The following is a 72,089-nucleotide window of genomic DNA, read 5'->3' as shown; positions in this document are numbered from 1 at the left end:
ATGTTGAAAAAACTGTTTACACAAAATTCAAGTTTTGCTGGTAGTGAAATCAAAGCCCTTGATCCGTTCCTCAAGGCCTCTAGGATTGAACATCATATTTCATGTCCACACACCTAAGAGAAAAACAAAATAGTTGAGAGAAAACATCAACACATTATTGGAACTAACATTTTCTTATGGCTCGCACTCATATCCTGACCCAATTTTGGCTTTATGCCTTTTCAAGCTTCGTTTATTTGATTAACCGTTTACCTACATCTAATCTACGCAACAAGTCCCCTCTTGAAATTCTATTTAGGTTCTATTTGGAACCTAGTAACTGGGATAGAATCATGTGTGTTTATGCATTGAAAGAAGTGGCAACTGTTAAATCCATTCTTTAATGAAAATACAAAGGAGAAAGGGCTTCACTTCCTATCCCAAATGCATAAACACCTATCCTAGCTACCAGATTCCAAATAGGCCCTTAAGCAACAAAAAAATATACCTTTCTAAAAGGTTTCTGATGTGCATGTCATCCTTACCTCAAAGCATACTGGCAACACAAATTAGATTGTCTTCCCATCATATTTTTCTAAGTTATAGGCACAATCACCATGGTTACTTGTGCCTAAACCCCCCTTAAACTAAAAGGTCTTTATGTCCCATCGTGTTATTTTTTATGAATAGTTTTTTCCTTTTTAAAGTAAGAATCATATTTCTCAACCTATCATGACATCCCATTTTATCCATGCACCATTTGTCATTGCCCCTCTTCCTTGGCTAGCAGGGCCTCTCGACCTCTTTTTTTTTCATCGGATGCATCACCCGCCTCCTCTCCCCTACTCTCATTGTTGACATCAAGACCCCAACCTTGCCTTTGTCTGCCTTACCCTCTCATTCTCCTCCATCCTCACCTCCTTAATGCACTCACCATATATTTACCTATGCCTAAGATGAAACTCTTAAACCGAAACTTTTTAAAGCAACCAAATATTCACTATCCATTGCTCTTCTTTCTGAATTGTTCACTAATATTGAACTACTACCTTTAATCAAGCTCGCTCCTGATCCCATTGGTGTGATGCCATGCAAACAAAGTTTTAGTCCCTGCTTAAAAAGGAATTTTGACCCTTGTCCTTCCTGATCCATCACAGAATCTTATTGGATGTAAGTGAATTTGTGGTATTAAAAGAAAAGTTGATGGTTCTCTTGAGTGATACAAAGCTTGCCTTGCTGCTAAAGGGTTTCATCAAGAATAACAAATTGATTACTTTGAAACGTTTAGTCCCATTGTCAAACCTCATACTATTTGGGTTGTTCTCTCTATGGCTCTCAATCAACAATGGCCTATTCACCAACTTGATGTTTATAATGTCTTCCTAGATGGGTCCCTTGATGAAGACAATTACCAGAAGCAACCTCCTGGGTTTCGGGATTCTTGCTTTCCTCGTGTTGATAATACTTTTGTATGGAAGGACATGACTTACCTGGATTTGTAAAATTCTTAAACAAACCTTTAGAATATGGGGACACTCATTTCAAGCTCTTATCCTTTTTTCAATAAAGAGGTAAAGCAAAAACAAGTCTTTTGATTTCCACAATTCAAAGCTCATCACAATGGATTCAGATATGTAAAGAAATTAAATGTGTATGAGTATCAATTAGCATATTGTATAAAATCAAAAGAAATAGGCAAATTGATCTTAAAAGTACCTTGTTCAGACTTCGAAATCTGTTTTGCTCCTTTGGGGCTTCCCTTCAATTGAGAAGCACTTTTGCGTAGGTTTGAGAATTCTTGCAATGGCTTCAGCAGCACCTCCACATAGGTATGGCAACATAAGAATTCTGAGAGGAAGGGTCTGAGCACAAGCAGAGCTTGGGTAGACTTCGTCTCTAGGGCCACCACTCAGGTATATGATTTTCATATCCCCCTGACTCTAGGGGTCAACAATTATTTATAGAAGTCCTGGATGAGATACAAATCGAGAGTTTTTAGGATCTAAATCCAACTCAAATGGATATAGGCTTATCCTCAATGAAGATAAGGTGCATCCAAGGAGAGTCCTGCATGAAAATGTATAAGAAAAAGTTTTAGTCCAATTGGGGCATGCCTTTTTGAAGGTTTATCCATGCATTTAATGAAACATCCAACTTTTTTAGAAACTATAACACCATAATATTTTAATTAAATTTGTGCATTTTAGTGAAATGAATGTTTAATTGTTGATATATAAATGATCACATGAAATCTGGTTTTCAAATGGGTCAATTTGGGTGTGGATTGGACCCATAAGCCATAACAGATCTGGGGTATAATCATTATTTTTGGAAATAGCCATGGGTAGTTTGGGTATAGGACATAACTAAAACTTTAGAAAAAGGTTTAGGACATTTTTGAAAAAAAAGGGGGACTTGAATGAAAATTTTGGTAAAGAAATTGGTTTCTTTTAGAAATGGTAGAAATATAAATTGGAAAGCAAAAAAGGGAAAAATCAGTATAAAAAGGGTTATTGATAGTGGAATGGTTGTCATTTGAATAAGACAGTTGTTGCTAGGTGGGGACGAGATGGGCCCCACCTCCCTCAATTTACAACATGATAAATCCTCTTATGTTAAATTAAATTTTATTTAATAGGTTAAATGTAAGAAAAACCTTATTTTTTCTTTTCATCTTCGTGTACTCTTTACCACTCTCTCTTGTCACTCTCTCTTTCTTTTCTTTCTCTCTCTCGTTAACAATTAACCCACCTTCAACATTCTCTTTACCTCTTGTGTATTATGGGAAATCTTGCTGGAACTATTTTTGTTTAAAAATGTGTTCAAATTGCCTTGAAAAATCTTGTGAATAATGTTTGAAATAATTTTTGCACTCTAAGAAGTGGGTAAAATTTTAATGTAACTGTGGTGTTTAGCCCTATGATTTCGGTGTTTCAAGAGGTGGAACCTAAATCTTGCATTCTCTGGGGTCTTTGCTCGGGAGTTGTTCTTGTGGTTCCTTGTGAAGGGCATAAGAGTTGACATCCCTAGATCTGGTCTCATTTATTTTGATGTGGGTGTGTGACACTTTAAATTTTGTGGAATTTTTTCTTTTTTTTTTATTTTAAATGATATTGAAAAGAGAACACTGTGGAAGAAAACTTGGTTTTTAAAAACCGGTTTTAAGATAAAGCATTCTCAGCTCTAAACTAAACTTAAGATTCAAAACCAACTATCTTTTTCTTTTCATTCAAAAGAAAGTGTATCTATATATAGTCCATTTACAAATTCCGATGAACTACAAATATGCATATACAAAATGTCAAAATTCAAAACACATGAAAGCTCTAAAACATACAATGGTCCAAAGACTAGAAAGATCCATGATGCAGTTCCAGAGATACACTATCTTCGCATCAATCATCACAAAGCAAAACTACCCGTGGGTACCTAAAAAAGGAAAAGTAAATAGGGGTGTGACCAACTATTGTCTCAAAAGGTAACTCAACCTCATGTCTTGTGATAGTGAACACGATAAGGTTTATAAGCAAACAAGACCTACCAAATGTCTAGAGTACGACCATAAGTTGCACACATGTCCTGTGAGAAAAAGACTCAATGCATCATCTGACTCTAGAGAAAAACACTAACAATAGGTCATATAGACCAAGACATGCTCAAAATTAGATGCACACACTTATTTTAATCATTTTCCCCATTTAAGTTCATTTTTTGCTTTCTACATTATGCAATGCAACTACTTTGTTTCAATATTAATAACTATCTCCACAGAAGCACCTTTGCCTGAGATCACTACAGGCTCACCAGTTTACATGGGGGTATATTTTCAAACATTGGTATGTTACATATTTTATTAACCCCAAGAGTGCATAATTATACCAGCACCAAGGTCTTGAACCCTTTGTCAAGGTATTTCTTTTCTTGGACAAGTTATAGTGCACTACCGCTAGTATACGTAGCTCGACTTCCTCCATGAGGAATCCTCGTCCCCTAAGCTGCCGTAGTTGGGGACTGGTCCACCCTCAGTGACCAATACAGAGCTTGCAAGAGCAATTGTCACCATCATTGAGAAGCACTCACCCGACAACTCAGAAATCCATGGGGTTGGTGCTAACTCACTCAACGAGCAAAGTTCATTTATAGGTCACCCCATCTTTCATGGCATAACCTTCAATCATTGTGTAGCTTGTTTAAAATTTAGTTCATGTGCATTAATACAAGTTATCTAGGTAGCCACACTAATACCCTAGGCCCTTGCCCAACCAGCTACACATAATTTATTTATGCAATATGCATTCTTTTTTATTGAAATACCCTTATACATACGAGGTTACTCTTGTACCTCCAATGTTCATTATGACATGCATACAACTATGTAGTGCCCACATCAGCACCATAACTTCGTATTGCAACCTTTGCAAATACGAGCCAAACAAGACCATGCATGCTTAAACCACACAATGTTATGTTGTCATGTACTTACAACCACTCTTATCAGCTAAATTGAAAGAAAAAGAGTATGTACACATGTACAACTTTCTCATACATGCATGTTAACATACTTATGCATTCCAACACAAATCGGGTCTCGTCTTAGACCATCCATCACATATCAGTGCATAAAGCTAAAAAATACAAGAAACATGGGTCTACCAAGCTATTCTCGAGATGATTCACTTGAATCTAATGCTTAACAGTCTTTACTTGAGCTCAAAATATCAATATATTATATTTTGGGGCATATGAGTCAACTCTGTTGAGCACAAGAGTCGACTCATAGGCCAAACAGAACTTAGGTCCCCTCGTGAGTTGACTCTCCTGGTTTCAAGAATTGACTCACAAGCATAATAGAACGTATATCACATTCATGAGTCAACTCTCTTGTTTCTAGGAGTCGACTCATAGATTACAGGGGCCAACTCTTCACAGAGTGAGTCGACTCTCCCATTGTAGAGGTTCGACTCAATAGTGAGTAATAATCGACTCTTCTGAAAAGGGTCACTCAATAGAGAAAAGAGGGCAACTCTTATTTTGAAATGAGTCAACTCTCCGAAAGAAAGTCTACTCTTCCAAAACAAAGAGTCAACTCCTTTAAACAAGGGTCGACTCATTTGAAATGGGTCAACTCTTCATAAACAAGAGTCTACTCTTATTTTAAAAACATGGATCAATCATGTCCAGAGAGAGAAGTCGACACCCAGAAGTATGCGTCAACTCTCAAGTCTGCCTAACCTTTTTGCAAACAACAGTGATCGATTTTTGTTCAGCAAGATCGACCCCTACCCTTTGCAAAATCGGGTAGCTCTACCAAAAAATGATTTGAACTGCAAAAATTTCACCAACCGGTGGTTTATCTCAATAACCACCATTTCAACATGCGAAGTGTCAAAAATGAACAACCACACCATACATGGTTCATAAAATCTGATGCATAGAACAATACTTTATGCTAGCATAACATGGATATTAACTTGGGCTACTCAAACTAGCACATATGCATATTTCAACCCAAGATTTTATCTCTAATAAGTTTTCAAACAAATTTTATTCTCAAAACAAATACATATCATTTCTTATAAGCTTTTACCCAAAAGTCAAAACATCAACACCACTAGAAGCTTGTAAAATAAAGAAATATGCTTAAACATCCATTCTCACATAGAATTTGTTGCATATTTAGTTTCTAAAAATTCTATCTTTAATGCATGGGTTTTCCTTAACAACAACAATCTTGATTTCAAATAAAATACTCTTGGAAATAGCCCTCAAGTTAAAATAGAATAATTCATGTTTTGGGTACAAAACAATATTTTCAAACACACTTTGCAATAGGAACGAGCTATAAAAAATTATATTTATCTCTCATATACAAAAATTAGATTTGTAAACACTTAAGAACACAAGAAGGAGCTACTAAAAATGTTATTTCATAGAACAGTTATAGAAAACCAGTTTGTGAACACTTTATACAATAGCAACTGATACAGATTTGCATATACACTTTTCTTAATAGCTATAAAAATATATTTCTTTGTTCTTAAAATATAACTTGCAGAAAGACTTTTTAAAAACATATAGTTAAATTAAAAACTATGAAAAACATGAGTGCAGATCAAAAGATACAACAATACTGGTCAAACCAACCAATGCACAGTTTCTTTGGGCTGGTTCTACCAAAACCCAAGTCAAACCATCCAAAACTCATACACAATCTATCATAACCATCATATATTTTACTCGAGAGTTGACTCTTCTGAGCACAGAAGTCAACTCTAAGCTAAACAATACATAAACAATGCCCAGTAGTTGACTCTTCTGGTTCAGAACTTGACCCTCGGGCCAAATTAGGCTAAAAACACATGTTTGAGTCAACTCACCTGATTCATGAGTCGACTCACACACTGAAGAGTAAGCTCACAACCAAGATGAGTCGACTCATCCAAACCAATTAGTCAACTCACAACAATTATGAGTCTGCTCACCCAAACCAATGAATCAACTCACAACCACTATACAACATTGTGTAAGGCACACGTTGGATGAGTTGACCCCTGACCTGCAAGAGTCGACCCTCGGGTCAACAGAACTCGCAGTTTTCACAAAAGTCGACCCTTGAATAACAAGAGTTGATCCTTGAGACTTTCTAATTTGATTTTACTCTTTTCAAACTTTGAAATCTTGGGGTTTGAAGCACCGAACTCAATTAAAACTCCACCCCAACACATCTAGGGGTGTTTTCAATTGATAAACACTTTAATAAACGCCATAACATCATCAACAATCAAATTTTCAACACATTTAGAGTTTTCTAAATATGATCCTAAGCATGCTATTTTCACGAAAGCACATTAGAACATTCAAAGCATGCTTTTTCACAAAATTGCTTGTAGTCCTAGCATGCTTACTACCTACGAAACAAGAAATCGAGCACCTACCTCGAATTGCTTATCTAATAGAAATAGGTCCACTATAAATGCAGCATAAACACTCTCAATGTACCTATACATGACTCCCACACACACTAGGGAGTTTTTCATAGTGAACACCGCCCAAACATAGACTAGGATACCTCCACACGATGTTTTAGTTATGAAAAACCTCCAACAAATGTGCAACTCAACCACAGGGCAGGGGTGGAATAGGTGGGCCATCCACCAAGGGAGAGAGAAAAGGTGAGAGTATGTAGGGAGAGAGAGAGCACAAGAGAGGGGAAAAGGAAAATTTGTCTCCCCCTTGAGCTTAAATAGGCTCCCAAAAATCCAGGGTATGGGTCTGAGTAAGACTGGATCTAAGTGGTCCAAATCTGGTTGGGTTCCAACTAGATCCCAACCACAAAGGGATCTGGGCTCCTAGTTAGCCCACTAGTTGGGTTAACTATGTCCCCACTTAGTTGGTTTGACAAAAAAAGAAATCAACCATATGGCAAGTCCAATTTGACCCTGGTAGGTCTGACCTACTGAGGTTGGCTGAGCTGGGTAGCAGCTGCAACTGTTACCCTAGCCAAAATGACCTTAATGCCCTCCAAAAGCAATCTTGTTTAAAAGTGCTCGTTCTACTTTTTTGACCTTTGTCCAAAATAAAACTATAATTATGCCATTGAATCAATTCAAATAATTTTGGATATATCCCCTCATGTAGTTGACTGACCCGGTCAACTCTTGGTTGGATGATTATGTCCTTCAGGATGAAAATACCCTCAAAACAACCCAGAATTATCCAAAATACCCCCAAAACTTGTATGGCACACTCCGAACTCATTTTAATTCTGTTTTTGACGGAACAAAGACAGTTCTCAAAAAAATAGTAAGAACGTAACTAGAATCTTCAATTGCAAGAAAAATCTATCTATATTTTTTTAGTTTCAGAAACTACAAAAGTCAAGAAAAATATCAGATATTATAAGGTGTCATTTGCAAGCAGTTCTATTTGTCTCTCCTTGAGACGCCCCATGAATGCAAGCTTGTGGATCATTTCAATGTCCCTGATCTCTATGAAGGAAAGAGAGTTGCTGAAGTTGTCCTAAAAAGTAAAATGGGGAACCTCCGCTATGAATATGATTAGAGAGGGCAGTTCTATGAACACCTGAATTAACCACTGCTTCAGCAAGTTATAAATACGGGTCTCTCTTACCATTAAGACAGTCTTAGAAAGTCTGGTTTAGGAGATTGTATGTTTTCATGGTGTTCATGAATTATAATACAGACTAGTTGGGATTTCTGTCAGTGGGAGAATGAAATTTTGACAGGTGAGGAAGATGTTTGCTGCATGTGTGGATAGATAGAGAGAAAAGGGGAAGACAAAAACAAAGGAAGATGTACAATGGATTTATATTGAGGTAATTTGAGATGGTTAGTTTGCTTAGATATCGGTTGCAGGTTTTGAGCATTATAAAAATATGTGGAAGGGAATTTTAACTTGTGAAAATATGGAATTGAATCATTTGTGCCATGTGCTCGAGTTTGAGCCATAGTGGTTTCTGGTGCAGTGAACACGTTTCAATGCCAGAACCTTTGATCTGTTTGTATAGTCACATGTATTTAGATAAGGTAAGGTGCATCATACCCTTGCTGGGAAAATAAGCATCTTTCTTGTTACCATGCGCATGTTTTTAGTTTCTTTGTCATCTACTACTTTCCATAATTGACTTAGCATTTAATTGATTCAAAGTCTTATTTTTGGGTCATGATCACAGCCTTCCATTGCTGGATTGGATGTAGTTATCCTTTCAATGTGAAAAAGCGATATCATACTATATATGTCTGCATTGTAATTGTTTCACGTGGATACAACTGGCAAATAAGTTAACATGCAGATCTTCATACTATTTTTAGGTATTGTTATATTTGCTTTACATAATGCTCCAAGCAATTAGTGGCTTGCTTTGCATTACAAGGCATCTTTAAAAATGTTTTGCTGCTAAATAAATGGGGATCTTTAATTGGGTGTAGTAGATGTTTCAAATTCCATTTGCTATAACAGAAAGTGGTAAGGTTTGATGTTGCCGTGCATCAGATGACAGCCATCAGCATTTCAAAAACTGTGATTTGATTCATTGATGAACATCCTGATCCTTTCGAAGTGATCCATGTCCAAAGAAACCTACTTGCTGAATTGTATAAACACTTGGAATTCAAACTTCTAAGTAAAGCCTAGTAGAATTGCGTCAATGGCATGAGTTGGTTTGGTTGAGATCAACCCAACCCAAGTGTTCTATTCAGGAAAGAAGTCGTCTCATGTTACCTCTTTGCCTCAAGTAGCATTGTGAGTCATTGATTGAATGGTTTTATGATTCAAGATGTATAAGACAACTTAGCCATACAAATATAACTGGATGAAAATGCTACGGTAGTGCATTGTTGATTGAAATGACACAATACTATCACTAACTGTAAATTTTCTTTATCCCCTACACGTATCCTCTAAGCCTTATAAGTTTTCATTATACAATGTGAATTCGTTGGGAAGTGCATTACAAGAGATGAATACTTTCAACCTGATTTGGTAAAGTTCTGGCAATAATATTTCTGTATAATTTGCATTTATCATCTGTGTTCATTACTTATACTAGGCAACAACATCCTTTGAGGATACATGGTGGTCACTCAACTGCTTATCTACTTAGTAAGGGTACGATGTGATGATTTTGGCTTTATATCGGTGCCATAATGGTACGATGTGATTTTGGCTATATTCCGGTGCTATAAGGGTACAATGTGATGATTTTGGCTTTACGCCAGTGCCGTAATGGTACGATGTAATGTTGGCTATATGCTGGTGCTGGAAGAGTATGATGTGATGATTTTGGCTTTATGTCAGTGCCGTAATGGTATGATATGATGTTGGCTATATGTTTATGTCGTAATGGTATGATATGATGATTTTGACTTTATGCCAGTGTCGTAATGGTACGATGTGATGTTTGCTATATGTTGATGTCGTAAGAGTGCAATGTGATGATTTTGGCTTTATGCCAGTGCCAAAATGGTATGATGTGATGTTTAACTTTATATCGGTGTCGTAAGGATACGATGTGATGATTTTGGCTTTGCGTCGATGCCAAAATGGCATGATGTGATGTTTAGCTTTATGCTAGTGCTTTAATGGTACGTTGTGATGTTGGTTTTATGTTAGTACTGAAAGTAGTATATATGTTGTATGGTGATTTGATATCATATGGATACATTGTGTTGTGGCATAATGCATTATTGTTAAGCTTATAGAGGATTGAGGTGTCAAATAATACAAGAGAAACAAGATTGAAGGATAATCTAGGTGTTCATGCTTATATGCAGTTGTAGTATGAGTCCGCGTGTTGGTGCATTTGGGCACCTGAGGGCCGATTGGTTTTGAGTTGGGAGTCGACACCTCGGAGTTTACTCTGTCAAGTGGTAGTTGCTGGGATCTGAGGTTGACACCTATGTGTAAGGGTCGACTCTCAAAGGGTTCAGTTTGGCAGGAGGGTCGGTCCCTGAGTTAGGTGACCCCTCTTTTGTTCAGTGTGATAGTTTAGGCCTGTGGGTCGATTCTTGGGATAACAGGTATAAGATCCATAAATTTTCTAAAATTTTAATCAAGGTAAAGAGAATTTTTGTGTGATAAATTCAATTTATGAAAATATTGATCAATTAAGTAACTTAATATTTATCCTAGCTAATTAAGATTTATTAGCATTTATTGAATTAAATATTAAGCATTGATTATTAAACATAATTAATTAGTGTTTATTTGATAATTAATTATAAACTATGCCTAATTAATATTAAGTGAATGATTACACTTGAATTATTCATTAAATTATGAATTTATTTGTTAAAGTATTAAAAAGGAATTGATATTCTTTTTAGAGTTTTTATCTAGCTTGGATTTGGACTAGATCCAATTAGAGTCAGATCCAACTAGAAGATCCAAAGCAGAAATTTTATAATTTAGAGTTTCTAAAAATAATATAAGAACCAATATAGAAATTTCATAATTTAGAGTTTCTAAAAGTAATATCAAGAAAAATTAAAACTTGTAAATAATATAATATATCAAAAAGGTAACTAGAAGTTAGAACTAGTTGGAATGAAACCAACTATAACCCAACCAGGGGGGCAATTTTGGCTTAGTCCCTACCTTGGTGAGTATGTAGGGTGAGAGCCAATGAGATTCTACGTGGATCCCAATAGAGGATCGCTACAATTCCTAGGGAAAAAAAATGAAAAAGACTAGAAATGATGACTTTTTGTAGCTTACCAAATTTATGAAAGTCTTTACATAATTAGAAGAAGTCAATGGTTAATCTTGAGAATTTTTTTTTGAGAAGAGGGTTAGATCCAACTCAACCCTCCATCTCCATACATGTAAGCTAAACCACATATCTCACCTACTCATGGATTTTTGCCTATAAATACCTCTCAAAAAGTAGAAGAGAGACATTCTTGAGCTTTCTTTTTTTTTCTCTCTCTCTCCCTCTCCCATTTTTGGGTTTTCTCTCTCCCTTTCACTCAAGTGTAGTGTAGGGTACCTTAGAGAGATTATATTCTACACATATTATGGTTGAAGAACAAGGTTTGATTCAAAGCGGCACCTCAACTTCAAAAGGGTAAGTTAATCTTTCATTCTTTGCATTTTGATTTTTATTTAAAGCTCTTCCCCACTTCCAAACCATACAAACATGCATTCTTGTAATGCATATGGATATACACAAGGATTTTTCATAGATGAAACCATGAACATTCATTTTTGTAGTTTCTTCTTTGATAATTTCATGGTCAAAAATGAATGTTCACCAATATTAATGGTGTTTTATCATTTCAAACCATTATTCATGATAGAGAGTAGTTGTATGATATTTCTTGTTATTCTATCTGTTGAAAGGACTCGTTCTTACATCATTCTTATCTTATGTCATTTTCTTCTAACCCATTCATGGTTTAAAATACCTTATGCTATTGTCTTATCATGCATCGTGCATTTGTTAAGTTAATCATATTTGAGAACTTGTTTATGCAAAACATGGTGTATGTTTTCATATTTGAGACTCACCTAAAATCATTGGGTTCACACTATGCCTTAAGTGGTAGCATTTTCAAAACTCATTCATGGTTAGAATGTGGTTCATACATAAGATTTGCATTTTTGAAAGAAAGATGATTTCAAAACTCATTCATGGTTAAAGAATGTGATTCATACATAAGTTTGTATTTCTGAAACTCACTCATAGTTAGAGAGTTGACGTTTATGTGATTTATAAAAGAACTATGCACTTTTGAAACACAACCATGGATAGAACTTGGCTTATTCAAATTTTATCATGTCTTGACATTTCTTTCAAAATTCGTGATATCATCTAACCTTTAAAAAATCTATATGAGATGTAGTGATAAAACTATAGAAAAGAATAAAAAAAATATGGTTGCAAAATCATACTTGAAAACAATTTTGAATATATATATATATATGTATGTATGTATTTATATAGCAAGAAGAGGCTTAGCTCTTGCTGGCCAAACCAACCTAAATCATGCCCATGGTTCAGACCAGGTATGACCTAACAAGTCTGAACCAGGGCATGGTTCAGACTTGGCCAGGTACAGAATGGCCAGACCAGCCTGAACCGATTCACTTGGTTCAGGCGCAGTCTCCGCCTAGCAGGGTCAGACTAGCTGAACCGAGTGACCCAGGTATGAACCCAGACCAAGCAAACTGGTTTGTCCCAAACCAAGCAGACTGGTCTGTCCCAAACCAAGTCGGTGTTGGCCAAGGGCAAACCAACTGTCACCCTATGACCTTCCAAAAAAAAAAAGAAAACGAAGAAAGAAAAGCAATTAGAAAAAAAATAATTTTTTAAAATGCCTATCATACACATGTGTTAATTTATATGTCTACAAACTGATACATGAGTGCACAAATGATATGCATATGTGTTCAAATGAATTTGATTTATGCATATACTTATGAACCGATGCATAAGTGCATACATGGTATGCATATGTGCTCAATGGTTTATGTATATAATACATGAGTGCATACATGATATACATATGTGTTCAAATGAATTTGATTTATGCAAATACTTATAAACTGATACACGGGTGCATACATGGTATGCATATGTGTTCAATTGAGTCTAATCTACATGAACCACATAGGAATATGTTTATGCATAAATACATTCATGTATCAGGCATGTGATCAAAGAAAAATGAATTATGTGTTGAAATGGCTCATGTGATGCATAAAATGCCTATGTGAATGAATGCTCATGCATATTGAATGTCTATGTTTATGCCATAATGCAATATGACAAGATGCATATGAAATGTATATGTGAGCATGTTATGCCATAATGCAATATGACAAGATGCATATGAAATGTCTATGTGAGTATATTTTTGCCAAAATGAAATATGATAAGATGCTTATGAAATGCCTATGTGAGAATATTTTTGCCAAAATGCAAAGATTTAAGATGCATATGAAATAAAGGGTTATGTTCTCTTCAAAAATTGCATAGCTTACATAAATGACATATGATGGATAATGATGTTCCTTGTTAATGACATAAATTGTTATCTAATGTATTTTTTAACACCTCACAAATTGGCCATGAGACCCATATATGAATGAAGTACATGGCATGTTGTAGAAATGCATTGATATGCATATAAAATTTTATGTTTTGTGCTATGACATGAAATATTGAGGCATAAGTGAATATCATGGACTTGTGTGTGGACATTATTTGATATATGAAATAAATGTTAAAATGTATAACTAGATAATGCTCTCTTATGAACTTGGGTGGGTTGTGAACCCACAAATTGTGAGAGGAAATCTCACTTCACATGCATACATCCACACATTAAAAAAATTTGTTCTCTTTCACTAGTGAGGTGCTCATATGAGCTAAAAGAGCCAAAGCATGTAAATTGGGTTTGGCATAAACCATGTCATGACATGTATACTGCTCCGAGGGGAGTATTGAGGTTATTAAGTATATTTGCCATGAAACAAGGACATGATGTACTAACTATCTTAAAAAAAGATAAGACTGCCCATGTAACCCATTCATAATATGGTCCACCTTAGAGAGGGTAAATGGTACAACCCTGAATGACGATGTCGCATGTAGGTCTTATCTATATATCATACTGACTTGAATTAAGGAGCAAAGGCATCCTTAGACCTCCAGTCACTCGGAGTTAGGGAGATCAGGGTTGTTCAAAAGAGGTATACCTCAACTACTGCATTAGTAGGGATTGCAATCCGGTTTACCCTTGCACAAACAATCTCTCGGTCACGGACTGCTCGCATGGGTGTGTTTATCCGATCTGTAGATACTATGGCAAAAATACACCAATGGCATAATAAACACTGTAGTATATTCTAGTAAACTTGATGACAATTACCTCTGCATACCCAGAGGTATAATCAAGAGAAACAATAGTTTATTGACACTGCTAAGTGTCTAACTTGATTATTGCATATCCATGTTATGTGATTCATGATGATTGTCTACTTGATATTTCATGTTATGACGTTCAATACTAAGGCTCACAAGTGTATTATCTACATCTATTTGACTGTTAGAAAATATGTTTGATATCCATGATAGATGCTTTGATATTTTTTATTATGCATATGAATGTGGATTTGCTTATCAACTCATAAGAGTTTTGACCTTGTTTCATGAGGCACAGGTGATGAATGAGGAAGCAGTGCGAGAGTGTGATGTGGCGGGGAAGCTGGGAACCATCATTTTCTAATAATCTTGGAGACCCTAGAACAACTCTTGGGTGTCTCATTTTAATTAAGATATTTTTTATTCTATTGCAAAACTTGTATTTCCATTTCTGAACTATATTATGAAATTGGAATGAAATTGTTTTCTTTCATTATGTGAGTAAGGAATGGATCTGGTTCTAATAGGAATTGGGTCCAGCCCCATTCAATTGTTTCATTTCTATAACCTGCAAAAATTGTTCGACTGTTTAAAACCCAAATATATTTGTTATGCTATCTCTATTTTAAAAAAATGGTTAAAATTTTACATTTTTCAAGTTAGAAATGTTGGGGCGTTACAACAGAGTTGACTTCTGCTTATTGAGTAGTGAGGTTTATAACCTTGTAGAGGGTTGATACTTGTGAGTACAAGGTTGTCTCCTTTGAGTTCTTCTCTTTGGAATGAGTGAACTTAAAGATCGATACTTGAGAGAGTAGGGTCGACTCTTCCTATTTTAAGAACTTGGGTTTTGTGCCTGATGGGAATTTTCAACTAGACTTACTTTGTGATACTATTTAGTGATCGTGTTTGAGTGGTTGGACGATACTAAGATGTGATATCTCACCCTTTTGTTTGTTATGTTTTCGGTGACTAGCAGTAGGCAGAGGAGGATGCAGCGGACACAAAAGACTCACAGACCTAAGACTACTTCTGCGAGTTGATTTTGGCTTTTTATACTTTGTTGTATACATATGATATATTTTGTAAACCTTTACACTGAGAAATGAATGAAAATAATTTTTGTGCTTGCTTTTAAAAAAAATTAAATTAAGTTTTTGAAAAAAAAATTGGGCATCACATTCGATGGGACTAGACGACACACCAAAGTGTCGTCCCAGGTGGGACCACATACTGGAGTGTCATCTCAGAGGAGGATGACACATGGGAGTTCCAGTCCAGGTTAGGACGACACATTGGAGTGTCATCCCAGGGTAAGACGACACTCTAATGTGTCATCTTAGAGAAAATTTGGTTGTCTACGGATACCCCTCTTTGTTATTAATCAAATGTGATTCAATTTATGATAAAGAAATAGACACCCTCATATGGGACTAGCCAATTTTGATACCATTGAGTTGTCAAGTCCTTTTTGGGTCTCACCGAATGAAGCCGGACAAATGATAGGTTGTCGAGACCATTTGTGGTCTCGCAGAGCAAGGTCGAACCAGTGTCAAGGGATGAACTGAGTTACCAAAGACCTTTTGTAGTCTCACTAAACGTGGTCAGGCTGGTGTTAGTAGTAATGAATTGGGTTATTAAGGCCATTTTTTGGTCTCGCCAAACAAGGTTGGGGCAATTCTAGGATAATTGGTTTTTTGATATCATTTTGTGTTCTCGCCGAACAAGGTCAGACCAGTTTTGGGATAATTGGGTTTTTGAAACCATTTTTGTGGTTTCGCCGAATGAGGTTGGGCCAATTTTGGGACAACTAGATTTTCATGATCGTTTTATTGTATCATCGAATAAGGTCGGCCTAGTTTGGGGACAACTGAGTTTTTGACACCATTTTGTATACTCGTCGAACTATGTTGAACTAGTGTTGAAAGGTAATTGGAGATTGATCTTGACTTTAGAGGAGGAACTAGTGACTCTAAGGGTTATTGCGCAAGTTGCACCATCTCTTAAAGCATTATCCATCTGTATTGTTTACTTGGTGTGAACCTACACCAACTCTTAGATCCCATTAACTAATTTAATTGTACAAGAGAAAGAAAATGTTGGGCTTCATGCAAGTGTAGCACAAGACATATGTAGCTCACTTTTATGTCTTTTATGCTCATTTTAATTTTTGATGCCTTTGTAATTTTCTTTTTTAATTTTTTTCAAAATTTTTAGCATAGAGCTTGTGGGGACAAGTACAAAAGTATTATGCCTCTACCCATGCATGATGACAAATGAGGGATTAGATTGCTTTAATTTAACTTCCATCACATGGAAGCATTCATCATTTTCTCTCGCTCTTGTGGCAACTGATGTCTTCTTTATAATCGTTGTAATTTTGAAAAGATTTTTAAATGTAAAACATGTGAAAACCAGACATCAAATAATAAAAACCGGTTCTCACTAGTGGATGAGACCGGGTCGAACTCAGGGAACGGGAATATATCGTATTCAAGTACACAAATCTAAACTAATCTTTATTGCCGAATTATTTGAAATGTAAAATGTTCAAGAAAAGTAAAACAACTAACTATTACAGCAAATGAATACCCTTCGCAGAGGGCGTAAAGTGCAATATTTACAAACCCAATTAAAATTCCTAATTCTAAAAACAAAAGCAAAACGAAGCTTTATTCTTCGTACTTCGTGTCACGTAATCGCTTCTGCTCCAGTCTTGTGCTATCCTGCACAATTTAAAGGACACGAGCAGTACCAGATATAGAAGTAAAAACAATATTAAACTAGCTAAATGCTAAGAACATTGAAATATAGCATCAAAAGAAACTAATGACCATTAAAACTATATTAAACTAATGTTAATTAACTAAGTAATTCTAAAACTAAGAGTAATATAAAAGACAACTAAGCAATTTTCACAAAATAGAGAATTCAATTAACTGACCAAATTAACAACACAGACAATTCAATCAACAACTAATACCTAATTAGCATAGGAAAATGCAATATAAAAAATACAGAAACTTAACTATATACTAAAAAAAAATGTAAATGAATTGAAATGTATTAAAAAAAATTAGACAATGCATGTAATGAAATAACAAGAGATTCAATAAAATGAAAAACAAACAGAATTAGAAATGAAAGAGACAGGAATTAAAAAAAACAAAACAGGAAAATGACTGAATAAAAAAAAACACAGAAATTTAATGCAATGAAAAGTATTGTAAAATTACTGAAAATTCAAGAAAAACAAAACATGAAATGGAAAACTGGAGAACAAGGAATCGGTTTCAAAAACTGAATTGTAAAACAGAATTTAAAACTACGATACTACAGATTATACTGAAAATACAATTGCAGATCTAAACTAAAAATTAAAACAGGAAATGAGATGATCTAAACAACTACGATGAAATCTAAAAGATATACAAGGAAATCAAGAAATAAAATCAAGAAATGAAAAATTAAAGAACGAATAAAACCAGAAAAAAAAGAATTCATGAGACAATGGAATCAAACAAAGAATTGTTGAAATGAAAACATGAAAAAAATTGCATAACAGAAATTGAGATCAATCTAACATATACTATAGCAAAAATGCAGCATAAACAAGCTAAAGACAACAAAGAATCTATAAAAAAATTGAAACTCACACAGATTGCATACAGAAAAGCACAAAAAAGAAAAATGCACAATATAACAGAATTTGTTGCAGAATAAAAAAAATTGCTGAATCAAGACAAATCAAAAACCGACAGATAAGAAAAACACCAAGAAAGAAGAAATCGAATCTGATGCATGTATTTTTTTCATTTTTCTTTGCTGTAAACAAAAATCAAATGATCTATTTATTTATTTTTTCTTCGTTTTTCTGTAAACAATGGTAAACAAGAACGATTGAAAAGAAAGAAGATGAAGATGAAAGTGAGGAACTGAAGATCGGAGGAAGAAGAAGAAGAATTTGGAAAAAAAGAAGAAGAAGAAGAAGAAGAAGAAAAAGTTCTGAAGAAGAAAAGGAGGAAGAAGAAGAAGAACTGAAGACGAACTGAAGAAGATCTGAAGGAGAAGAAGAAGAATCGGAGGAAGAAGAAAAACTCACCGTGAACTGGAGGTAAATTGGAAGAGAAGTCGGACTCCTCCCTCACGCCATCGCCCGATTGAGAAGAGCCTCCACCAGATTGAAAGAAAGGGAAAGAGAAAGAGGGGAAGAAGATAGGGGAAAAGAGAGGGAAGAAAGGTCCGGCGATGGTTGAGAAGAGAGGAAAGAGAAGGAAAAGAGGGGGAAAGAAGATGGGGTTTGGCATACAGGGTGAAGACGCCTCCCCTTTTCGATTTTCTGGGTTTTTAAAAGCATTACAAACCGGTTCACCGGTTTGTAACAGTTTTTATTTTGAAATGCAAACCGGTTAAACCGGTTTGTGATATATTTTTTTCATTTTTTTCAAGAAATCAAACCGTGTAAAACGGTTTGTTATTTTATATTTTTTTTTTCAGTTTTTTTAAAATTCAAAAACTATGTTAACCTAGTTTATTATAAAGTTTTCAAAAATTAAAATCAAAACTTATAAAGAAACTTAAAAACTATTCTAACTATTTATTTCTATTTAATTTTTTTCTTTTCTAAAAAAAACAAACATTTAAAATGATTTTATTAACAATATAAAACTATTTTCTCTATTCTTTATTTTTTTATTTTATTTTTAATTGAAAACTAAAACTACACTACTATGACTATAACAAAAACTAAAATATGCATAAAAATGTAAAATAAAACTATTTTTCATGCATTTTCTATTTTTAAATCATTTTAGCACATTTACTCGAAAACTAACATAAAATTGGGTTTTTGAAACATTATTTTATAAAATCATGCATATTTAAATGTTAATAAACCCTGAATTATATGCATGATCAAATACCCCCATGCTTATGTTTTGCTAGTCCTCGAGCAAACTAGAAAAATGCATGAAATCAAACTATCACCTAACTCACTTTCGTAGGAATCACGGTTGCATTTAGCTCATGCAACAAGCCCTTTCAACCCCTGGGTTACCCCAGTGGACGAGTAAGGTCTCGTGAGGGTTTGCAGTGATGCTACCCACAAACATCTCTGTCATGTATGCATAATATTACACATCCTCACAAGCAGTAGGTAATTAAAGACTTTGTTTTCACAAATATTTCCTATTATTTCAAAATCGAAATATAATTAGAGTCTTTTATGCACCACCACAGAAAAAGAATTTCTTTCACTTTTCTAAATATCACAATTATTTATGTTTTATTCTTAGAAAATCCAATAAAAACATATTATTATTTACTTATCCTCACTCATATGTTTTCTGCATAGGTTTTCTCAATCACACTTCTAAGCACTGAACTTTTCTCTCTTTTTCAGCTCTTTTCCCGATTTTTTCATTTTTTCACGTTTTTTTCTTTTTGCACACTTATTTTTCTCATATAGCTTGCGTGTGGTCTGCTTTTATGCCTTGTGCAATGTCAATATCTTCTATACTTTTTCAATACATCCCAAAAGATATCAACTAAGACATAAAAGTGACTTCCTTCATTCACCTTTATAACATGAGAGTCAAATATTTCAACTTGTATCTGTTCTCAGTTACTTAGGATCACAAAGTTTTCCACTCTCCTTTTCGAAAATGGAATTAAAAGTTTCAACTTACATCTAAATTCCATCTACTAAGGATTGTGAAATTATCCAAACAACCTAACGCATGCTTTTTCTCACTTTTTGAGCTCATTTTTATGCTTTTGTTCATTTGCTTAGTTTTTCAAAAATACAACTGTGCATATTCATATTTATGATTCAAAATAAACTTTAACATGTATCTATCATCATTTTCTCGAAATCCGCATAAACAACCATAATTTTTAGATCTATGTCAGAAAAAAATTTCGTGGGGCTTAAAAATCCTCTAAAAACATCAGATTTGAAATAACATTCATATAAGTTCAAACTCTTTCTTTAAAAATCTACTTTTCATGAAATATGTGTAAACATGTGCAAGAACGTAAACAGAAATATCAAGGTGTGCACTCTACACCCTCCCCCATGCTTGAATAACACTGTCCCAGTGGCACTCCCCCATGCTTGAATGAAACTACGTGAATGCACATGAGAGAAATAAATGAGGGAAAAGAGTAGAATAACCTGACATGAATTAAAAATATACGTTCTATGAATGTAATGAATGCAATGTATACATGACAAAACATAAAACTCATGAATGAAACAAAAACAACATGAAAAACTCATGAAAAAGTAAAAATAAAATCTATAAATTCTAAGCAATTCTAATAATATACAAGATATGGGTTGCCTCCCATAAAGCGCTAAGTTTCATGTCTCCAGCCAAACGGATCCCTAGAAAAATCCTTCATCGTCCATGAGATCAATGGACATGAAGTCAGACTCAACCGGGCTCTATGAAGAAAAGAGTGTCATCTGTGACACTACGCACTGTGTTTCCATCCCTTCTACCTCCAAATGTAGGATCATAACTCTCTCGACGTGAAGAACAAAGATTAGTCTCATCTGAGAGACTGGTCAAGAATCGAGAGTCTAGGACCGACCGAGTATCAATGAATGCTACTTCAGACAAGTGGTGAATATGATCAGGCTTGACTTGGTCAAGCACCTTCTGCATCTGCACCTCTTGCTTACTAAAAATTGGTGATCCTAAAGGCTGAGAAAATGGGGCTTTATATGATGAAAATGTATGCTGTGAGTAAGGCCCCTTCTGTTGAGGTATCATGGAGATCGACTCGTCAGTAGAAATGATATGAGATTCATGAGTCGATTCCTGAGTGGAGTGACATGCCTTCCCATACTGAAGGGATGTAACAGATTTGACTTGCTCATGATGTGAAGTAGGTTGCAAGTCAAATAACATGGAATCCTCTCCCTTGGATGTGACAACAGACTGACTATGAAGGTTCCCCTGATTTTGTCTACTCAATGTCTGAGCTAACTGTCCCATTTGAGTCTTTAGCTTGGCTATTGACTGCGTATGGGAACACAAAGTGACCTTGATATCAGAAAAAGCTTCTAACATCTTCTCTTGAAATGATGAACTTGGAATGGGCTCTTGAGGAGAAGGTAGACAATACTGGGGATGAACCTGTGGAAATATAGGATGCGAGTAACCTTGTGAAGGGTTACTGGGTCTATACTGTGTCTGGGAGGGCTGATGAGATGGGGAAATAAACTGGTTTCGCCAACCTGAGTTATATGAGGATGTAAATGAATCGGGCATGGGTTTAGCGAAACCTTGGGCAGCATTCACCTGCTTCTGAACGAATTCAGGATATAATGGTGTTGCCGGACAATCCGCAACACAGTGTGCAGGGCTAGCACATAGCTCGCACACTCTTTCTACTGGATTTCTCGAAGAATTGGCTAGGAATTGATCTAACTTCCTAGTCAATTGGTCAACCTTGGTACGCAATTCTAATTCGGACCCAACTTCAGAAATCCCAACCTTCCTAGGACCACTAGACAGAGATGTAGTCCTATCGAGCCGTGAAGACAAATTATGATGCATCGTGTTTTCACTCAAGGTCTCGAATAGAGACCACGCCTCGTCCTCACTCTTGAGCATAAAAGTGCCCCCACAAGACGAATCAACCATTTGACGATGCTTCTCAGTAAGCCCGTCATAAAAATACTGCACCAACTGCCAACGAGGCACCTGGTGATGGGGACACTTGCGGAGAAGATCTTTCAATCTCTCCCAAGACTCGTGAAACTGTTCTCCCTCAATTTGAGAAAAACTGGTTATAGCTTTACAAAACTGGTTCGTCTTACCAATTGGGAAATATTTTTTTAAAAATTCTCTTTGCATTCCTTCCCAAGTAGTAATACGAACCGTCTCAAGAGATTTTAGCCAGTGCTTGGCTTTATCTTTGAGAGAAAACGGAAACAAAGTCAACCGCATAGCATCATCTCCAAAGTTATTGATTCGCACAGTCGAGCAAATCTCAAGGAATTCGTCGAGATGACGATATGGGTCTTCATTGCTAAGGCCATAAAACGAAGGTAACATTTGAATCACACTGGCCTTAATCTCAAAATGGCTTGCTCCTACATCAGGTCTCGTGATGCAGGAGATGGGAGTATACGTATTTGGCATGAAGTACTCCTTCAAAGGATGCATCAATTGATGATCGTCAGCCATTGCGTACACCTTAGAGTAGACCGGTGTAGCACACGTCCTAACTTTGGGTTTTCTACCTAACTAACGCACTAAGCGGCCAAACCACGCAAACCACAAAGCGGGTAAACTAAAAACAATAAAAACTAAACAAACACCACGCAGTTACACATAACAGAGATTATGCATAAGAAATATGAAATCTATGTGTACGGTACCAATCGTACACAGTCACCTCTAAGGGAATCCTAATAGGTGGGCTGTGCAGAAAAGTAAGCTCTTCTCTAAGATATGCACATACGTGGTTCTAAACCTAAATGCAACACAAACACTAGGCAATAAAGTGAATACTAATATTACGCCGTTCCCCGGCAACGGCGCCAAAAATTTGATGTCTTATTTATAATCGTTGTAATTTTGAAAAGATTTTTAAATGTAAAACATGTGAAAACCAGACATCAAATAATAAAAACCGGTTCTCACTAGTGGATGAGACCGGGTCGAACTCAGGAAACAAGAATATATCATATTCAAGTACACAAATCTAAACTAATCTTTATTGCCAAATTATTTGAAATGTAAAATGTTCAAGAAAAGTAAAACAACTAACTATTACAGCAAATGAATACCCTTCGTAGAGGGCGTAAAGTGCAATATTTACAAACCCAATTAAAATTCCTAATTCTAAAAATAAAAGCAAAACAAAGCTTTATTCTTCGTACTTCGTGTCACGTAATCGCTTCCGCTCCAGTCTTGTGCTATCCTGCACAATTCAAAGGACACAAGTAGTACCAGATATAGAAGTAAAAACAATATTAAACTAGCTAAATGCTAAGAACATTGAAATATAGCATCAAAAGAAACTAATGACCATTAAAACTATATTAAACTAATGTTAATTAACTAAGTAATTCTAAAACTAAGAGTAATATAAAAGACAACTAAGCAATTTTCACAAAATAGAGAATTCAATTAACTGACCAAATTAACAACACAGACAATTCAATCAACAACTAATACCTAATTAGCATAGGAAAATGCAATATAAAAAATACAGAAACTTAACTATATACTAAAAAAAAATGTAAATGAATTGAAATGTATTAAAAAAAATTAGACAATGCATGTAATGAAATAACAAGAGATTCAATAAAATGAAAAACAAACAGAATTAGAAATGAAAGAGACAGGAATTAAAAAAAACAAAACAGGAAAATGACTGAATAAAAAAAACACAGAAATTTAATGCAATGAAAAGTATTGTAAAATTACTGAAAATTCAAGAAAAACAAAACATGAAATGGAAAACTGGAGAACAAGGAATCGGTTTCAAAAACTGAATTGTAAAACAAAATTTAAAACTACGATACTACAGATTATACTGAAAATACAATTGCAGATCTAAACAAAAAATTAAAACAGGAAATGAGATGATCTAAATAACTACGACGAAATCTAAAAGATATACAAGGAAATCAAGAAATGAAAAATCAAAGAATGAATAAAACCAGAAAAAAAAAGAATTCATGAGACAATGGAATCAAACAAAGAATTGCTGAAATGAAAACATGAAAAAAATTGCATAACAGAAATTGAGATCAATCTAACGTATACTATAGCAAAAATGCAGCATAAACAAGCTAAAGACAACAAAGAATCTGTAAAAAAATTGAAACTCACACAGATTGCATACAGAAAAGCACAGAAAAGAAAAATGCACAATATAACAGAATTTGTTGCAGAATAAAAAAAATTGTTGAATCAAGACAAATCAAAAACCGACAGATGAGAAAAACACCAAGAAAGAAGAAATCGAATCTGATGCATATATTTTTTTCATTTTTCTTTGCTGTAAACAAAAATCAAATGATCTATTTATTTATTTTTTCTTCGTTTTTTCTGTAAACAATGGTAAACAAGAACGATTGAAAAGAAAGAAGATGAAGATGAAAGTGAGGAACTGAAGATCGGAGGAAGAAGAAGAAGAATTTGGAAAAAAAAAGAAGAAGAAGAAGAAGAAAAAAAAGTTCTGAAGAAGAAAAGGAGGAAGAAGAAGACGAACTGAAGAAGATCTGAAGGAGAAGAAGAAGAATCAGAGGAAGAAGAAAAACTCACCGTGAACTGGAGGTAGATTGGAAGAGAAGTCGGACTCCTCCCTCACGCCATCGCCCGATTGAGAAGAGCCTCCACCGGATTGAAAGAAAGGGAAAGAGAAAGAGGGGAAGAAGATAGGGGAAAGGAGAGGGAAGAAAGGTCCGGCGGTGGTTGAGAAGAGAGGAAAGAGAAGGAAAAGAGGGGGAAAGAAGATGGGGTTTGGCGTACAGGGTGAAGACGCCTCCCCCTTTCGATTTTCTGGGTTTTTAAAAGCATTACAAACCGGTTCACCGGTTTGTAACAGTTTTTATTTTGAAATGCAAACCGGTTAAACCGGTTTGTGATATATTTTTTTCATTTTTTTCAAGAAATCAAACCGTGTAAAACGGTTTGTTATTTTATATTTTTTTTTTCAGTTTTTTTAAAATTCAAAAACTATGTAAACCTAGTTTATTATAAAGTTTTCAAAAATTAAAATCAAAACTTATAAAGAAACTTAAAAACTATTCTAACTATTTATTTCTATTTAATTTTTTTCTTTTCTAAAAAAAACAAACATTTAAAATGATTTTATTAACAATATAAAACTATTTTCTCTATTCTTTATTTTTTTATTTTATTTTTAATTGAAAACTAAAACTACACTACTATGACTATAACAGAAACTAAAATATGCATAAAAATGTAAAATAAAACTATTTTTCATGCATTTTCTATTTTTAAATCATTTTAGCACATTTACTCAAAAACTAACATAAAATTGGGTTTTTGAAACATTATTTTATAAAATCATGCATATTTAAATGTTAATAAACCCTGAATTATATACATGATCAGCAACAAAAAAAATGTTTAGCCGCAATCGCTTGTTGTCAAATGAGACATCCATCTCTCGAGTACGATAATTAATGCACGTGTTGGCAGTGGCCAAGAATGATGGGGTCTAGTGAGCGACATCAGTGTCCTCCATATCTAGAATAAGAAAATCAATAGGGAAATAAAAGTCATTAACCTTGACTAACACATCTTCTAAGATTCCTCGGGGGAGCTTGGTAGACCTGTCGACCAACTGTAAGATGGTCGTGGTGGGTTTTAAATCCTCAATCCCAAAAGTATCATAAAGGAAACCCAACAGTATATTCACACTTGCCCCAAGATCAAGCAATGCATGCTCGATGACCATGTTTCCTGTGGCAGAAGAGATGATCGGTGCCCCAGGATCCTTCAGTTTAGGTGGGGCTTGGTGTCAAAACACAGAGCTCACATGCTCAGTCAGGAAGATCTTCTTGAGCAACGATCTTGACTTTTTTTTTCTGCATGCAAAGTTCCATAAGAAACTTTGCATAGGCGAACACTTGTTGGATGACATTCAATAGGGGGAAGTTTATGTGAACATGCTTGAATATGTCAAGCTTTTTATGCATTCTAGCCCCCTGCGTGCCAAAATCATTCAATTTTTTCAAAGCCTGAGGAAAAAGAGGAGGCATAGGCCGTGGGCCCTATCTGTTTTCTTTAAGCCCGGTAGGGAAGATCGGCTGGTCAATAGGTATATCACTAGGCTCTTCACTCTTCTCCAAAGTAGGGTGGAGTTTCTTCCCACTCCGAAGGGTCATAACAGAGTTGGCATGCTCTTGATGAGACTCTATGAGATGCAAGCTGTGGTGCATGGGTTCTTTACCCCTCGGGTTGACAACAGACTGACTTGAGAGGCTTTCCTCACTTCACCGGCTAAAGGCCTCAACCAACTGTCCAATCTAGGTTTCTAGCTTCGCTATCGATTGCGTATGGAAACTGAGGTTGGCCTTGATGTCAGAGAAGGCCTAGTTTCTCTTGAAAATATTGACTCGATGTGAGCTCCTGGGGAGAAGGCAAGCTAAGTTGGGGGAGGGGTCTGTAGGAATATGGACCGCAGGTAACCTTGTGGGGGGTTACCCAGTCTGTGTTGTGTCTAGAAAGGCAGATGGGGTGTGGCTTATGGATTACTCTACGCAAAGTTGGGGTGATTTCATCATCCTGTGTTATAGGTGGGTGCATATGGATCATACACCGGTCTGACGAAACCTTGAGCAACACTGACTTGCCTCTAAACGAATTCAAGATAGAGTGGTGCTGCCGGGCAGTCTGAAACATAATGTGCAGGGCTAGCGCATAGCTCACACATTTTTTCTATGTGATTTAATGAAGCTGGGTTGGCCAGTAATTTATCAACTTTCCTGGTCAATTGGTCCACTTTGATTTGCAATTCATGTTCGAACCCAACTTCATAAATTTCTCTCTTTTTATGACCACTAGAAACAGATGTGGTCCTATCAAGTCTCGAAAATAGGGCATGGTGCATAGCATTTTCACTCAACATTTCAAATAGGGCTCATGCCTCATCCTCGCTCTTGAGCATGAACATGCCCCCCCATGAAGAATCAACCATCTGCCTATCATTCTCGATCAAATCATCGTAAAAGTACTGCACCAGTTGCCAAGGAGGCACCTGGTAGTGGGAGCACCTCCGGAGAAGATCTTTCATCCTCTCTCAAGTCTCATGAAATTGTTCTCCCTCAATCTGAGAAAAGTTGGTGATGGCTTTTCGAAACTAGTTCATCTTATCAATTTGAAAGTATTTCTTGAGAAATTCTTGTTGCATGTGTTTTCAAGTGGTAATTTTAACCGTATCTAAGGCCTTCAGTCAGTGTTCGGTTTTATCCTTAAGGGAGAACGAAAATAACTTCAACCTCAACGCATCATCCCCAAAATTATTAATTTGCACCATAGAGCAGATCTTGAGGAACTCATCGAGATGACGGTAGGGGTCTTTGTTGCTAAGGCCATAAAAGGATGGTAACATTTGGATTATATTGGCCTTAATTTTGAATTGTGGTACTCCTACAACGGGTCTAGCGATGTAGGAGGCGGGAGTATATTCATTGAGAATGAAATACTCTCTCAGGAGACGGGTCAACTGCTGATCCTCAGCCATGGGGTCAGATCGATGGGCTCTCCTAATAAGAGACTCAGGGTCCTCTAAAGTATCCACAAGCTCGAGGTCAACCGAGCATTGCCCTTGCATATACTTGAGGGTAGACTGGTGTAGCAATCATCCTAAAGAAGGGTTTTCTACCTACCTAACACGTAAATGTGATCAAACCACAACAAACTATGAAGCGGGCAAAATAAAATAAAGCAAAAAAATAATAAACACACACCACACACTTGCACCCAAATAGATCTTTTGCGAAAAGTAAACTATGAGCACGATACCAATCGTGTATAGTCACTTCCTAGGGGTAGCCTAATATGTGGGTCGTGCAGAAAAAGTAATCTGGTCTATAGAGCTCACAAGCAATGTGGTTCTAAAAATCCTAAATACAAAAGCAAATTGTCAATCCTAGTTAATAAACAGGAAAAATAAACTAGCAGCCCTAAATAAGTAACAAAAAGGAAACTAACAATCCTAAGTAAAACGAGAACACACAATGGGCAATAAAGTGAATACTCGTAATTTTTATCGTCGTTCCCTGACAACAGCGCCAAAAATTTTATGTAAGTTTTATAAAATAGATTTTTAAAATAATATTTTTAATAAAAATAGTATGAAAGCCAGACACTAAATACTAAAAATTGGTTCGCACGAGTGGTGGAGTCTGGGTCAATCTCAGGGAATGAGAGAAACACTTTGTATTCTACAAAAAACTAATTTACTCTTTATTGCCTTAAAAATAAAAGAATTAATTAATTAATTAACTAAGAGTATGGCCCTCTGCAGAGGGCTTAAACAAATAAAAATAATAAAGTGTCCTTATTATAAACCCAATGAATAAATCCTAAGCTAAAAAGAAAAGAGAAAAAGGGTCTTCAATGCTTGAGCTTCTAGTCCCTTTTGATGCCTTTAGTTGCTTCCCTTGCTTTAAGACCACTAATACTTTATTCTAACATAAATGTTTTGGCCTTATTGTTCTTGAGGGCACCCTGAGGGGCTTAAATGGCCTTTTGAGGGGACCTTTTCAGGAGCACTTTTGAGGGTTCACCGCACGATCAACCATTTTCCTACAAAACACAAAACAAAAACAAATGAAGAAAAACTAGATAAAAATCTAATGTTAGTTTACTCAAAAATCACAAAAACAAGGGTCTAACTACTAATAACAAATAACTAATCTTGTAACAAACATGAATTAACATGTAACACTGGTTCACTAAAGGACGGAATATAACAAACTAACTACTAAGTTGACAATCAAGAAACTAATTTATAACAACTAACTACAACTTAACTAAAAACACAAGAGACTAGACTAACAGAAAATCAAGAATTGACTAAACTAACTATTAACAAATAACTAATTAACAAGAATAAGAAACAAACTAACACATTAACTAATTTAATTAATAACTAACTTGCTGGAGCTAACTTCAAAATCTACTAATAACAACTAGAACATAATAACCATGAACTAAAACTAACTAGACTCACAACAAGAAGACACAAAGACTACCGAACCGATTATGCAAAACTTCAAGATTTAACAAGAAATAATCTAACTAACAAGAATATCAATTAACAACTAACCTTTTCTAACTCAGCGGGACGATATAGACAAAATGTCAAACATGAAACAAGAATAATAGCTAATCTAACTAATTCATCATGAATAAAAAAACAACAAATAGCAAAAATCGACTATTACTAATCTAACACAACTAAATCTATTGGCCAAATAAAAAAAAACTTAAAGTTGAATAAAACTAACACACTAACATGGATTGATTTAATTCAAACTACCTAATAAATTCTTGAAATAACTAAACTACCTAACTTATTCTATATATTCTAATTAAATAGCTATACATTAAAAGGAACCAAGAAACTGATTAATATTTTAACCAACTATTTTAACCAAAACCTAAAACACTGAATGGCTGTTGGAAGTAATAATTAATTATGACAAGCTGAAAATATAATAAAGAATGCACTATGCTATCTAATATAACTAATTGATAATGAATTAAAATAAATAATAATCGACAACTAGGTACTAATTAACGACTATGCAAAACAAACATCAAAGAAAATGTTTTGAACTAAAACCAAGTGACGTGAATCAAGTTAAAACTAAACTAAATAACTGATTCAAAAACTGACATTAAAATATAAAAACTATGATTAATTTAAAACAACAAAATAATAATTAATAAATTAACTATTCAAGAAAATGCTACTTACACTAAAGGCTAAACCGACCAATTTATTTTAATCTAATCTAAATTTTAATGAAACTAGTTTATGCCTAAGAAAAGTAACTAATTAATTCTGATAAAAGACAACACTTGATGTGAATTACATTTAAGAACTAACTATATAAAATAATATGACTATCTAACTCTTTATGCAAATCAAGAAAAATGGCTAAACTAAACTATTTTTTATATATTTTTTCTTTTTAGATTTTTAGATAATAAAATTGAAACTAATCTAATCTATATGCAATAAATATGCAATGATATGATGAACTACATGCAATGATATGATGTATGTATGCAGAAACTAAAACTACGAAACTACAGAGAGATGGGAGAGAAGAAATATATCTTTTGACCCATTTTCAACGGAGGGGTTGAGAAAAAAAAGTAGTTTTATCTTTCAGGCTGCACGTACCTCCGATGATGGGGACAAGAAGAAACCGAGGATAGCAGGAATTAGAAGCAAGACAAAATAAGAGAGAAAGGAAGAACCAAGAGAAGAACCGGCCAAGAGTGAAACGTGGGAAGAAGAGAAAAGGGGGACGGAGACAGAGGCATTCATTTTCTCTAAAGGCAAAAACATGTTCTATGGCTAGAAAAATCTATTTTATACTCTAAAATGAGGTCAAAACACGATTTTTCAAAAAAGGTTCGATAATTTTTCAAGAATTTTCAAGAGTCCTCTAAAAAATGTGTTTTTCAAAAAGAAATACTTCTAAACAAACTAAAATCAATTAATACACTTGTAATCTAGTTAAACTATACATTAGAAAATTCTAAACTAACTAAAAGTCTGAAAATGTAGAGAAGAACTTGAAATATGTGATTTTACTTATATTTTCAATTTCAAAGCAGTTTCTCAAAAAAACCAATAAAATGAGTTTTTAATGTGATTTTTACTAGATTATGCATAAAATAGTATGAATAAAATGTAAAATATATGCATGATCACTCAGTGAGGAAAGTGAGGTATACTTTGGTCAAGTGACCCTATTAAGATAAAAAGAAAGGCCTCTCAGGATACCAACCTATGAGGCAAGTTAGCATTAAAAGGTATTTGATATCTAACTTTTTTGCTGGAGAGTTGGTTGCCTAAGTGGAGTTCCAAATGATCTATAATTATATTCTAATGATAATCTCATGCCCTTGTAAACTGTATAACTGCTTTATCTTTTCCTAAGACTTGAATGTCCTATGTGCTAGATTCTTGTGTGCAGGGGCAAACTTAAGGAAAATGATCAGATTTGTTTGAAGACAAGATTTTTTACCTTAAATAATCTCTCAGTCACATACTTTGCATAACAACACTTTATCATCTCCCATAATTATTTAAGATAAGGTGAACTGGGTTGCTAAGATCATTTAGGTCTCACCAAACAAGGTCGGGACAGTTCAGAGAACAATTGAGTTGCAGAGACCGTTTGGATATCGTCGAACAAGGTCAAGCCAATATTAAAATTAACTTGGTTATCGAGACTATTTGGATTTCGTTGAAAGAGGTTAGGCCGATTTGGGAGCAATTGTTTGTATGCTCGACTGCTAGAGGTCCCCTCTCATCTAATAGAGAAGGGTTTTCACACTTTTTATATAGAGACTTGAACTCAGGTAACTCTTTGATATCCTCACTTTTGATTTCACACATAGGTTCAGACTCCTTTGACTAGTCCCCCACATAATTTTTTATCAAAAAGACATAAGCCACTATCTATCCAACATTTGCCTTCTAAAATCCCTATGATCGAAGCATGTCACCTCGCCATTGGTCCATAGGTAAATATTGACTTTCTCTTAGCACACATTTTTTTATTCCAACCTCTACCCCTAAGGTAGTCGTATGACCAGAGCCTGCCACCACGCTATAGATCTGGATGCTATTATTGGTTTTTTCTAGCACACATTTTTATATTTCAACCTCTACTCCCAATGTAGTCGTACGACTAGCGCCTACCACCACTCCATAGACTCAGAGTAGGTATTAGCCTTTTTGTATTTTTCACTTGGTGCCCTTCTTCTTCTTTTTTCATACTTTTCCAATGTTTATCATATCATGATAAAAAGAAATGCCTCTCAGGATATTGACCTATAAAGTAGGTTAGCATTAAAAGGTATTTAATAAGTAACTCTTTTTCTAGAGATTTGGTTGGCTAAGTGGGGTTCTAAACGATCTACAATCATGCATTGGTGATAATCTCATGCCTCTATAATTCTTCCACATAGACTCATGGTAAGATTAAAGTATGTTAGCCTCACTGTATCGCTATTTTGTCTTTTCCTAAGACTTAAATGTCCTATATGATAGGTTCTTGTGTGGAGCGACAAACTTGAGGAAAAGGATTGAATTCATTTGAAGATAAGATTTTTTACCTTAAATGATCTCTTAGTCACATGTTTTGCATAATGGCGCCTTATTCTTCTCTTATAATTACTTAGGTATCGTTAAACGAGGTCGGTCCAATTCAAGGGACAACTGAGTTGTCAAGACAATTTGGGTCTCACCGAACGAGGTCGAGTCAGTGTTGAAAATGATTGGATTGCCAAGACTGTTTAGGTCTTGTCGAATGAGGTCGAGCCAATATTGAAAATAATTGTTTTATGAGATGGTTTGGGTCTTGCCAAGAGGTTGGGTCAGTTTAAGAGTAATTGTTTGTATGCTCGGCTGCTAGAGGTCCCCTTTCATCTACTAGAGAAGGGTTTTCCCACTTTTCAAAGAGAAACTTGAACTTAGGTAACTCTTTAATAGCCTCTCTTTCGATTTCACACTTAGGTTTAGACTCCTTTGACTGGTCCTATTAAAAAATTGGAAGTTGGGAAAGATTTGACTTACCTGGATTCATTGAAATACTCTCAAACCAAAAAACACTGAGGTGGTATCCCATGTGGTAAGCGGGGTCTTCTATCAAGCTGAAGGCCCAAGATCGAATCCCTTTGTCACATGGGGCAGTTATTGTTCTGATAGGGGTTCGCCTAACCCTAGCTTGCCTTTCAAAACACACACACACACACGTTGTTTGTGATTGGAATGCACGTGAGAACATGATGAACTTAAAGTTTATACACTAAGGCACAAAATGTATCTCTTATGCCTAAGCTGGTCAGGACCTGGCTTTAACCCAAATATGGCCCTTTTACATATTAGTAGCTTGCACAACAGGATAGTTGACATGTCTAATTTAAGGCCAGTCCGTTGACAACCTTTAAAATGGTTGGGTGGCCTGGCTTGTTTGAGATAGATTTTAAAGCCTTAACACAGGGTTTTTCTTTTCTAAACCTTGAGTTTGAGTTGGGCATAATTCGACTAAATTTTGGTCAGAACCAGATCTGTGAACAATCTTTGTTTCAGGTTGAATCTTGGCCTGAGAAAAAGAGATTGGTAAGAAAGTGCTTTTCACTTGAGTTGGAAAATGAGATGAGTTGCTTGTGCCTTGTGGCTTTGCTTATGATTAGGGATGGCAGTGGACCGAGGGAAAATGGGGCCCTACTCTACCTTGCCCCGTTTGGACCGGGGATGGAAGACATGAAACAGGAAAGGAAGTGGGGATGGAGGATAAAATCAAAACCCATGTGGGGATGAAGGTGGGGATGGACTTACGCTTTCCTCTACCCCACCTTGCCCTGCCTTGTTTCTTCCTCGATCCTGTTAGTAAAATGCTAAAATACTCTTTAGGGTTGGCAGTAGACCTAGAGGTAATGGGGCCTCATCCCGTTTGGACCGGAGATGGAGGTGCAGATGGAGATTAAAATCAAAACCCATGTATGGATAGAGACGAGGATCGAGGGCAGGATTTTGAGATGAGGCAAGGGTGGAGACCTTGTCCCCTTTCCCTGCCTCAGTCAAATGCCATCCCTACTTATGAAGTGTCGGTTGTAACTTGTGAAACATGCTTGACAAGCTGAATATGAATATATGATGTTCAGCTTGGCTTGACTTGTATAGTAATAAATACATTTTGCAACAAGGAGTATAATGCATACAATGGTTCTAATGTTGAACTTGCATGCATAAATCATAGTTCAAATCATGTCGCTTCAAACTTTGAAGCAATACATGTATTTTGTGAAGGAGTTCTTTGGAGCTTAGCTTATTAACAGGTTCATAGTTCAAATCTTGTTAATTTCTCTTTTGATTTTTTTTTAATAAACAAGCCAACTCAACCTCAACTTGTTTAGCACTTGTTTGTCAAGAGCTTGAGCCTTAGCTCAGCTCGCCACAAGCGCAAACCAAGCTTGAAGGCCATTTGACTAGTGTACTAACCCTACTCACTACAACAAAAAATGGATCACAATTTATATGAATCCCATCCAAACTCACCTACCTGAATTGAATTGTGGACTAGATTCAAGCGGATCTCATGTCACAACTTGAATTTTGGAAGACGATACAGATCCGAGCTCCAAGATCCACCCACCATTCTTTGCAGGCATTAATAATCGTCAAGATGTAAGTAGGACCCAAGAGAGTGATGTGACAGCTAATATGACATTGCTAATGGATGACAAGTTAAAGATCCAGAATCCTAGTCAAGAGCAGGAAGAGTCAGCCACATGTCAAGCCCAAAGGCAAACAAATCAAGAAGTGGGGTCCACCTAGGGAGGTGCATGTTCTTTTCTCTCTCTAGCCTCCCCCTCGCTCTCTTTCTCTCTCTAATGTTTATCTCTCTTCCCTCTACTTTCTCTCTCCTCTCTCATGACCTCTGGTCCTTCTGAACCCTTATGCATATCAGATCCTTGAAGGTTGGACGTCTAACCCTTCTTTGAAGCTCAAGCTTTCCCCAATCCATTTAATTTGTTATTCTGGCAAGCTAAATGGCCTCTCTATATTACAGATCGTGTGTCCACATTATAGAACGTGGCGAACCTCATCCCAACTACCTCTACCAACCTCTCAAACCCAAAACTGCATCTTGTTAGGTGCCTGAAATCACTAAACCAATAATCCCTTATCACCAGTAGCCTTCTCTTATGTTTAGGTCATATGTCATATACCCTTACACACGTTCATAGGTACCCCTAGAACACCTGGATCAGAACCTTTCAGAGCTTAATCAAAACTGTACCTAAAATGCTTACTGGTTTCAAACCACACCTACCCGATTAGGTTGTTTAACATTATTTTCACTGCTTTGCCCTACCAAGTTCACCTAATCCCCCAAACCTAACCTAGGCCCCACCTGGAACACAACAAGTAGTATAAGAGCGAACGATCATCTCTCATCAGAGCAAAGATCTAATCGTCAATCATGAATTGTGACACTCATGATCAGATTTTGATGAAACTAAAAGAACTGCAATGTGAACTTGCATCCTTGCAAAAGGGGATGAGTTCACAGTATAACGAGAGGATAGAACTCTCTGGGAAGCTTTCAAGAATGAGAGTAAGTTTCTGCTCAACTCACATATAGAAAAAGAACAGACACCCTGCCCATGCATAACCCCAGTAAGCACGACACAACTACAAGCCACTTAGGGCAGCTTTGGAGGCCCTAACCCTTGCTTGACAGATCTATGGAGTTGAATACCCTGGCAGTCGAATTGCCATAAATAGTGATTCCTCCACCAATGTGGCCATCATTGATGCCACAATAGCTCAGTCAGTCTGTGTCACCCTACGACAGTCACAATGACAACAATGTCGTGCATAAGTACCCTTGTGCACAACATTAAATTAAAGCCCTCAATCTACATAAAACATCAGAGTGTGCAGCAGTAGACCAGTAGCTCCAAACCACATGAATTAAAGTACTCCCCGAGTGGGTGCAGGGCACTAAAACTAAGTCACCCCTAGCTCAGCCCGACCAACAATCGAACACAGTTGACTATGTGAAGAAATTGACAGCGGTCCGAGATATGAGAGTACAAACTGAAGGCATGGTCATCGAACACATGCTTGCAGTGTGTCCTATAGACAACACCAACCCCAACCTTTTGCAATTCACACCTTGGGCAGCGGTTATGGAACAACGAAAGGTTAATCGCAGAATCATTGCAGTGCATAGGATAAATCAAAACCCCAACCTTTTGCAATTCACACCTTGGGCAGCGGTTATGGAACAACGAAAGGTTAATCGTAGAATCATTGCAGTGCATAGGATAAATCAAAACCTCATTGGTGGAGCGACCCATCAGTTGGGTCGTTGTCTCTCCCACTTTAGGGGTAAAGTGATACAGAGCATGGTGATTTGTTACAATTTTGGAAAAGAGTACAATTCTGCTACGTTCGAAGTGAGCCCAAAGTGAAATTGGGTTTGAAACTAGGCTCGAGTTAGGTCGATTAAGTCAAAATAGGATCTAGATCAAAAATAGGTTATGAGATTTCTAACGAACTTTATGAAAAATGTGATTTTTCTTAATTGGCTAAACAAAAATCGCTCAAAATTGAAAGGTAGCTAGGGGATAAGTAGAAAAAGACACTGCAATAAACCCAAAGTCAAACTCTACCTGGTTGGGGATTTATGAGTCTGTAATCTGACCATAGGAAATCTGCACAGGTCTAGTTTTCTGTTTTGATAGGTTTCAGTAAACATAGTGGTTCTCCTAATTGGTTAAGAGTTTATGGCTGATTTTTTGAATGGTAGGTTGGAAACATATGAGTTGAGTTATGGTTCAAATTTGAGAACCAAACTCATTCTGGTTAAGGAGATGTGACCTAAGTAAGTCAATCTAAATTTTGCAAATCTCAACATGTAGAGTGGATTGGATTAACTATACCTGGTTTGGGTCAAGAAAGTCTAGAATTGGGTTTGATCCTATGTGAGGGTGAGTTTGACTTACTAGGGCCTAGGATAGATGTCTTAGAGTACTGGGTAAGGTTTGGCCTTCATGACTGGGGTTTAGAATGGCTTGGAAAACCCACATGAGTGTGAATCGTTTGAGTGAGCCTTGATAACACCTTGATCCATTAAGTGGGCTTGACCACAAGGATCAAGCACACCAAAAAGTTAAGCAAAGAGAGAGGCTTGGCTAGAAGAAAGAGAGCCCTAGGGGATTAAAAGATCAAAATGATTATGACCTAGGGGCCAAAAGAAAGAGAATAGATGAAAGCCTAGGGGCTCAAAAGAGAGAGAAAGAGACGATCAAGAAACATTTTCCAATTCAAAATGCTTACCTCCTTTTTCAGCATAAGGGAGCCTCTATATATAGGCTTGAGGGGGCTCATTAATCCAACACCTTTTACAAGAAATCATAAAAAAATTAAATAAAAAATAAGAAATCCAAACAACCTTTTCCAAAATCAAGAGACTCTTCCCAAACTCAAGGGAGCCTCTTAAATACAAGAGATTTGAGTCTCCCCACTTGCACTCACTTCTATGTCTCTCCAGTTGGACCCTCCTTGGATCTGTGTTCACCTTGGCTACTCCACTTTGCTTCATACCCCACTCTGCACTCTGATCCACCCAATGCTGAATTGGGCTGAATCTTTGTATGCACTGCTCCTTCCATGATTGATATGAATTTTATAACATCAAGATTCGAGCTCTATGATCCACCCATCTTTCCTTGCAAGCATTGATGGTCGTCCAAGCTTAGGTGGGACCCAGGAGAGTGATGTGACAACTAATATGATATTTTTAATGGATGACAAGTCAAAGATCCAAAGTCTCAGTCAAGAGCGAAAATAGTCAAACATGTGTCAAGCCCGAAGGCAAGCTAATTAAAGATTAGGGTCCACCTAGGGGGTGTGCCATGTTGGAAAGTCTTAGGGGACGTCTCTCCATTCTAGAAGTTAATTAAGTCATTGTTAATTATTTTTAATTAAGAGTTTTTAATTGATTTGGTTAATTAATTCATATTGTAGATCGTGTGTCTATATTCTATAACTGAGGAACCTCATCCCAACTTGTTGCATACCTTCCAAGTACTTCTACCAACCTCTCATAGTTTTAGTTTAGCTTTTGTTAACTTCTTAGGTATCGAAAGCCAAAACCACATCTTGTCGGGGTTCTCGAAACACCTGAAATCACAAAACTGATAACCCCTAATCACCACCAGCATTATGTTGTATTTAGGTTATATCATAGACTCTTACACACATCTCTAGGTATCCTTAAAACCCTTAGATAAGAACCTTCCATATCTAAATCAAAACTATACCTGAAATGTTTATCCATTCTAAATCACACCTACTTGATTAAGTCAAGTGACCTTGTTTTCATTGTTTAGCCCTCACTAAGCAAACCCAACCTAAGAAATGCAAGATATGCCAAACACTTGGCTTGGCCACGGACTTGTATTATCATATTCGAGAAATATGCATAGCATAGGTTCCGGTTCTAAACTCCGAGCCGGATCCACCCCACTTTCAATCCTAGTGCCAGTGGTCCTTTTCACGTAAAATCACCACATATCTCCGTAGGCTTTAGAGAAAAAAAATGATGGAAGAAAGCAACCCCATTTTCCCGCTCACGCCGCTCTCTCTCCTCCCCCCCTTCCCATTTCCCTATTTCTGCCACCACTCCCACTCACGCTCCTTCCACCCCACGCCCTCCTTTTTTACCCTCCCTCTCTCTTTCTTATTCATTGAAGGCCCTTCCTCTCCTCCTCCCCACCAAGACCGAGGCAGAAGACTCAAAGGTGCATGCCTCCTTTCTTCATTTGTACCTTTTTTTGTTTTGTTTTGAGGGTCTCTCTCAGGTACTACGACATTGTGCATTCCTTCTTCTTTTCCCCCCCTTTCTGTCTATTATCTTTTTAAAAGGAAACTTTCTGTCTATTGTTTCCTTTCTCTTTTCTTTGTTTCTGCAAATGCAATGTAGATGAAGGCGTATGTGTTTGTGGGTAACTTAATCTCAGGGCTTTGAGCAAGTTCGGTTGAAAGATGGAAACTGATTCGAGTAAAAAGAACGAAGGGACTGCCGATTCTCCTATCTCCGTCTTGGAAGACGAGGTCCTGTTGCCAACCTTCTCTTCATTTCTGCCCTCTCTCTCCCTTTATGTTTTTATTGTTCCAAACGTTGGGTTTCTCTTGTGGGTGGGGGTGGGGGGGAAGGGGAAGAAGAATGAGCGACCGTCATTTGGTCTGCGTATTGAGAAAAGCGCGGGTGTTTGGGTTTGATCACAGGGGAAGTGCAATGAGGAAGCGGCCGTTGCGGCCTCCGAGGATGACGCTTCGTTTGATGCGAAGAACGGAGGATCCTCTCTGCTCATTGAAACCATGGTCAAGGAAGAGGAGGGGTTGCAGGAGGGTCGCCATGGTCGTCAGAATCAAGCCTCTAAGGATGACGCTTCCTTTGATGCCAAAAACGGAGATTCCTCCCTACTCTCGGAAACCATGGTCAAGGAAGAAGAGAAGTTGCAGGGCGCTCGCCAGAAGGAAGATGATGACGGCAGTGTCGCAGAAAGGAACCAAACAAACGACGACAAAGAGGCATTCGACGATGACAAGAGGTTCAGTAAGTTGGACGAGCTGTTAACGCGAGCGCATTATTACACCATGTTCCTCTTCGAGCAGATGGAGGTATCCACACATTTATACGCTTAACGTTTGATTGAGATCGATTTATGTGATTATGCCTCGTTAATGGTTTGTATATAAGTTATATGTGGAGCTGCCTGCTTTTGCCTTTTCAGAAAGGGCTTGAGGAGCAAATTGTCGAAGTTGCACCAGAAGAGAAAACACGTGGTAGGAAGCGAAAGGGTTCTGCTTCCACTCAATGCAATACCGTAAGTATGCCGGTCTCCATTCTTCTTCATTTCTCCCCTTGTTTCCCCATTATATATTAGTTTTGATAGACCAACACTGGAAGTTCTTCTTTTGTTTTTGGATATGCTAATTCCTCTGCTGAAATTCTGGAGGAAGACCAATGTGAGACTGTTTTCCGTTGTTTCCCCTATCTCTCTGTTTTTTTAGAGTTTGTGGGGGTAGTAACAGTGCCTGGGTGCGCAATCTTATACTACCAAACTCTGCATCCCTGTCAATCCTCCGGGCCCTTTCAAGGCTGTGGAGTGGTCTGCTGTCTTGATACAGAGACCGACCACAGGGCTGAACTGGTATAGCAGGCCACTCCATTTCACTCCTAGGGTATCCAAGTCTATCTTCTGAAGCTAATTGCCTATTTTTCTCTTGGGCTGTGACCCACAATAAATTCTCAGTGCTTTTCACATTATTCCTTAATTCAACCAGATGTTTTGTTTATGGTTTACCCAGCAGAGATTTAGTGGTAAAACCATGGGTGCCCGTCCATGGTTACAAACAGAATGTGCAGTCTTTACTTTCTAGACCTAAGTTTGCATTTAAGCAGTTCAATTACATCTCTGTAATGGTTTGTTTGCATCATTTTTTTGGTTGATCCCGTTATCTAAATATTGTTTCTGGTGATTTTATTCAGAAGAAGGCCAGGAAGGCAGTAACGGCCATGTTGGCAAGGTCCCAAGAAGCTACTGATGAGTCACAAGATGTCAACCTTACTGTAGAGGAAAGAGCAGAGAAAGAGCAGGCATCAATCGTACCGCTGATGACTGGTGGAAAATTGAAACCTTATCAAATCAAAGGTGTGAGGTGGCTGATTTCTTTGTGGCAAAATGGATTAAATGGGATACTGGCAGATCAAATGGGGCTTGGAAAGACAATACAGACAATTGGTTTTCTTGCTCATTTGAAAGGGAACAACTTGCATGGGCCTTACTTGATTGTTGCTCCTCTTTCTACACTTTCAAATTGGATAAATGAGATCTCAAGGTAAGTTTTCTTCATTCTGTTGATCTTCTCTTCAACTAGCAATTAATTTTTATAATACTGAGATTAAGAAAAAGTTGCACAGGTTTGTTCCCTCAATGAATGCTATTATATATCATGGGACAAAGCAAGAAAGGCTGGATATAAGGAGAAAACACATGCCAATGGCCATTGGTCCAGATTTTCCTATTGTTGTTACTTCTTATGAGATTGCACTCAATGACTCTAGGAATTTAGCTCTTTACAAGTGGAAATATGTCGTCATTGATGAGGTAAGAGCCATATGAGAATTGAATTGAGGATTTTCTGTTTTTATTTATTTTTCCTCCATGCCCCTAACTTCTTTTTATTTTGGACCAGGGCCATCGTTTGAAAAATACAAAATGCAAACTGCTGAAAGAGTTGAAGCGGTTGAGTATGGAAAATAAACTTTTATTGACCGGAACACCTCTACAAAACAACTTGGCTGAGCTGTGGTCTTTATTGAATTTTATTTTGCCTGATGTGTTTTCATCATGTGAAGAATTTGAATCATGGTAAATGTGCTTGTTTTCCAATTTAATTCATTAGTCCTGATAAACGTTGTATGCGTGTATTTTTATTTTGTAAATGAGAAGTCTTAGCCTTTCTATTTGTCTTATTGATACATGTTAGATACCCTGTGTCAGTGTGTTGGGATTATTATGCATTTTTTGGCCGTTATAGTGGAATATTATGAGTGAGCAATGAGTAACTACTATTGCTGCTGTTAAAGCCTTGAAACTGATGAGGTAAAAATAGTGTGGCTCAACTGGCCCAGCTATCACGTTTGACCCATGCAAATCACTGCTTCATCATTGCTGCACTTTAGTAAATTGAAATAATTTTGTGGCAGCTGGTTTTTCATGGTAGGATGTTACTAGCAGAACATTCTATTATTTTGTACTGTTGGATGGATTTCCTGAGCACATATACAAGCACTTGATTGTGTATACCCACCTATATCACATGGGTGCGGGTGCGACACGGGTGTGGCGCAATTTCAAAATTTTTGGACACGGGGACTCGGCTATATATATATATACATATATATATACATATATATATATATATATATATACATATATATATATATATACATATATATATATATATATATAAGACTCGGTCAAAGTTGTGCCCATTAGGGGACAGGTGATAAGTTGTGAAGCCTGATTCAGGGTTTTTTTCCTTACAGGAGGGGGGGTTCCCCCTGGCACGGGTCCCATTGCGCGGTCAGCGGGTGGGGGTCCAGGGGGGGCAGCCCCCCCCCCCAAGATTTTTTTTTTTTAAAAATTGTAGCCCAGAATTTTTTTTTAAAAAAAATCCAAAAAAATGGACCAAAATGACCCTGGGTGCGTTGACCACACCCAGGGTCGGATTGACTGAGTCTGAGCCGCACCCGTGTCAGTGCATGTCGACGCGGGTGCGGCGACCTTGGAGCCGAGTCCGTGTGACATAGATACCCACGCATTTAACCAGACTCTGTTGGAGAGGATTGAATAACTTTGAGCTGCTCAGTTTCTTGAGGTAAGGGTTTTTCCCATGGTTTGCTGAGGTAGATTACTCAAGAAGTATGGGCTTTCCTAGGTAGAGTAGTCTTTCACCAAAAACTATCTTGACAACATCCGGCTTTTGATTTTTGGGTGGGAAAAACAGCTTGCTCAAGTTGCCATATTTTCCAGTTCATAACAGCAGCCAAAAATGGAATTTTCATTTTTTGGATTTTGGAACAAGTTCATTTGCATAATTTTTGGTGTCTAAACCAGAATATTTAGTTGTTCCGGAATTATCGGGCTTAAATAAGGCATCAAAGCATAAAGACTTTTGAGGGTGAGAAAGCAATAACTATCCAATATAGAGTGCTTAAATTAATATGCAAATCCTTTCTAAATATTTTTGTTTTGTTGTTTTACTGCACACATGTTCTATTGTTTATAATTGGGAATCTTTGCTAGGTTTGATTTCTCAGGGAAGTCTAACAGCGAGGACCAACAGGAAGAGTTCAGAGAGAAAAGAAAAGTTCAGGTATGCATTTTCTCATGTGTAGTTCATTTCGTACTTCATGGACTTGTGTGGAGCTGCAAGGTTTCAAATTTTCTTTGCAGGTTTTAACCAAGCTTCACTTGATTTTACGTCCCTTTATCCTGAGAAGATTGAAAGAAAATGTTGAGCAGAAGCTTCCTCGGAAGAAAGAGATTATTCTTCATGCAAATATGACAGAACACCAAAAAAAGATCCAGGAACATTTGATCAACAAAACTATTGGAGATTACCTACAAGAGAAGGCTGTCTTTAGTAAGAAATGATTTTAATTAATTGCAATTTTCAGTGAATTATTTGGATAAGAAAGTGAAAATGTTAGATGCCTATGGCTTTTTTTGCTTCTGGTTGACCATGTCTGGTTCCAATCTATATGTTTCGTGATGATGCAGGGTCTGGAATTAAAGGCAAGCTGAACAATCTGATAATGCAACTCCGCAAGAACTGCAACCATCCTGACCTTCTGGATTCTGTAATTGAGGAATCATGTATGGCCTCCTACCTTTGGTCATTTTACGTGGTATTTTTTTTTCTTCAATTATATCTGAGCTCACCTTGTTGTGTGGTATAGTTTTCTATCCTCCTGTTGAACAACTGATAGAACAATGTGGAAAGTTTCGTTTGCTGGACAGACTTATTTCACATCTGCTCCCTCGAAAACATAAGGTTACCTTTTGTATTCTTCGGTTTCCATTAGTTTATTCATGGTTATAGTATTCTAATTGTGTTTTTTTTTTCAGGTTCTGATCTTCTCACAGATGACGAAGGTGTTGGATATTCTGGATCACTATTTCAATGACAAAGGCCTCCAAGTCTGTCGCATTGATGGTAGTGTGAAACTGGAGGAAAGACAAAAACAAGTAGGTTCTAATCCTCGATTTGGATGAAAGTATATTTGAAGTGCAAACCCCTCATGCTTTTGCCAATAATTTGTTCTCATATACAAGCTTTGAGTTTGTGCATAGCATTGATTTTACCGTTTATGCCTCAAACTATGGTGTCCTCTGGTTCCTAATATTTCATTCTTGTTCCGTCTATCCTCTTTGTTTTATTCATGCATTAAAGGCAGTGACTCGAAATCAAACAGCTACTTGTGCATGAAGATGTTGAAAGAGAGAGAGTATCAAATTGCCCATGCTACATGAAAAGATTCATGAGATTTCAAAATTGAGTTTGTGGGGAGAATATCAGGAAAAGCTTGGTATATATAATATTAAAAAATGTAAGGAATATAAAAAAAATATATAAAATATGAAAAATTGAAGATTAGCAAATTGTGATAACACTGCTATATATTGGAACAGTGAGATTTTGACAATCTCACGATATGGGTGATATTTCAATGGTTTGTGACTATCCTGCTATAATATTGTGAATCTTGTCAATATTTGTAATGTAATCGGTTGGTGTTTTCCTCTGTAAAAACAGATCAAAGAGTTCAATGATATAAGCAGCAATGTCTGCATATTTCTTCTGAGTACACGTGCAGGTGGACTTGGTATTAACCTCACTGCTGCTGATACATGCATTATATATGACAGTGACTGGGTAAAAGATCATTCGCTAGGACCTTATTTGCTTGTATTACGATAATGCCGATTTTAATTGGCCATGTTAACATTTTATGTTATAGAACCCTCAAATGGACTTGCAAGCCATGGATCGATGCCACAGGATTGGACAGACAAAGCCTGTACATGTTTATAGGCTAGCAACTTCACATTCTGTAGAGGTATATTAAGGACATGCTTCTTGTTAGAGTTTGTTTGTTTTTCAGTTTGATTTTTATGTTTTAACTCGTGTACCAGTGGATTAAGCTCTTAAGCTGAGAAATTGTTTACTTTAACAGGGTCGCATGCTGAAGAGGGCGTATAGCAAACTGAAGCTTGAACATGTTGTCATTGAGAAAGGGCAGTTTCAACAAGAAAAGGACAAGCCAAACGTTCTTGAGGTAAATGGAATTGCTGGCTTCTGGTAAATGTTGATGAATGGTTTCAAATATGTTGGTATCAGAAGTGAAGTGTAACGGGTATCAAAATTTGGTTTAGTGGTTTAGTGGAGATGATCGTATAGAAACCTTGGATGTGAAGTGGTTAAAACGTTTAGTGGATTTGTGCGTTGTTTTCAGGAGTCAGATTTGCTGGCATTGCTTCAGGATGATGAAGGCGAGGAAGATAACCAAGTGCAGACTGATATCAGTGAGGAGGATCTTTTGAAGGTTTTAGATAGGAGCGATCTGGTTGATGGCATGGAGGCACTACACCAGCTTCCTATTCGAGGGCCTGGTTGGGAGGTGGTAACGTCAGCGAAGCAGGGAGGATCTATGCTTTCTTCGCTTGAAAGTTGATAAAATTGAACATTTCTAATAGAAGGCGGAATTTTGGGTTATATTGGCATTCCTTTTGAGGTCTACCACAGAAGGCGGTGGTAAGTTTTTTTTTTTTTTTTCTGTTGGCTAGTTTTCGTTAAACGTGCCACCGAAGTTTTGTATAGGCTGATAGCTTTTCGACGCGACCACCCAAGGTTTTCTGTAGATCTCCATTTTGTGGTGGGGGTGTATGCTTATCGTACTATACAATACATGTTAAAAGTTTGGGATCTCTATTGATTATTGTTGACGAGGGTTGGGTGATACCTATTCCGGGTTGTTTTGGCTTCAAAAGAGACTTTATTATTAGACTCATTGATGAATTTATTACCCTTTTCTTTCTTCTTCTTCCTCTGTGTTTTTTTTTTCCCCCAATGAAACCATGTACCGTTCTTTTTTAATAACTAAGATGTTGAAGATATACATTTACTAAAATGTAGGAGAATTAATAAATTTGTGGGTTTGCTGTTGGATTGCAAGGCTATAGCATCATGTATGTCGTCCAGCACCACAGGGGCAACAAAGTCGCAATGCCTGTAGTCAAGCTCAGACTTGTTGCATCCATCCCTTAATTTTTCTAAATGCCTACAAAAATATTTTCCTAAGAGAACTTCGGTCTCAGGGAGCCTTCCATTCAAAATGGCTTCCCGATCCTTCCTGGTGGGGTAAGCCATTTCATATGAGAAATGGTAAACCGTGTGAAAAAATGAGAAACCTGCTTCACTGCCACTTTGGCAGCGGTTTCTCCCACAGTCTTGAAAGGTAAGTATTTTCATGTGAAACAAATAGCTGCCAAGTGGAGGGTTGGGAAGAACTTTTTTCACCTCAAAAATTTTCCACCAGTGAAAATTTCAGACTGCAAACCCTAAATAACTCCCTGCCAAGCGGTTTGCTCCCACCAGTGAAAATTTCTCATACAAAAATATTTTACAACGCTTGCAAACCCTAAAATAACTCTTTAAAGGGTCCTTATCAACCCGTAGAAGCCTTTAGGCCCGCAAGGGGGTTTGGTATAGTGGGATGGGGCCTAGGCAGGCTCTCTAGGTTCGAATCCCATGGGCATCATTCGAAGCGCGGTGCCTCCCTGAGGGCAAGGGGTAAGCCCATGTATATATATATATATATATAAAGTCGTGATAGTAAAGAGAAGAATGGGGTTTGCATGTATCTTCCGTTTAGGCAAGGACACGTGATCGTATTGTCACAGCGCCTCATTGTTTGATCATTGATAATTTGATTAGACCTGAAGAGATCCGAATCTTAACTAATGATCGTACCTCAGAGGTTTTAACTTTGATACCTTTGAAAGGATGATGGTACTCCTAATTGATACTTTAATGACTGCGTTGGATGTTTTGTAGAATGAAGTCATTAACCATGTAGATGAGGCATTTTTAGTGAAGAACATGCATTACATTAAGAGATGTTTTGATTTCTAAAGGAATCTAAATGTCCACAATGCGGTTGAAATTTGCAATAAAAGGGATTTACAACAAAACAGTTGGTTTCAGAACATTTTGTTGTTAAATATTTGATTAACAAGATGAATGGAATTCTAAAAGGTATCCAACAAAAGAAACCCTACTTTAGGTTTCCTTGTATTTAATTCTGGATGAACCTCGAGCCTAAGCCCTAGAATGTGCAACCGTTCGTTGGATTCATCCAAAGGTGGATTTGTGCCGACGAGAACGGAAAAGCCAGGCTGGTCAGAATAAACAAGTACGGGCAAAGCAGGTGCATGACATAACATAATAGCGTCTACATGTCAAAAAAAAAAAAAAAGTACGAAAACTGAAAAGGAACTTTCCATTGCCGGGATTTGAACCCGGGTCGCCTGGGTGAAAGCCAGGTATCCTAACCGGACTAGACGACAATGGATTTGTTGGCAATGTTTGTATAGGTAATTACATCAACAAATCCTCGTCTTTGTGTCGCCCACGGGGGCTTCGAACACTTGGGCTAAAGTAGCTGGGGTTAAAGCATTTAAGAGACCCCTACCAGTGAATTCATTTAAAAAAAAAATGTCTGATATTTACATGCCAATTCGGTGGCCGGTCCTTCCAATGACAGAACTGCCATTTTGGCTAGATACCTAGCAATGCTATGGTATTGCCGAGGAGCATATTTGTATACACATACTGAAACTGGTCAAAAGTAACAAAATTTGAGTTACCTAACTTGCCTTGCCCATCTAGGTGATTGTTGATCAGCTTAACCAAATCTCTTGGAGAGGATTCTAAATATATAATCAACTGATTGTCCACTTGATTATAAGGATGGTACTCCAGCAACTCCATTCCTTCGCCAGGCGAGCATCTAGCCCAGTGATCCACCCTGCTGACTGTAACCCACCTTCCATCTACTTTGATAGGTGCTGAAGATACTTACTTTCATCCAACCTGTTGGAGGGGGCTCCCAACAGCTCGAAAACAATCAGTTCCTGGATATTGGACTATCAAGGTGGCCAATTCTTCGAATAACGAATTCCCTAACTGAATCCACACATTGTTTGACTATAGACTGTCTTCAAATGTAATTTTATTCCAGATATTCCAAATCTTCCAGGTGACCAGTTGGAAGGCTAAGATCCAACTTTCATAGATTTCCTTGAATTCCTGTTTCCCCCACAGTTTAATTTCCATTGAATTGTCTCCCTACGGGATATGCTTCTTACCGAACTTGTGCACTTCCTTGGACATGTGGCAGGCTATAAACAGATGTTGTGCAGATTCCTCATCCTCCCTACCTAAGCAAACACTGGCTGGGGAAGGAATGCTCTAAACCTTTGAGCTTGTCTTGAGTCAAAAGCTTACCTTGGATTGCAAAGAACAGATTTATTTCTGCCTCGGCAGCTGGTATCTGCACCACACCAATTTACTCGCATGCCAAATTGGTCGTTGGATTCTGATGAGGTCCCACAATCCTTTTGAGGAGATAGGAGAAGAACCAGTCCATCGCAAACAATCAGATTTGTTAGGGTCCCATCGTTGCTGCGCTGAAAGAAAGATTATGGAACCGAGAAATATAGTGTCACAGACGAATATGGCTGAGAGAGTCTCTAGTGTTGGCTGGAAGGTAGGAGATCAGGGGTGAGGATGTTGCCCAAGGGTCAAACCAAGTTTCAATGTTGTTCCCTGATCCAATCTCCCACTTTACGCCCTTGCATAGCACCATTGCCAACCCCCCCCCCCCCCAGTTGGAGGCTTGTCCAACCATGCCACCCTGTGCCAATCTTTATTCATCACCGTTCGAAAGTGGCACATGTGTATGTGCACTGCAGCAGGGGCCTATGGTGACACACACATTACTAAGTAGAAACCCCATGCCTCGCCTATGACATGCGGCATCGGCACGAGGCAATGCAATATTGCTCGTAGCAGCTCAACAAGCAAACCTCAGTGTGCACATTACTTCTCAAGTGCATCGGCTTATTAGTTTCATGCTCAAAGATATAGAAAATTGGCATAGGAGATTAGGAAGTTTCATATTATATTATATTATATTATATTTGTATGGAGACCAATGATGGTAATGTCTAAATGAGGAGTTTCATATTATATTATATGTGTTGATGATTATAATAGACATACTTGGATATACTTTCTTAAACTTAGATCCGAAGTATTTATTTTCAAGAATTTTATAAACTTGTTAAAAATTAATTCAAAGCAAATATCAAAATTTTTCCATACTCCACGGAAAAAAAAATTATCTAATCATTTTTAAAACTACATTGACTATCATGGAATCATACATCAAAGCTCATGTCCCAGTGCTCAACAAAAAACATAGCCTAGCCGAAAGAAAACATCAACATATAATTAAACAACAAGGTCCTTGCTTATTTCAAAAAGTGTCCCTAAAATTTTTTGGGCAGAAACCGCTCTTACGACAATTTATTTAATCAATAGAATGCCTTTATCTACACTTAAAAATATTTTTCCCATAGAAAAATTGTTTAAAATCTCTCCCAATTACAAATGATTAAGAGTTTTTTGTTGAAAAAATTTTGTCTTTACCAACAAAAATGACAAACTTTTCGCAAAAGTTATCCCTTGTATATTTTTGAGATACATCAAAAACAAAAAAGGATATAGATGCTATGATATTAAAAACAATAAACTATATGTTTCAAGAAAAGTTACTTTTATTGAAAAATAAAATGGATTTGATAAAGTCGAGTCTAAGAAAAATTAGTATTCTTATTTTTTTTTATCTAGTCAATGCATACTCAAGATAATGATGTTCATGAAAATATAGATGAATCACATAATGACATACAAATTTATACTTGTCGTGTTGATGATCATCCTACATGTGCTTTAGAGAAATATTCTCAAAACCAAGACTTGGATCAACCTAGCATTAGAAGATCAATACGGATATCCAAAGCACTTAGTAGATTTGTGTCATATGAATCTTTTGAGCCAAAATATAGATCATGTCTCATGGTCATTCACCCATATGTTGAACCATCTTCATTTAATAAAGGTAAAAACCACCAAGAATGGATTGAAGCTATGAACAACAAGTTAGAAGCTCTAGAAAAAGATAAAAACTTGAAAAATTTAATCATTACTCTTATAATGTAGATGAATTTAAAAAGCTATGACCAAATGTGATGGATCACTTAAAAGATACAAAGCAAGGTTAGTAGCTAAAGGATATAGTAAAAAATATGAGATAAACTATGAAGAAACATTTGCCCTGATAGCTAGGATGACCACTGTTAGAACACTTATAGTCATAGCATCGATTAGGAAGCGGATTATTTATCAAACGAAAGTAAAAAATATATTTATTAATGATAATCTTAATAAAAATGTTTATATGAAACTTTCTCAAAGATTCGAGTTGGCACATGGAAAGGTCTTTAGCTTGTGTAAAGCTTTGTATGGCTTGAAGAAAGCTCCTAAGGCTTGATATGATCGCTTTAGCAATGTGATGGTTCAATTAGAATTTAAATTATATTATACTGACACAACATTGTTTCTCAAGTCTTCTGATGCATGTATGATAATTCTACTACTTTATGTTGATGACATGATTATCATAAGTGGTGACAAGCACAGAGTTAAGCATATCAAAGATATCCTTCAACTATGTCACATAGACATGACAACTAGGCAGTTATACATGTGTCAACACTGGTACTGACACAACATGGGTACATGATGGTTTAGATCAGGTCGGATGCAACCTTGACCTAACCCTATTTTTTTTCCTTAGTGAAAAGCATAGAGGAAGAAGAAGAAAAAAAGGAAGAGGAGAAGAAAGATTAAGAGGAGGAGGAGAAAGAAAAAGAAAAATAAGAAAGAAGAAGAAGAAAGAACATGATGAAAGAGAAACAAGAAGAGAAGGAAGAAGAGGACAAAAGAGAAAGAGGAAGAAGAGGAAGATAGAATCTGAGAGAGAGAGGGGAAAGGGCACACCTCCTCTTCCTTCTCTTCCTGCAACAATCCGCGAGAGAGAGAGCAAAAAAGGAGAAGGGCTCACCTTTCCCTATTATTTCCCCTTTTATAAGAGATATAAGAGTGAGAGAAAGAGAGACAGGGTCCAAACTCTCTCCTCTCTCTTATAGTTTGGGTCTTGATCGTATGTGGATTCAAACTCAAACTCTTTCCTCTTATATATATAGTTATGTCCTCACACCCCCGCATTTTTTGAAATTATTGTGTTGTACCCTATATACTCTTATTTGTACCCATACACATATGATATATTTCTTAAAGCTAATTTTAATATGACATATCTTTGTTTTCTTTGTTATTTTCTTGGTATAAAAATAACATACTCACCTCATGGCTGAGTATAGCTCGATCGAGAATTACTGATGAAAAGAGAGTTAATACTCCAAAGATCATGAATACAAAAATGAAAAAAGATGATAAAGAACCTTTAGAGGATCTAACTTCATACAAACAAATGATTGAAGCACTAACCTATCTTTCTATTACTAGATCAGATATTGCACATATTATTCATTTTGTTAGTCAATTCTAACATTCTCCTATTATAGTACATACAAGTGTTGTAATGAGGATTATTAGATATATTAAGAATACTATTAATCATGAATTACTTTTATCATATTTCTCTATATTAGAAGTAATTGTTTATTCAAACCCTGATTGAGAAGGGGATGTGAATGAGCATCGCTCAACCACAGGGTTTTGTGCATTTGCATGTGACTCCTTAATATCGTGGAAATAAAAGAAACAACAAAAGGTGCTCCTATCTTCGACAAAAGCAGAGTATTAGGTTATGAAAACTACTGCTTCTGAGATGATATAGTTGAGGCAACTATTAGAAGACTTGAGAGTTCACATAATAGAATCCTCAAAATTATGTTGTCATAACAAAAGTGTAGTTTACTTCGTGGGCAATCATATGTTCCATGAGAGAACCAAGCACATAGAGATGGATTGACACTAGAAGAGTTTTTTAAGAATACCATTACATTGCCACATGTGACATTTGAGTATCAATTGACAGACTTCTTCACCAAAACTCTCCCCTCTCCTAAAATCTACTTTCTTCTTGGCAAATTCTCGGTTGTGACACTGCGAGTTTAAGAGGGGTGTTAAGATATGTATATATATATATATATAATTTTAGAATATATTTTAAGAAAGATTATAATTTTTATTTTGGTTGAGGGAAAATTGGTCTTTTGACTAATATAATCGTTGGGGCCTCTATTCTAGCCATTGAGAGCTCCTCAACAGCTATATTGGCCTTCCTCTCTCTATAGGGACCTCAGCAATCCATTCGCCAACCACCTCTTGTAGATGTCAAACCTTTAGGTGCTTGTCCTTGCTCATTGGAAATGTCTCCCCCTGCTTTAGCCTTGCAGCAAGGGATGCACACCCCTTGGTATTGAACTCGTGATGCCCTTCAACTTGAAGTGCCTTAAGCCGACCCACTTAACCAGGTGTACAAAGCCCTCAAGGGCCATTACCGAAACTACATCCCCTATGATTACAAATAATAAACCAACCAATACTTAAATAGACAACATATAATGAACTAATGGTAAACAGGGATACTAAAGACCATAACATGGTTTTGGTTTTAGTTTTCGAACATTTGAATAGTAAAGATGCAGAATTCGACATGACCTGAAAATGATGAAGATTGGCATGTCATCATTGAGTTTCTCATCCATCTATCTGGAGTCATCTTCTCTTATAGATTCCTATATCTAATGGTGTGACACCAAGCAACTGGACATGTATGCAACCATTCATTACCTCCCCCCCCCCCCCCCCCCCCCCCCATAGTTGTTATGGCTTTTCATTTCACCCCTTTGTGCAAAGCAAGAATGCAGAGGAAAAAACTGATTTCCATTATATAGCAAAATCTTTGGCCGTCCTTTATCTCACATGAAGCTATATACTTCTTTCCTTGAACTTTCTAAAACCAGAGTTTAACAAGTTTAAGGATGGTTGTACAAGAAAAACTAGAAACTGTCAATGTAAATCTACTTTTGATACCCTCAACTAGTCATTGGCATGCTTGCTTGGTGTTCCAGCACAAAATTTCGCTCCAAATTCTGAAAGAAAAAAGAAATGACCCTTCAATACTTCAAAGAAAAGACAACTCATTTTAGCAGCCATACATCAATGACCTGTACTCTTTGGATGTTCTGTTGAAACTGAGTTTTATACAACTTAAATAACGGTTTGTCAAGCTACTAAACCCAATACAAAAGACTACATTAGTAAGATAAAAGATCTTTAGAATATGAGAAATGTTTTAACTGAAAAGTAACCTCAAATTTTTAAATGAACCATGAACTGTTTTAATTTCCACGCTACGCTGTCATGCCAATTCTCACTTGTTCTCCTACTAATTGGATTACCCTGATAAGGATTTTTGTTGCTATGCCATCGATTATGATATTAATCACTAATCCATTCATAAGCAAAGATATAGTCAACAAAGTGAAAGAAAAAAAAGTAATGGATAAAATCAAACCATAAAAGAGGACTTATGTTGATGACTTGTTGGAAAAGAACCTCAGAGGTTAGTTCTTCAACATATTTCAGTAAATATATATTGTCAATTTCCGTGTTAATGCACATGTCAACCTGACAATATACTATTAACCAAATAAAGATCTCACCATCCTATCATAAACTTTTTTGAGGCCCAGCTCTGAATCACCTTATATAATGCCTACAAAAAGCAAAAAAAAAAAAAAATAGTTCCATTAAATGAAAAAGGAAGAAAGTTGATCATGCCAAGGAAAAAGAGAATAATGGTGTATATTTTATGAAATAGATCTTTAAAATAATATTTTTGATACAAACGGTTTATAAAAGCCAGACACCAAATAATAAAACTGGCTCGCATGAGTCGTGGAGTTCGGGTTGATCTCAGGAAACGGGAGAAACATTTTGTATTCCACAGAAAACTAAGCAACTCCTCATTACCTTGAAAATAAAAATAATTAATTAACTAAATGAGAGTACAGCCCTCTACGGAGGGCTTAAACAAATAAAAATAATAATGATTGGCCTTATTACAAACCCAATTGAATTGAATCAAATCAAATAAACCATAAACTAAAAAGAAAAGAAAAGAGTTTTCAGTGCTTGAGCTTCTAGTCCCTTCTTATCATTTTTTGCTTTTCGCTTGTTACTAAGGGCTCAAAGGGCCTTTTGAGAGGACCTTTTGGGGACCTCAGAGAGCTCTTTCAGGGTACTTTTAAGGGCTCACCGCACTATCAACCACTTTTCTGCAAAACAAAAAGACAAAACGAGCACAAAACACAAAAAAACTATGCAAAAAAGTCTAATATTAGTTCAAAGAAAAATTATAAAAACAAGAATCTAACTACTACTAATAAACTAACTACATGTACAATTATGAACTAACAAATAACAAACTAAACACTAAATGACAAAATAGCAAAACAAACTAACTAGCAAGAATCTAATCAACTAAAAACAACTTATGAAACTAACAATCAAACTAGCTACTCAACAACTAATTATCAATTCGACCAAATGAAAAACAAACTAAATAAATTAATCACTAATTAATTATGAAACAAAAAATAAAATAAAGTGCAGTAACTAATTAACCATAACAAAACACGCTAACCATGACCTTTGTGAGAGAGTGACTAAAACAAAACAAGTTAATTTGATTAGTTTTGTACTTTAATTGTTATATGCTTGAACAATTGCAACCATTGGGAGAGAGTGACTATTGGGATGGCCTCCCAACAGTCATCTTATGACCACATGACCTTACAGATGGGACGGAGGATAAGAAGATGGTAGTAGATGGGACGGAGGATAAGAAGATGGTAGAGAGAGAGAGCAAATGGATGAAGAGGGCGGAGATGTGGATGATGATGATGACTTTTAGACAACATCGTCTTCAAGAGAGGCTCCAGAGGGAATGAGATGCTCTCTGTCTCTATCACGACTTTACATTTGAACTCCCCTCCCCTTTTCCTCTCTCCCTCTCGAGCTGTCACCACCTCCGTTGAGCCAGACTATCTCGTAACTAAAACCCCTCCTCTTATTGCTCCTCGTTACTCTTCCTCTTCACAAGTGTATTCTATTCACCAATTTATATGTTTCACTATGCCACAATCGTGTCATGTCATTCAAATTTGGAGTATTAAGTATTAACCATAAAAATTGTGTCCTTTATGACTTTTCCCAAAATACCTCGACGCTTCAAAAAAAATTCAAGAAATTTTATACACGTTTTGCCTCAAAATTGTTATTCATGCACCTCTACTTAAACAGTGCCTAATCTTTCTTGCGTTACAAAAAAGACACCTCAACAAAATCTCTCTCTCTCTCTCTCTCTCTCTCTCTCTCTCTCTCAAGTAGCTTAACTATTTCACAAACGATATATATTTACACATTATAACCATAGTAACTGGGTGTAACATTAACCTCTCTTTTTTCTTCGGTTAATTTTTCCACCATTTTCTTCTTCGGGTTCAAGTGATATAAAAATGTATTCACTTTGCTTTAGCTTTTTTATGTATTTTTATTTTATTAAAGATATGTGTTAAGTTCCCGGTCTCACAGGTAGGTTTGGGTTTGAACCTAAGTCTAGGTTAGGTTGGGTAAGTTAAAAACATGTTCAGGTTGAATTTAGGTTTTGATAGAGTTTAGTAAAAAAAAAAATCGGAAATTTAAGAGGGGCTTCTAGACAGGTTAGGCTAACTTGGGTAAAAATATTCAGACTTTAAGGCTTGTCATTTGGAAGGTAAAATTCTTGAAAGTTCTGAAATTTTCTGGGGATAGGGTTCTTTTTGGATTCTGACAAGCTCTGAGAGATTAATTTATTTCTCTTAAAATATAGCTCAAAAAATATGAAAATTTTGGAGAAAACTTTGGATTGGCTAGGGAATGTTGGATTAAAATTTGGGGTTTAAGGACTTTAAGGCCATAAAGATAAAAATATGAGAACACAGAAATTAGGTTTGAATCTAAACTGAGATTTGGTAAAAATAAGTTTCGACATCATATTTATTTCTTCTAATGAGTTTGGATCCTATTTTTTGTGAGTAGTCTAAGGACAAGTAGGTGAGTCTAGGGTTAAATTTGCAAGCTTGTACTAGGTCAAGTTTGAGAGAAATGTTCGGATGTAGTTAAGACAAATTCAACAAATTACAACAATAAAATGTTAACTTGTGACTCAGTTAACGAATCTAAGGAGGCTAAGACCGAGTTCAGGAATAAGACTTGAGCTTAGCTGACTTACTAAGGTTTTGAAGGGCTGGCTAGAGAGTCGTCTAAGGGTCCATGATTGAAAAATGGTTCAAGAAAGTAGACTTGGTTGTCACGAGTTGGTTCCATCAAATTGCTTTATATTGTTGCATGGTCTAGACTTAGGCTTGCACAAAATCCAACTGGGTTGACCTACAAGAGGCCTAGGCTCACTACTTGAGAATAAATGAGGGCCAATGGGTAGAGGTGAGGAAGGCCTAGGGGCCAAGAGAGAGAAATGTCCCTTAAAGAGGAGACAATTTTGGACTTCAACTTTGTATTCAGATTTCCATATCCCTTAAGTTTGGTGGCCTAATCCAATAGAGCTTACAAGGTAGATGCCCTATATATAAGCCTTAACAAAAGCATTAAATCATAATGCAAATAACAAAAAAGATTATTAATAGTGCAAACTTCTAAGAGCCCCTTAGAACCTACTAGTCTTAAATAACACTCGAAACCCTCATGAAGCCCGGGCATTCAAGAGGGGAGGTCGACCTCCCTAGGTGGGGCCCACTTGGATGGCTGGCTCTTGGGAACTCCTTTGAATCTGATCATTTCAATGTTGATCCACTTAGCTCCATTGCTCTGATCCGTCCCCTGTCGAGTTGGATTGGATCTCTTCTTGATCTGCTCCATCCAACACCAATGTGGATCCGATTTTAGTTAGATATGTATCAATGTCCAAATACTAATGTCAAAAAAGATTGGCAAATACCTGTATGGCTTTATTTATTTATTATTTTAATTAAAATTTTAACGTCAACCCAAATTTATCACTCGATTATTTGACTTAAGTCTACTGTCTACGTATAGATGGATGAAAGAGTAGCTAATATATACTATATAAAAGTAAAAGTAAAAGCGTAGCCATGACAAGATTCTTTTTTTCGTTCAAGGATATTTTATAAATGTTTAGTTCCGTTTGCCCTTAACATAACGTGTGTAACTTGTTTTTTGTCTCTATCCAAACGTCTCCTATATAGCGTTTCATCAGGATTTTTTACTTAATTAGAACAATATTACTAGTTAGAATATTCTAGAACTCACGTCACTTGTAAATCCTCTCATATAAGCCTTATTCAAATAGATGGAAGATGTAAATCCCCATTGAAAGGGTAGATAAATATTTTTCTCGTTTTGCTGTATTAAATCCCAACTAAATGGTACATTATCATCTTGTCGAAAAAATATTCATTTTAGATCCCATTTATTCTTTTGCATTTTCTTAAATTTGTGTTAAAAGAAGAAATATTGTGAATATACGATGACTTGCAACCTGACCCGACCCTCTCCTAATTAGGTCCATACGCCTAACGGGCAAGTCATAGGTTTTTGTGTTAGACCCCAGACCGACCCTAACCGGGCCTAGGCCTGACTCCGTTGGTCAAGGGGTAGGGCTTGACCAGGCGTGATCCGTCAAGGGCCTGGTCAAGCCCATCCACTAAAAGGGCTGGGCCATCCTGGCCCACCCATTGATTAGTCCTACTCTCCAGTGGAACTTTTGGAAACTACAAAGGCTAATCTACAACATTATTTGTTCATTATTAAGCATTATCTATTGAAGTTATTTTATAATTTTGTCTCTTTTTCTTCCTTTTTGTATCTCTTTGATTTCATAGTTATATATATTTTGTGCTCCTTTTAAGCCTTAATCTCTTTTAGGTTATTATGGCTTTAAAAGTGTGTTTTAATTATATAGCATGTGTAGAATTAGAATATTACTTATACCCAACATACATACGAGCACTCGAACTAATTACCTAAGATATCAACATGGTCACACAATTTTAAGGTAAACTGATCCGTCAAGAATTTTCAGCACACGTTATTTTATTTTATTTGCATGTTTCTAAATAAAAATCCACAAAAAAAATTTAATAAACAAGTATCATTACATAATAGATACTCTTGCAATATATTTGTTTTTTAAAATAAGTTCATATTTTCAACTTATAATGATTTAGTTGGATTTTTTAATTGTCTAACAAAATATCAAATTTTATCACATCCTTTTTTAAGAAAAAACAGATTATATTTAAATCTACAACAAGATGATTAATTACATGATAAAGTCTTATTATATGTATATGGCAACTCAGGGATTGTTATGCTATCTTTATGGTGCGTGCTCTAGTCTTTGAAGATGAAAGTACGCAAGTCAAAATAAATGGATGTATCTAGGATAGATTTTAAATTCACTTGATTTCCTAGACATGTGGACTATAAAAAAAAAGAAATATTTTAATACTATATATAAAATTATGAAGAGAGTTGTAGCATGGTTGCAAAAATGTTAATTTGATATGGAATGTAAGTTAATAGAATTCATTTTTTTTTATGGTGATTGATGGTGAAACGTATATAGATCAAACAAAAAGGTGTTTTAGAAGAGTATCCTCCTCATCTATGCAGATTGAAGAAAACGCACTATGATATCAAGCCAGCTCCACGTGTGGTGCGGTTAAATTTTTTATTATCTCTTTTTTAGTATTTGGCAAGTTTTAAATTCAGGTTTTTGCTTGTTTGTGAAAGTGAATTTTTATGGTTTTGCTATATGCGGATAGCATATTGGCATAGGCTGTAATACGGATAGGGATGGCAGTGGACCGGGGGAAAGCGGGGCCCCGCCTCGCCCCGTTTGGACCGGGGATGGAGGGTATGAAACGGGGATGGAGGCGGGGACGAAGGTTAAAATCCATCCCCGTCCGGGGGTGGAGGCGGGGATGGACGTGCACGTTCCCCCGCCCCGCCCCGCCCCGGCCCATCCCCGCCCCGGCCCATCCCCGTCCCGGCCCCGCCCCGCCCCATCCCCTTCCCGGCCCCGCCCCATCCCCGCCCCCAACCCTTATACTCTTAGTTGTTTTATTTACTAACCCTAACTTCCTAATCCTAACCCTGGAGCCGCCGAGCAGGGCCATCGTCTCTTCCCCTTCCCCAATCCCCATCCGCACTGTCATTGGAGCCGGGCTGTCGCCGACCACCATTGGCCGTCGCCGACCACCGTTGGCCGTCGCCGACCATCTCCTCCCTCTTTTCTTTTTCCTTTCCCCGTCTGTAGCCTTGCATCGTCGGAGCAATTTGACTGTTTTCCATGTGGATGAATTCATTTATCATCAACTGGAATATTAACGTGAATGATTTGTAAGTAGGGATGCAATTTGACGGGGACGGGGACGGGGACGGGGACGGGGACGGGGCGGGGACGGGGACGGGGACGGGGCGGGGACGGGGCGGGGACGGGGACGGGGACGGGGCGGGGGTGGAGGACATGAAACGGGGATGAAGGCGGGGGTGGAGGATAAAATCCATCCCCGCCGCGGAGGCGGGGCGGGGGTGGAGGATAAAATTTTGAGGCGGGGCGGGGGTGGAAACCTTGTCCCCCGCCCCGCCCCGCCCCACTGCCATCCCTAAATACGGATGAAATATCTAGTTTAAGTAATGAACTGCCAACCAATTCCATTTAAGATGATGAACTTATTGGATCAAGTATAGAATCTGGATTCAATATAAGATTCAGATTCAGATTCAGTGTGGCCACAGGGTCTTAAGTTTGGAACCGTAAGAGACCACAAACATTGTGGTGAGACCCATATCTCATAGGATACACAATACATTTGAAAATCCAAGAACCACAATCTTAGTGGTGCCCCACACACACACATCTCATTGGATTCCTAAATCCAAGCAGACTGTTATGTTGGAAAACAGGGTAAATATTTTCAGAGCTGGATAAGTGAGTGCATCGAGGAAATCCCCCTGAAGTTTCAAAATTAAACCTCCCTCACTTAACTGCCCACACAGAAGTTTCAAAATTCAAACGTTGGTATGAGAGCGAGGTTACCTATGTGCATTAGGGTCAGACTAGCGTCGAATGGACATGATCTGATGGACGGCCAAGGCTCGCCCATCAGCTTGGTCCGGCAAAGCTACTGGAGGCGGATACTGCTACGTCACCGAACGGTCAAGTCCGACAACTTTTGACCGTCGTTGTGAAGAGGTTGGGCAGAGAAAACACCCTCTCTCCTTGCCATCCATCGATCCAAGTATCATGCTGCTAAAGTCAGGGATACAAGGAGGAGCGAAGGAAAACGCCCTTCCACCAATCGGGCGGTGCCTGGCGCCATGACAGAGCTGCTGCAGGAAGAGACAACAACGAAAGATTTAAAAAAAAAAAAGAGGAAATTGTTCCTCTGTATCACGGTCGTGATCGGCAATTGAGTGGAAACAATTGCAGACAATTCTTAGTCAGAAGAACGTTGTCTGCCGATCGGATGAGCCTGATGGAGTTGGTGTGAGGCAGCGGCGGTGGCATGAAAGGGATGGTCGGACTCGCGACTGGGAAGGACCAATGGTTCTTTTTCACAGCCAAGGGGAGAAAGGACGCGCAGAGGTGGTGCATGAGGATGATGGCGTAATCCTAGAAGCCACCGAATTCAGGCTTCCTCTCGACGTTCGATCGCTTGCAGGAATCTGACATCGGCAATGAGGGTCTTAACCCTCTGGTCGATGCCTTGCTGGCGCTCTTGGTACTCTCTCTTGCTTGTCAAACGATCGACTCTAAGCCTCTGTCTGTGCCGGAATCCGATGCACTGCTATAGCTGAGGGACCACTTTGGACTCCATCACGTCTGGGGACTAACGGAGAGCGAAGTGTAGAGGATCGGAGGCAGGGTCATGCTCGATCGATCGGGTGTCATCGTCTGCGCAGAGCTCGCCAAGGAGGTGCTGAAGATAGAAATCAACAGAGAGATGAAGAAGAAGAAACATAGCAAGGCCTCCGTCGGAGCGTGTGACGGCACCACGGCGACTGAGGTGGATGCTCCTCCATCGAACCCCTGCTGTCATGAGGACCCCTACTGCCATGAGAGGCAGTAGATGTCGTGAGAGCCCTTGTTGTCATGAGAGGCAACAGCTGAGGAGAAAGCTGCCCCGTCGGACTCCGCTACCATGAGAGGCGACGACTGGGGAGGAAACTACAGAGAGAAAAAAAAACTGAAAAATGAAAAGGGGAAAGGAGAGGGTTTAGGGTTTAGAACATTCGAGACACCCCCCCTTCGGTTTTCAGTTTAAGCACTTTTTAAAAATAAAGTATTTTTTTTCTTTCTGCCCTTACCTTTTCTATAAAGTATCAATTCCTTTTTGTGTCATAACGTGATTACCAGACAACCCCTACTCTATTTGAATTATTGCTATTGTGACCTCTGTTTTACAGAAGACAGACCCTTAATTTTGAGAAATTTCATAAACAGGCATGCTCTATAGAAAATATTCGAGTCAAGGTTCTTGTTCTGATTTTTTCAGAACATGTAATTTTCTGTTTAACTCTAAAAATTATGAAAAATCGGTTTTAGTGTCTTAGTTTGTCGTTTTTGCCCAAAATTGCCTTCTAACTTTTTTGATTTTATTTCAAGCTTGTTGAAAAGTGCTTTATTCAAATAGGTTTTGATCTATAATTTAGATCTTGAATTATTTTCATGAGTTCAATATTCGGTTAAAGTAATATTAATGAAATTAGATATATTAAATTTCAAAAACTCACGGTTGGTTTGGTTTTCTTTGATCTAGTTATAATCTAAAATGAATCTCTACGCTGATATGGGAGGGTTGTATTTTTATCATGCATCTATTTTTGGATCCAAAAATATTGTGTGTTTGCATATTATTTTTTGATATGCTTTATATTTTGTTTATGTTTGGATTATATTATATTTGGATTTGGTATAGCTTAGTATTGATCTAGTTTTTATTTATCAAATTTAACTGGACTAGGATCTATTAGATCAGATGTTTGGATCTTGTAAGGTGACAGACCTTGTTGAATGTAGTAAAATATTTTGGATCTATTGAACCTGTTTAGATTTTGAAAGATCCAATTGAATAAGTTTAGATCTAGTTGATTTTTTTTATACAGAAAACACCATTAAAAATACTTGCATTATTATTATACCTAAATGAGTTATTTTACGAGTTTTTTGAGGTTATTTTGATGCTAAGCAAATAACTCAACATGAATTAAGTATTAAGATCCAGTTTGGAATTATTTTTTACTAAAAAATTATGGTATTGCTCATGTACACATTCATTTCAACACAATCTGAGTCCCTCATTAGAGTACCAAACATAATTTTATGCAATAAACCCAAAAATACCATAAACATAAGCATCCCAGTCTGTTCCAGGGGTGATCTAGCCCAAACCCGAACTCAAAATACTAAAAAAAAACCTTTAGAAAACTCAAAAGTTGACTCTTAGCTCACAAGGGTTGACTCTTTTCAAAAAGGGTCAACTCTCAACATTCAGGGGTCAGTTTTTTTTAGAAAGGGTCAATTCTTTGAACACGAGGGTCGACCCTCAGTTGGCTTTACATATTGAACAATAAAAGGGCTGACACTCTGAACATGAGGGTCGACTCTTGTGCTACAAAACTGACCAACCAAAGGTGATAAATAACAATGGTCGACTCCTGCTTCGTAGGGGTTGACTCTTGTGTTTTGACAGATTTGAAAACAGACTGAAAACTCCAGAAAAACAATGGTTCAAGGATGGGTTGATGCTCATATTTCATTCTTTATACAAGGGAATCAAAACTACGCCATAGGAATTTTCAGAAACACATGCTAAACTAAAATTTCAAGATATGTATTAAGCATATGAAGTTTTCCAAAAAAAACTCATGGTTTCTCAAGAACACAAGCTTACAAAACCTCTACATGCTGCATACTTCCTAGAAGTTATGGGGGTAGGGCACTGTACCTTCTTGAAACATGCAGAAATACTCAAAATAAAAATTCAAAAACTATTCTAATTAAGTCCCAATTCGTAGAACCTCGCCAAGGCACTAATGCTCTTCTAAAAAGAATTTCAACTAGCTCAGTCCCTCCTCTAGCCACAATCTCAACCAGGTTTGAGAAGATAAGATGGAGGTAAGTGAGAGAGAGTTAGGGCGAATATGTTTGCAAAATGGTAAAGAGGAGAAAGAAGTTTTATGTGTAATGGGTTCTTAGATTAACTTTAATAAACCTTATATATAGTTCAAACACACTTAGTTGGTGGGGGTTGAGCTATCCCAGGTTAATGATAGCTGACCCTATCAAAATTACCCATATGCCCAAATAAAAATTAAGCTTCCAATTTTGCCCTTTTTAGCAAACTTAAATACCAGACTGCCATTACCAATAAAGCCAATATCTATTTCAAAATTTTCTTCTTTATCCTTAGGACAAAAATAACCTAACTCTTTTTTAGGAATATTGGGTATGTCCCTGGCACAAAAAGCCCATCATCTTTTTTAAAAATGATGATTATGCCCCTGGATCAAAATAAGGTTGATCCAAACCCAAATTTGATTGGTTTGAGACCCAAATCCTTGAGAAAAGAATATTTATTGATAGTAAATCATTTATAACTAAAAAATGCACGTATATAACTAAAATTCATTATTTATAAAATCCAAAAAAGTTAAAATGTTAGAGTATGAATCTATATTTGGTTCAGGTTTTATGTTGAATCTGGATAGTATCAAAACAGATATTTGGCCTAATAATATAATATTGTATGAGTCTTGATTTGACCCAGATAGATCCAAATAAGTATAATGTTGAATATGTTGTGTGGATCCATTTGAATTTAGAACATAAAGATATGGATTTGGACTTTAGTTAAATCCTTTGTGATCCATGGTTTTATTTAAGCTTACATGGATATCCATTTTTTATATAGATCATGTTGAGCTTGATGATAACGTCTCAAGTCAGGTTTTGGATATAAACTCATACAAATTCAATGCATTTGGATATATATATATATATTGAGTGAGTATGAAATTATATGTTTGACAAGCTTATGGTTTGAGTGTTTATTATCATATTTGATATGTTTAAAGGCTTTGAATGAGCTTATCATGTTTGGCATATCCAAATGATACTTGTGCATATTGTTTCTAGTTTGTGATAGCTTAATACAATATTGCTTAAATGCAATCTATTGGAAAAGTGAGAGTTAAATTATAATTTTACACATGCATGTGAATATATTTTATTTGCATATGATAAATAATCTTCATAAATCATGCTCCTTATAGTTTGTTTGTATTAATGCATAAGAGATATTTTCATGTGTCAGAGGCTTATGTATGCTATGTAACATGGTGTTATTAATGTTTTGGCAATCATATTTATGACTATTTAGATATGAATATACTGATCCAACCTAATAAAAATTTAAGCATATTGCATGATGATGATGCACATAGATAGTGAAAGTATTGACTATGGTGAAAGTTTTGAAAAGTGAAAGTATTTGCTATGTTTGGTAAATTATATTTTATCATGAATTCATGAGTTGATAAAATTTATAGTAATCCACTAGTGTTCATGTGGACATGATGATGTCCTATGCCATGGTCATGGAAGAGTCATAAGAACCCCATGACTAACTAAGATAGTGAGACCCACAATATGATTTTGAATAAGGTATTGCATATTAAAGATTATAATTTAAATTGTGACATGATAATAAACCTATATGGTTATGCGAAATTAGTGCATGCAAGAACAATATCATGTTAAACCCATACCATATGTAAAAAGAATCATGACTCATATTAAAAATATCACATGACTATGTGAAAAATAACTTATAGTATGTATGAAAAACATCATACTTGAAAATGAAGAAAAGTGCACATAATTACGTAGGAAATAACATACACCATGTGTGAAAACCTCATACTTGAATATGAATGATGAAAAGATCAAAATGACTATATAAAAAATAACCCATAACATGTGTAAAAATCTTATACTTGAAAATTGAATGTAAGAATTATGTGAGAAATAACTCATAACATGTGAGAAAAAATGATATATGATGCACTAGTTGTGATATAATATGGGTGTTCACCTATATGACCAAGTGAGAGATCTTGGATCCAAGAACTAGATTCAATATAAAAACTAAATCGAGTAAAAGATCCAAATTCGGTGTGAACATAAGGTCTCACTTATGGAACCCCAAAGAATCACAAATACTGTGGTAGGGGCACATATCTTATAAAATACTCTAACACACTTGAAAATCCAAGAGTCACAATCTTATAGAGGCTAAATATTTTTAGCCCCTGGATCTTCGGGTGTGAGCTCAGTAATGGCATCGAGAAAATCCCCCAAGAATTTGATTATAAAAATTCAATCTCTCTAGCTGCGCATACCATTGTCCCAGAATTCCAAAATGAACTTTGGTGAAGTAAGTTGCTTTATGGCCTGAAGACAAAAGAAAGTACTTTTTTTTTATTTCAAAAGTATGTCATACGTGTAATCATGTTTTTTTAGAACGTGTGAGTTTGGCACATAGTTAGCAATATATGAAATCCCAAAAATTCTGTAAATATTGAATATATGATTAAAAATATTTTCCATTCAAAAGGAAAGATGAGCATAAAAAAATGATTTACCTAAAAGTCATCAAATAATGTGTACAACTTTAATTTAGTTCAAATGAGGTTAGGAAACAGACACGGTATATATATTTTTTTTTTGTGGAAATCAAGTATGTGTATACGAATTGTGGGTTAGAATCCAAGATTTGACATGATCCAAATTGGAGAGATGAGGTGTGATGAAATTGGATCCATAATAGAATTTTTTATGAATGGTATTTTTCTAGACATAAAATATCGATATTATAATTTTTTTTTTTAACAAAAAAATGATTCATCTGTGTCTTTGGTTTCCAAAGTCTTATTGACAAAAAAATGTTTTAAACCTAATTTTGCTTAACTATGGTTGGGCGTAAGTATGTGGTTGTGTTTAATGTGGTTCTTTCTCCGGGTTATCCATAACTGAGGTTAGAGATATCCAGGTTTATACCAAATCTGAAACCCCCTCCCCCAAAACGTAGTGGTGATAATGGAGCCTGCGGGTGAAGAGGATGGAGGCTGCGGGACTATGTATCCGCACCTAGTAGGTTGAGACTTGACTTGGAGCTAAGAAGGCATTGGAGGAGGTATACAAGATATCATCCTCGTCAGTTATAGGGCGCTGATGAAAGCCCAAAAGAAACCCTGCATCCAAACACTTCATTTGCCTAATTTTCGTAATTTCCCTCGAATCCATGTCCGGTCTATGAATCATCACGTATATCCATACCCGTTCGTTTTCTACCTGCTACGGAAAGCCCAAAAGAAGAGAAAGCATGGTGCACACACGGGCCGGAAACAAGATCTAAGGAACAAGGATTGCTTCAAACGGACTCGGACTCGGACTCGGACTCGGACTCGGACTCGGACTGCTATATATAAAACTTGGAATGGGTATATGTATGTTCAGCTTTGAAATTGCTTATTAGAAGTAGAAGAGCTGCCAGTCTGTATGTTCAGCTTTTTCTATATATTGGAATAGGAGTACTATTTGAATAATAATAGACAGTAATGTTTTCCTTATACCCTCTCGCACGACGACCAGCCTAGTGCGACAGCTCCTTTATGATGACCTTGGTTTTTTCCCCGTGCCTTCAGAAATATTGGTAAATTAACTAGAACGTACACCAGTAAACTATATCGGAAACATACGTATCCTCTGTAATAATGTTGTTGCAGAAACTAATGGGTTCCCTTCTCACCATGGGTTTGGAGGAATTGATTCGTGTCCCTACCTCACACAAACATCATTCTGTGAGCTGTAGTAAAAAAGGGAGTCCCCCCTCTTACAATTGAACCCAAACACGTTCCCACTTGGTCATCAGAATTCATCACAAACAAGCAATAATAATAATAATAATATATGCGCTTCTCATAGAAAAGAAAGGAGGAGATAAAACAAGAAGCACATGGCCCAACACTAGACAACAAAATCCACGAGAGGAGGAAGAAGAAAAGGGAAGAAAGACCCCTAACCCCCCACACAACTGGGGGCCCGCCCCAGCATAAAATAAAGAGCTAGACGAAAAATTGCTTGCCCCCCAAAATTCTCCAACCTTTATTACAGTAATTACAATAGTAATAACACGCTCGATGCTCTCCTATTGCTCCTGCGTCTAGCTTCCTGGGTAGAGGCATGCACCATAACCTGCACCAAGAGTACAAAAGAATGAGAAAAAACAGAATGCTACCAGGGAAGAGAATTAAAAAAATTTGTATGAGAGAGAGAGAGAGAGTCAGGGGTTGCGGAACTGCATACTTGGATCATTGGTGGTGAGGGTAGCGGTCTGGCTGAAATCGCAGTTCCAGGGGTTGCGTCCGGCGGTTTGGTAGAGGAGGTTCATGGCGTAGGCAGCATGGGCAGCCATGGTGTTAGGCATGAAGCACGCACCTCCCGCTTGAATGGGTCCGCAATCGATGCCCTGACCGCAGGCGTAGTCCAGGTTGGCCTGCAACGCCGCATCGCTCACCCCGCCTTTTGGCACGCACCAAACCCTTTGTTTTGCTGTCGGCGGTGCCGGACTCCCCTGATCAAACCAGTTCGTGAACCGATAAACATCTCATGATTTATTAATTTTATATTACACCAAAAGGCAAAACTTTTATCTGAAAAAAAAAAGTAAACCAACGAGGTGCTAGGACTAGTGCTATTGTGTGGCCGGAGGAAGCAGAAGAAGCCTCTATAGCCAAATCAATGGGGCCAACTATGACGACGGCCACTTGAAAGCTATCAACAGATTAATAGTGAGAGGCCATCACCAACGGTAATAAATTATGAGCCCCCCCCCCCCCCCCACCCCCACGCATACTCTCTCTCTCGTCCATCATCCTATGACCACGCTTTACTTTGTTGTCGCCGCCTACTGATTCACTGAGTAAGTGGCTCATGTGCTCATCTCCTACTATGGTTGGGGTTGCGGGTCCCAGCCACATTAAGTTTGTGGAAAGAAGCCAAGAACGAACGGTTCAGTTACGTCACCGCCCTTCTTTATAAAAAAATAAAAGTTTTTACACCCAAAGCAGCGAAATCTGGGGATGCGATCAGTCTCGATGGATGACCGTAGATGGCACACACGACCTCTACCTTCCCTTCTTCTTCTTCTGATTTTAGGGAGTATCAGATCCACTACACACCAGACATGCCTAAAAGAAAGAAGTCGGGGAAGCACCGCTAGACGCAGCAGGACCAAGACCCAGCTGAAACACGGTCCAAAAAAAAGAGCTTAATAAACTAAAGACCATCCCCAGCAGTTAAAATTGGTCATCAATCAGTGATTTTAGGTTAAAAAAAAAAATTAGTAGTAGTAGTAGTAGAAGAAACAAATCTTTTTAGGGTAAGAGAAATCAAGACAGACCTGGGTGGTCTTGGCGAGGCCGACGTCGTAAGTGATGGTGAGGGAAGCGGGGTTGTAGAGGCCGAAGTATCTCTCGGAGGTTGCCCCACCTTTGAGGTCCTCGTCGAAGAGGGAGAAGATGTAGGTGTCGACGGACTTGGAGGGCATGAGTGGGGTGCCGACCAGAGAGCGCAGGTGAGACACCAGCCCCCCGTTGTAGGCCTTGGCATTCTCCAGTCCAGGTCCCACCTCGGTGTTCCCCCCTCGGTACGGCCACCCCGTCTCCGCCACCACGATGTCCACGTCCCGGAAGCCCAGCGAGGCCAGCGCCGAGTGCACAGCGTCCAGCTGCGCGTCAAACATGTTGTAGTATGTGATCTTGGTTCCCGGATCGAACCTGCCCTGGTTCTGCTGGAAGAGGCAGAAGGACAGGGTCTCCGGACGGGGGTCGCTCGCATAGGCGAAGTAAGGGTAAGGGTTGATGGCCAGCGGGGAACCCGTCTGCTGCAGGAAGCCTACGATCTGCTTCATCACGTCCACCCCCTCGTAGGTGGGCCTGAAGAGACCCGATGACGGAGGATCCGACTGCTGCAGCACCGCCATGGAGTGGACCGTCGTCACCTTGATCTTGTCGGCGAGGGAGGCACCCACCAGGGCGGTGTGCAGGTTCTGCATAGCCGGCAGCAGCTGGGAGACGAGGTTCTGGTCGCCGGAGGTGAGTACCTCGTTCCCCACGGAAACGAGGATGATGTTGCTGGCCGGGTAGTAAGGGAGGATGTTGGCTGCCACCCACTGCCTGGCGGCCGAGGGGTCGCCGCTCAGAGAGGGGATGTCCGCCCCGATGAAGATGCCGATCCCCGTGTTGGCCAGCGACCTGATCACCCCGGGGTCCGCTCCGTAGAGCCGGACCTTACCGATGGACGTGCTCTGCAGCAGCTTGGCTGCCGTCGCCGGCGGCGGCAAATTGTCCGCCACCTGCCCGTAGTTTACGCCGATGAAAGACTGCCCGTCTGGACAAAAAAGAAAACAACGAGAAAGAGAGAGGTGACTAAGGAGAATCAGAAGAGGGTATCAAAAGAATTTACAAAAAAATCGCAGATATCAACAACCAACTAAACCCCTAATCAATTTCTGTTTTCGGTATTGAAGAAGAATCCGGGGAATTAAATTCACCAGTGGAATGGAAAATCTGTAGGACCAAGGCGAGGAAGAAGAGAACCGCTGTTCCATCTAGATGCCTGGCCATCTCCCTGAAGAGTCTTCCAATTTCCTGCCAAACAACAGAGAAGTTCTAGAGAGAGAGAGAGACAAAAAGAGTAGTGGAATGGAAGGTGGATTTCGTCGTTCAAAAGGATTAAAAAGTTACACAGATGTGGTCACCTTGGGGAATCCCGTACGGATATGGTTCGTAAGGTGTTTTTTTTTTTTCACCAAGCAGCTGTTACTCAGCCGTAGCATTGGGGAAAAAGGAAATCGTCGGCGGTGGCATATATATCTGTGAGAACTTACCGTTCCATATTCGCCACTACTGCATGGAAAGGGAACCGTTGGTGAAAATTTATCACACAATAGTCGCACGGATTTATGGATTGTCAATTCCACTTTCGGGCGAACAAGATCAGGGTTTTTACTAATACATTGTTTGTTTAAATAATCAAGAAAATACCATAGGATGGAGATTAAAAACTGAGATATATGATTCTTTACGTATGTTGATAGAATAGAAAAATTTGTGTCGTCGTTGAAATTTTGTTTAAAAAACAAAAAGAAAAGTCACGAGTGTTACTCAAACAAGATGAAAGGCTCTATGGATGACAAATTTCCATAATATCTTGGCATATATCCATTATTTCAAAAAAATGTGGCCGTTGAGGGGTTTGTGACCCCCTTCACTATGCACGTTTTCTACAAAAACGTACATATTTACAGCCTTTTTTAATTTTTTGTTCCTCTTCCTGAATGAAACGTTTCAGATGGCACTATCCTATTTGGAATTTGGCGTTGTTTCTGACAATTCAACTGCTCTTTTCCTCTTTTTTTTTTTTTTAGAGGAGGAACATTCAACCTACTCTTTTCATGTATAGCGATAGGATAAGAATCACGATGAAATATATGAAATTAATTGCACTAGAGGAACGGATTGCCACTCCTAGCCTTCATTTTTTATTTCGTGGGCCTTCAGTTATAGGCATTTACTGCTAACGTGCTAATCATTCGATTCCGGGCAGATTAATTTTGCGTTACGCACACCATCAAATTATTTCTTCCCAACTTGGGCATTTTCGATTGATTTAAGTAGTTCGTTTAGGATGATGGCAAATTAGACGAAGAATATAGCAGTAAAAAAAAAAAAAAATCAAGCATGCCGTAGCTATAGGTGCAGCTGACCGGGTTAATAAGAGCTTGTCCATGTTTGTCACTCTCAAATCTCAATCTGCCTTAATTACCCTCTTAGCATCTCCACCTAAATCAATTGACCCAATATATTTCACTGACTTTTAGGTTGCAACACCCATACCGCGTGGACCCATGTTGCCTTGCTATTGAGATATTCCTTGTCACTTTTTGACTTGGGGTATGCTTGGATTAGATGAGACGGAACCAGCGTGAGCGTCCCATATGTAGAGAGAGAGAGAGAGATGGCTTACGCTTTTACTTGCCAGGATGAAAGGTGTCATGTATTAGGCAAAATTATGGAATCATGTCATGTTTTTAAGTCCAAAACGTGTGGCGTTTTTTATGGGGATTCGGAAAAGCTTTTTCTCTGGCGTAACTGAAAGAGAACCTACTAAAACTCCGTCTCTCTCCTCCCCCGAAAAAAAATAGGGCGATCAAAATGACCCCATTTTGTCGATTGCACTAGTTGGTGAAGATTACTCCGAAGTCGCTTGTTAATAACATTTCCTTTATCAACAGATTTCCCAAAAAAAAATAAAAAAGCGAGAAAGAAAATCTTAGTTTTTTTTTTTTTGCCCTAAATAACTCATTTTGATATCTGGTATTTGAGCCGTTCATTTCTTGACGGCTTTTGGAAAAGTTGAATCCGTATATAATCATAGGGCTTACTTGAAACTTTAATCAACTCTTTTGTGAGTGGATGACAATACGAAAAGCTCAACTACTTTTCAAAGAAAAAGTAGATTCAAGGGGTGAATTTTCGAAAATCGGATGATCGAAGACGAGTCGGCCATGTCGAGCAGACGAAAAAAAATGGCTGGGACAACTCGGAGCAGACTCCACTTGATAATAATCAGGTGGAAACTGAGCAGGCCATGACCACAACCACGACCGCGACGTGATTGAACCTCAGCCATTTGAAGTGCCAGCTCCTCCATTCGCCAAAGCAAAGCACAAAAACAACCGACTTTTGCGTACTCAGTGAGCATGCAGGAATGTTCTCTCACTGCTCCTTTTGATTGCATCCTCCCAGAGCATGAGTTGTTGAGCCAAATTTACGATTTCACAGCGATGGAGTCATGGGACTACAGGAGTCGGTGGCAGATGGGAACCAAACCAACGGTCTATCACTGACAATTACTGCCAAAAGGCCACAACCTCCTACTTGGCTTTTATGATACCTTCTGCTTCGGTTGTTTGGTATAAAAGATAATGCTTGCGTTCAAAACTCGTGCACTAGGGGCCGTTTGATTGCATTCGTACAAAGGGAAACGTTGCCATGCTGGCTGCTTTTTTTGTTGTCTATATGGACAAACTTGTCTGAGAATAGTTGTCACACTCAAAGGTCTGACAGTCTTTATGTAGAAACTAGTTTAAAACGACTCGCATAATTTTATTGGACGTTTGGAAGGGCGTGGAGAACGGTACAGAATCGGCTGTTTGATAAATATCTCCGTCGTAACTACTTATTACAGGCAATCAAACGGCTACCCGGAGATTGATAGATCTCCCACTGTTTCAAACTAGCTTCCCTGTCAGTAGTATTTGAAGTAGGGGTGGCAATTTCTGACACGAACCGCCAACCCGACCCGCCAACCCGCCTCTTAGGCGGGTTCGGGTTGGGCTTAAGCCAACCCGTTTAATAAACGGGTCGACCCGTGTAACCCGTTTATTAAACAGGTCGGGTTCGGGTTGGGGGTATGCCAACCCGCCAACCCGTTTAATAAACG

The 72,089-nt window shown here is 37.5% G+C and overlaps 2 protein-coding genes, 1 long non-coding RNA gene and 1 other non-coding gene across 4 annotated transcripts; 1 reads left to right on the top strand and 3 right to left on the bottom strand.

The window, feature by feature from the left end:
• The first annotated feature begins 38,680 nt into the window (after positions 1 to 38,680).
• On the top strand, positions 38,681 to 44,945 carry LOC149841568 (chromatin remodeling protein DDM1-like). The gene is made up of 15 exons (XM_090002165.1): positions 38,681 to 38,749; positions 38,924 to 39,319; positions 39,433 to 39,525; positions 40,191 to 40,540; positions 40,623 to 40,809; positions 40,898 to 41,073; positions 42,514 to 42,583; positions 42,664 to 42,853; positions 42,991 to 43,086; positions 43,170 to 43,264; positions 43,339 to 43,458; positions 44,027 to 44,146; positions 44,232 to 44,330; positions 44,448 to 44,549; positions 44,727 to 44,945. The coding sequence occupies exons 1-15, from the start codon at positions 38,681 to 38,683 to the stop codon at positions 44,943 to 44,945; spliced, it is 2,382 nt and encodes a 793-aa protein (XP_089858291.1).
• Positions 44,946 to 46,770: 1,825 nt separating this feature from the next.
• On the bottom strand, positions 46,771 to 46,844 carry TRNAE-UUC (transfer RNA glutamic acid (anticodon UUC)). The gene has a single exon. It is a non-coding gene; the product is annotated as a tRNA-Glu (tRNA).
• A 9,127-nt stretch (positions 46,845 to 55,971) lies between these two features.
• LOC149841566 (uncharacterized) lies at positions 55,972 to 60,720 on the bottom strand. The gene is made up of 2 exons (XR_016430996.1): positions 59,556 to 60,720; positions 55,972 to 56,341 (listed from the first exon to the last, which is right to left on the bottom strand). It is a non-coding gene; the product is annotated as an uncharacterized LOC149841566 (long non-coding RNA).
• A 5,735-nt stretch (positions 60,721 to 66,455) lies between these two features.
• Positions 66,456 to 69,348, bottom strand: LOC149841565 (glucan endo-1,3-beta-D-glucosidase-like). The gene is made up of 4 exons (XM_090001080.1): positions 69,136 to 69,348; positions 67,984 to 68,972; positions 66,888 to 67,155; positions 66,456 to 66,776 (listed from the first exon to the last, which is right to left on the bottom strand). Exons 1-4 carry the CDS (start codon positions 69,206 to 69,208, stop codon positions 66,745 to 66,747), a joined length of 1,362 nt encoding a protein of 453 aa, XP_089857206.1. The 5' UTR covers positions 69,209 to 69,348; the 3' UTR covers positions 66,456 to 66,744.
• Between the last annotated feature and the right edge of the window lie 2,741 nt (positions 69,349 to 72,089).

The sequence above is a fragment of the Nuphar pumila genome, chromosome 3, assembly GCF_984573655.1.
Source record: "Nuphar pumila chromosome 3, dmNupPumi1.hap1.1, whole genome shotgun sequence".
Lineage (NCBI taxonomy): Eukaryota > Viridiplantae > Streptophyta > Magnoliopsida > Nymphaeales > Nymphaeaceae > Nuphar > Nuphar pumila.
The sequence above is the reverse complement of the archived record's forward strand: the minus strand, read 5'-3'. Positions and strand labels throughout refer to the sequence as shown.

Coding starts and splice junctions, on each gene's coding strand:
- LOC149841568 (XM_090002165.1), top strand. CDS start 38,681: ATGGAAACTGATTCGAGTAAAAAGAACGAAGGGACTGCCGATTCTCCT. Junction 42,854..42,990: donor ACAAGAGAAGGCTGTCTTTA/GTAAGAAATGAT, acceptor GTGATGATGCAG/GGTCTGGAATTAAAGGCAAG. Junction 44,147..44,231: donor TTATATATGACAGTGACTGG/GTAAAAGATCAT, acceptor TTTATGTTATAG/AACCCTCAAATGGACTTGCA.
- LOC149841565 (XM_090001080.1), bottom strand. CDS start 69,208: ATGGCCAGGCATCTAGATGGAACAGCGGTTCTCTTCTTCCTCGCCTTG. Junction 68,973..69,135: donor ACAGATTTTCCATTCCACTG/GTGAATTTAATT, acceptor TTTTTTGTCCAG/ACGGGCAGTCTTTCATCGGC. Junction 67,156..67,983: donor GCCTCGCCAAGACCACCCAG/GTCTGTCTTGAT, acceptor TGGTTTGATCAG/GGGAGTCCGGCACCGCCGAC.